The 70483-nt window shown below is 39.9% G+C and overlaps 6 protein-coding genes, 4 non-coding genes and 2 pseudogenes across 11 annotated transcripts in view; 6 read left to right on the plus strand and 6 right to left on the minus strand.

The window, feature by feature from the left end:
- Positions 1-683, plus strand: part of LOC18010823 (putative purine permease 20) — a 1460-nt gene extending 777 nt beyond the window's left edge. The window contains exon 2 of the mRNA XM_006393502.2: positions 1-683. This exon is cut by the window's left edge and continues 489 nt beyond it. Coding sequence (XP_006393564.1) covers positions 1-641 — 641 coding nt within the window. The 3' untranslated portion in view covers positions 642-683.
- A 47-nt stretch (positions 684-730) lies between these two features.
- Positions 731-802, plus strand: TRNAK-UUU. Its single transcript has one exon. It is a non-coding gene; the product is annotated as a tRNA-Lys (tRNA).
- Positions 803-893: 91 nt separating this feature from the next.
- Positions 894-1947, minus strand: LOC18010537 (pentatricopeptide repeat-containing protein DWY1, chloroplastic). Its single transcript, XM_006393503.2, has 2 exons — positions 1814-1947; positions 894-1694 (listed from the first exon to the last, which is right to left on the minus strand). Exons 1-2 carry the CDS (start codon positions 1859-1861, stop codon positions 951-953), a joined length of 792 nt encoding a protein of 263 aa, XP_006393565.2. The 5' UTR covers positions 1862-1947; the 3' UTR covers positions 894-950.
- Positions 1948-18540: 16593 nt separating this feature from the next.
- Positions 18541-21884, plus strand: LOC18010538 (alpha-humulene/(-)-(E)-beta-caryophyllene synthase). 2 transcript variants are annotated; one of them, XM_024150559.1, is made up of 7 exons: positions 18541-18642; positions 18846-19128; positions 20068-20440; positions 20519-20737; positions 20833-20971; positions 21044-21292; positions 21594-21884. In XM_024150559.1, the coding sequence occupies exons 1-7, from the start codon at positions 18556-18558 to the stop codon at positions 21882-21884; spliced, it is 1641 nt and encodes a 546-aa protein (XP_024006327.1). In that variant the 5' UTR covers positions 18541-18555. The 2 variants fall into 2 exon arrangements, with proteins under 2 accessions (XP_024006327.1, XP_024006326.1); XM_024150558.1 differs by having other exon boundaries at positions 18556-18642; positions 20519-20752; positions 20842-20971.
- A 2086-nt stretch (positions 21885-23970) lies between these two features.
- On the minus strand, positions 23971-27866 carry LOC112083036. Its single transcript, XM_024150760.1, has 4 exons — positions 27692-27866; positions 26806-27395; positions 25209-26684; positions 23971-25056 (listed from the first exon to the last, which is right to left on the minus strand). Exons 1-4 carry the CDS (start codon positions 27864-27866, stop codon positions 23971-23973), a joined length of 3327 nt encoding a protein of 1108 aa, XP_024006528.1.
- Positions 27867-28545: 679 nt separating this feature from the next.
- LOC18010671 lies at positions 28546-29674 on the plus strand (annotated as a pseudogene).
- Positions 29675-29759: 85 nt separating this feature from the next.
- Positions 29760-29831, plus strand: TRNAK-UUU. The gene has a single exon. It is a non-coding gene; the product is annotated as a tRNA-Lys (tRNA).
- A 5227-nt stretch (positions 29832-35058) lies between these two features.
- Positions 35059-35627, plus strand: LOC18010667 (glucan endo-1,3-beta-glucosidase). Its single transcript, XM_024150761.1, has 3 exons — positions 35059-35113; positions 35227-35255; positions 35355-35627. The coding sequence occupies exons 1-3, from the start codon at positions 35059-35061 to the stop codon at positions 35625-35627; spliced, it is 357 nt and encodes a 118-aa protein (XP_024006529.1).
- A 187-nt stretch (positions 35628-35814) lies between these two features.
- LOC112083037 lies at positions 35815-36798 on the minus strand (annotated as a pseudogene).
- On the minus strand, positions 36764-39486 carry LOC18010665. Its single transcript, XM_006393509.2, has 6 exons — positions 39210-39486; positions 38647-38747; positions 37860-38022; positions 37392-37483; positions 37170-37304; positions 36764-37052 (listed from the first exon to the last, which is right to left on the minus strand). Exons 1-6 carry the CDS (start codon positions 39442-39444, stop codon positions 36921-36923), a joined length of 858 nt encoding a protein of 285 aa, XP_006393571.2. The 5' UTR covers positions 39445-39486; the 3' UTR covers positions 36764-36920.
- Positions 39487-43224: 3738 nt separating this feature from the next.
- LOC112083197 lies at positions 43225-43331 on the minus strand. Its single transcript, XR_002897495.1, has one exon. It is a non-coding gene; the product is annotated as a small nucleolar RNA R71 (small nucleolar RNA).
- Positions 43332-62695: 19364 nt separating this feature from the next.
- On the minus strand, positions 62696-62802 carry LOC112083264. The gene has a single exon (XR_002897553.1). It is a non-coding gene; the product is annotated as a small nucleolar RNA R71 (small nucleolar RNA).
- Positions 62803-70483: the final 7681 nt, after the last annotated feature.

Genomic DNA, 70483 nt, shown 5'->3' on the forward strand with positions numbered 1-70483 from the left:
CAATTATCAACAAACACAAATTTAACCGTTGGATTATATTATCCATCATCCTTTCTGGAGTTGCCACAGGCATAACATCTTCAGATGATGCCTATTATCCCTGCGAAGGTGAAGGCTGGAAAATGAGTTATGGTGCGTGGTGTGCCTTCTTTGGTACGCTAGCCTTCTCTTTATCTCTATGTATCATGCAATTAGGATTCCAAAAGGTCATACCTAACAGTGAGAGTAAAGTTTCCGCGGTCCTGATGATGCAAACCAACGCTTCTGTGATTGCAACGTTCATATGTTTGGTTGGATTATTTGTAAGCCGAGAATTCAAAGATATCAAGGAAGATTTTGAGACGTTTAAGCATGGGAAACCACTGTACGTTTTGAGTCTAATCGGATTATCACTTGCGTGGCAAGTAATGTCTTTAGGGCTTGTGGGTCTTGTGTGTTTGGCTTCTTCTCTTTTCTCTAATGTCGTCAGCTTCTGCGCTACACCTTTAGCAAATATTCTCGTTGTGTTGGCGTTTCAGTTTATGGATGATGACATTGAATGGTTTAAGGGAGGAGCTTTGTTAGCTGGGATACTTGGGTTTTCATCTTATGTATATTCCTTGCACAAGTCTATCAAGAAAAAGGAAATGGAAAGCCAATGAGAGTTTGATTAATGATATGTATATAGAAAGTGTGTATTGTAATACGATTTATTTGATCTAATTAATAATACTTCACATAATTTACAAAAGCCGTCTTAGCTCAGTGGTAGAGCGCGTGACTTTTAATCCCGTGGCCGTGGGTTCGATCCCCACAGACGGCGGCTTGATCTTAGTATAGTATTTTTAGTAAAGAAATCAATTTACGATCTTGGTTTCAAATTTTCAATTTTTGTTTCAACTAGGAGCAATAAAAATGAGAACAGTATAGTGAAACTTGTTATAAATTCACAATCTTTTCATACAAAAATTCTACCAATAATCTCCACAAGAGCAGCTACCATCTCTAAAATGATGAAACCTCTTGTTATCTCTTACAATGAACTCTCTATCTTCAATACTCGACAATCTCTTTATGAAGTTGTGACAATCTCCACATATCCTCAAGTTCTTCATCACCCTTATCGTAGTCCCAGGAGGCGTGTTTATAAGCCCGAAAGCAATAGCTAACCGTTCACTGTGATGCATCAATGCTTTCTCTTTAGCTTCTTCATCGATATCATGAAGAACATACTTAGTATCTGGTACATAGCCTGCGTCTCTCACTTCTTTTCCTAAAGATTTCAGCTTCACTAAGGCCTTGCTCCTATCTACAATAGCTTTCTTCTGGCTTGAAATCTCCTGCTTATCTCCTTTAATCTTTGTCGAGCGATCAGAGCTTATCCTTTTCTTGGGTTCGACAACTTCACTGTCACCTGCGATTCTCTTTGCTCCCGAGGTGATGATTCGGTGAAATGATGAGGTTTCTTTCTCAAAGGGGATTGCTTTGGGGACAGGGAATGAGCAAAACCTAATGGAGAAAGCAGTATCCAGAGCCATCAATCCAAGAAGCAGATAAGCTTTCTTTGGAGGTGAAAATTTTACAGTATGGAGAGAGAAAAAGAGAGAGAGAGAGACCAAACTCTCACACAAATATCTACAAGAAGCAGACAAGGTCACAAACAGCCAAACAAAATCCTCTGTTTTCTTATTAGCACCAGGTCCACAAAAAGTTTCCTGCATAACCCACAATCTCATAAATCATATTTTAGATGTGTAACAAGAATCATTGAAGCATTAGTGCAAAATGCTAACTGAAGAACATTGATAGAGACTGCAATGATCACTAAGCATACCAAGTCAGAATACTGTTTGCTTTTAATTTGAATACTGTTTGATGACATTCTGAATACGTGAAATCTTCAATAAGCAATTTAGGATCCAAGTTTGAAGCTATATCTATCAAACCCTGTTTAGGTACTTGAATGGAGACGAAGATATCCCTGAAACTGATGACAATTGGGATACTTGGGTTCTTCAATGAGCGATTTAGGATCCAAGCTAGGCTTAAAACTTGACGATGGGCTTCAATTGATGACTTATACCTTCAAACTTGGATCCTAAATTGCTTACTGAAGAATTCACGTATTCAGAATGTCATCAATTTCAGGGACATTTCGTCTCCGTTTAAGAACCTTATCATCATTCCGTTGCAGCCAAATCAGGAAACACATCAACCAAATGGTCATCCAAAAGATTAACTTCGTCGACAAAGAGAATCCAAATGTTTAGCTTCGTCCACATTGGCTTTAGCTAGTAGTCAAAAAATGGCATAGCTTCATCTCCTATTGTCCAAAATAGTAGCAAAGTGATAAACCGGCCTCACACTTTCCTTTGAATCAATCTTTGCCTAAACCAAAAAACAAATGTCTTAGCCAAACATTTCACAAAAACAAAACAACTTCAACTGTTCGAATATAAAAAACATTGTACTTCTTATCTATCAATCAACAAACATATGATTCTAGGTCACAGATCATACTAAGATCTTATACAATTTTGCAGACGGAAATAGATCACAACAGAACACACAAACCTATTATCTAACTAAATACAATGTTGAGAATCCTGAGATAAAGAACACATGGACCCAAACTCGAGTTTAAACCATCAAGACAAGAACCTTTGATGGAGAAAATTGAGGATAGAACACGAATTACGATCTCCTCCAGACAACCACATTCACTCAAGCCAGCCACACATCCTTACTGATTAATTTTCATAAAAAAAAAAACAGAGGAAGAGTCAATGTGTTGTTGAGATAGTTTGACCTGACCAGGGCCATGGTAAGTGACTTCACCACCACCTTAAATTCGATAGACATCGAAAGGAGCATTCTTTATATCGAAATTGAGATCAAGTTTTGCTCTTTTGGGTAGAGATGGTTGAGTTTTGGAGTAGAGGCGCAGACACCGAGTAAAATTTATGAGGGTAATTTCGGAATATTAGAATACTATTAGGGGTAATTTAGTCTTTACCTCATTGACATTTGAGTTTCGCCCTAGTTTTTGAGTTTATGTAAGCGAAGAGTTTTCGCACGTCAAACAGAATCGAACATGGCTAAACCACATCTATGCTTTTGTTTCATCATCTTTTTATACATTTTCTCGGGTAATTTAAGACAATATAGAAGAGATAACCAATTTTCTAATGAAATTGGTTTGGAGACAATCCAACGGTTATATCTTCAGATAACCTCGATGCACTAAAGACAGTAAATACAGTCTCGAGGGAGACCATGAGTCGTGACCGCAGCCAAACCATGTTTCCCCGCGGATACAACCACTGCGACCGCGGCCAGTTGATCATGTCATTATTGTTGAAGCTCTAAGTGTCCAAGACAACTCTACAAGCTATAAATACCTCCTTTAAGTCATTTTGAGAGGGTGTGCAGAGAGATTTGTGTGTGTGCCTCATTTTACAGAAACCCTAGAGAGAAGCCGTCTTGGAGCCATTGAGGAGAGCATCATATCGCCTCCACCGTCGACTCTGTTTTCTAGTTCTTCTTCCTTGTTCTATTTAATTTTCAGCGATTTTCTATTACTCTATGATGTTTACATACGCCATGTCTGAGTAGTTTCCCAGTTGGGTTTAAATGGATTTTTCAAAGGGAATTTCATGTGTTTTTTCTATGAATCACTACATTTAGGATTTATAATCTTCTAGGTGTTCTTTGACCAAAAAAAAAATCTTCTAGGTGTTTTTCGTTTACCTTTATACTTATTGTGTGATTCTTTTCTGGCCACTTAGAATGCGATTTTGATGACTGGTGTTGCGAAAGTTTTCATTAGTTGTCTGACATAGGGTGAAACGAGCAATTCTGCCATAGGAGTGGAAACCCACCTATGAATGAGTTGTGAATGTAGATGAATCTTGTTCAAACTATTGCGTACAATTATGGCTGGGGCTAGAGTCGAAAGCTATTGGTCAGGGTCATGATTGACAGTTAGTTAGTGCTGCGAGAGTAGGCTAGTCATACTACCGTGCTCAATTCCTAGAACATCCCTAGTCGATTACATTAATTATTTATTTCTGTAATTAGGTTTATTCCATGAATCCCTGTGAATATCCTCAAGTCCAGTGTTCGTTTTTATTTGTTTACACCTTTGATTTTTACTTGCCTTTACTTGCTTTCATTTTCAATTGTTTTTTACTTACCTTCTAGTTTAGATTTAGTGACATCCAAACAAACAACCCAAATTGTTTAGTTCTAGTCTGATTTAAGCATTAGCGTGAATTTGTACTGAAGAAATTAAGTATTTGTGGATCGAAACCCTAAGTACTACAACACACATATGTGCACTTGCAGACATTAAGGGGTTATAAATTTAGAACATGAAGGTTAGTAAACACACCCCCGTTTTCCATTGCATCAGCCTACATTGTCTATCTCGGTTCAAATCCGATTGCATGGTCTTCTAAAAAGTAGAAGTTGGTGGATTGCTCTTCTACAAAAGCCGAATACCGAGCAGTTGCGGACATGCACTACAAGAAAAGAATCGTTTTCCAATGGTCTGTTATGACGGTTTATAAATCGTCGCAAATATACAACGATTTTACGACGATTTTACGAGAAAAAAAGAACGTCGTAAAACAGTCGTAAAAACAAATCCTCGTAACTTCGACGTATAATCTACGACGCTTTACGACGATTATACATCGAGAAAGAGATATTTGATATTTAATGCAAAATCGTCGTAAAATGGATGTAACGTTACGACGAACTTACGACTATTAAAATCTGATGTACAGTTACGATGATTTTACGTCGACAAAGAAGGTATGCGAAAAACATTTAAAACATGTTCACCTAACTAATGTCGATGAAATATTTTATCGCACAATCAACGTAAAATCGTCGTAATATGAAGGTTGGATGTAAAATTGATGTAAAAAACCATCGTAAAAACGTCGTAAAGTCCGAAATTTAGTTATAAATACATTTTCATTTCTTCTTTCATTCACAACACATCATCATTCAAACATAAGAACATCAGCATCCTGGAGACCCATTTTAGGTCTCTTAAACCTTATTATAGTGTTTTAAAACCCGATATAATGGGTTGTCCATTGCTGGAAACTCGAATGAGTAGTAATTTCTTTGAAAAAAGAAGTAATAATATAAAAAGGATTCTCCATTCACGCGGCTACACGTGACACAAGAGACCCTCTCTTATATTGTCTAAGCAATAGAGAGAGATAGTTTTTTGAGTTATTTTCAAGATGTCTATATACGAACTAAGAAGCTGGATGTATATGCGTAAAGATTCAGATGGGTGTTGACAAAAAAATTCAAGAACGGATTAGAAATATTCATGTATCAGGCCACAAATATGGAGAGAACAAAAGAAAGCAGGAAGATGTTTTGTCCTTGTTTGAAATGCAAGAATACAAGGTATACACTAACCAAAACCGTGTGGACGCATTTATTAAATAGAGGGTTTTTGCTGCAATATTTTGTTTGGTATCTACATGGAGAAGGATATGGCAGTAATACTCATGGGCATGCTGGTAGTAGTAGTAATTATCAAAGTCATGTTGATTTTGATGAATCAAATTATGGTTATCAGCCTAATCATTATCAATCTGATCAAGGTCTAGATCATGATAGGATGCATGAGATGGTGACTGATGCATTTCATGAAACGTATACTGGTAATGCCTGTTGAGGAACCTAATGTAGATGCCAAACGATTTTATGATTTGTTAGACAATTGTAATCAGCCAATCTACGAAGGATGTAGAGAAGGTCTGTCTAAATTATCGTTGGCAGCTAGGATGATGTCAATTAAAACAGATCATAACTTGGCTGAGGTTTGCATGGATGATTGGGCTGATATTCTGAAAGAGTATCTACCGGAGGATAACTTGGCAGCGGCAACATACTATGAAATACAGAAGTTGATATTTAGTCTTGGTCTACCTTCTGAGATGATAGATGTATGTGTTGACAATTGTATGATTTTCTGGAGAGATGATGATCAGCTGGAGGAATGTCGATTTTACCAAAAACCAAGATACAGGCCATAAACTGGTGGGCGTAAAAGGATACCGTACCAACGTATGCGGTATCTCCCTATAACTGATAGGTTGAAACGGTTTTATCAATCTGAAAAGACAGCTGCATCAATGAGATGGCATGCGGAACATACACAAGTAGATGGAAAAGTTGTTCATCCATCAGATGCAAAGGCCTGGAAATACTTCAATACGGTATACCCAGATTTTGCTAAGTTCAAACGGAATATCTATCTTGGTATGTGCATTGATGCTTTTAGTTCATTTGGTATGTCTGGTAGACAATATTCATTATAGCCAGTAATCCTAACCCCGTATAACCTTCCTCCAGATATCTGCATGCAAAGGAAATTTCTTTTCCTTAGTATTTTGGTTCCAGGTCCTAATCATCTGAAGTGAGCTCTCGATGTATTTCTGCAGCCACTTATACATGAGTTGAATCAGTTATGCTATACCGGCGTTCGCACATATGACTGTTCAACGGGAAAAACTTTTACTCTGCGGACTGTGCTTATGTGGACAATAAGCGATTTCCCTGCTTATGGTATGCTATCAGGATGGACTACACATGGGAGGTTATCTTGTCCTTATTGTCTTGATCGAACTGATGTGTTTCAGCTAAAACATGGTAGAAAAACTTGTTGGTTTGATTGTCACCGCAGGTTTTTACCGGATAACCATCCATATCGGAGGAACAAGAAGTTATTTAGGAAGAACAAAAGTGTATGTGTCCCTCCACCCATAAATTTAACAAGAGCTGATATACATGTGCAAATCGAGCATTGGGGGGCAGAGAAAACAGTAATGCATGGGGGAAACTGGCACACTCCTGCAAATATGCCTAAAGATTATGGAGTTCATCATAATTGGCATATGAAAAGTATTTTTGGCAATTATCCTATTGGAAAGATCATCTGCTCAGACACAATCTGATGTCATGCACATTGAGAAAAACTTGTTTGATAACATCATGCATACAGTTTTGAACGTAATGGGAAGAACAAAAGACTATGGTAAGTCCAGATTGGACTTGCCTGATTTATGCAACAGAAGTGAGTTGCATATATTGAGAAACGGGAAAGAACCAGTTCCTGTATTTCGGTTGAGTGCAGATCAGAAGTCAGCATTGTTCAAATGGGTTTCATCTGACGTTAACTTTCCTGATGGGTATGTTTCTAATCTTTCTAAATCTGTTGAGAATGGGGTAAAGTTTGCCGGGATGAAAAGTCATGACTGTCACGTGTTTATGCAATGATTATTTTCATTTGCATTTGCTGAACTCTTGCCCAAAAATGTCCATGAAGCTGTTGGAGGTAAAATAATTACTACTTAACTACACTCTAGCTATTCTTATTATACTTGTACATATTAAAATTTTATCTAATATTATGTATATGTACATATGAAGACATTGGTGCTTTTTCCGGGATCTTAGTACACGAACATTATCAGCTGATGTAATAGCACAACTGGCATCAAATATTCCAATCTTGTTGTGCAATTTGGAAAAGATCTTTCCGCCATCATTTTTTGATGTTATGGAAAATCTTCCTGTTCATCTCCCTTATGAAGAATAGCTCGGTGGACCGTTTCAGTACAGGTGGATGTATCCGTTCGAGCGTTTCATGAAGCATCTTAAGGGTAAAGCCAAAAACCTAGCTAAAGTGAAAGGTTCAATTGTGGCGGGAAGCTTGACACAAGAGACTTTGCACTTCACCTCGTACTATTTTGCACTAAAAGTACGAGCACGCAAAAGAGCTACTCGTCGATATGATGATGGAGAAGTAGGCCAAACATATGCAGTTGAGGGTGTACCTGATATATTCTCGCCGATCGGACGTCTTAGTGGAAAAATGAAAGGAGTTTGGTGGTCCAATGAAAAATATTATTACAGTGCACATACGTATATCCTGCTAAACTGCGAAGAGTTATCATCATACGAGAGGTATATATTTTTTCACTATATTTATAAATCAGTCGGTCTTATTTATTAGTTGTTTTTGCAGCACATTCGTTGACGAGGTTAAAGAATGCTTCTCCGGGGTTTCTGAAACTGAAATCAATGATCGTAAAGATCAACACTTTGCCCAGTGGTTAAAAGCGCAAGTACGTATAAAATATAAATTAAAAGACTTTGATATCCAACATGGTTGCATGCATATTTGCAAAATTAGGAAATCAAAGCAAGATTTTTCTGATTAGGTGGACTCGAATGATCAGGATGAATTCCCAACATGGTTCCATGAGTTACTCCTAGGTCTGATAGCAAAAATAACGACAGCCTCCATGTATTTCACTCGGGGCTATGTTTTTTACACATACAATCACGGTGCAAAGCGGGCGAAAACTAACTATGGAGTTTGTGTGAGGGGTGAAATAGATTTTTATGGAGTTCTACAAGAAATAATTGAAGTGGAGTATCCTGGATTGTTAAGGCTAAAAACTGTTCTCTTCAAATGTGACTGGTTTGATCCAACTGTTGGAAAAGGGGTACGACTAAACAAATTTAGAGTTGTTGACGTGAACAAATCACGACGGTACAACAGGTTTGAGCCATTTATATTAGCTTCTCAAGCGGAACATGTCACATTTCTGCCATACCCCCGAGTTCGAGCAACAGGAATCTCATGGTTAGCAGTAGTTAAGGTGGCTCCGAGGGGCAAGATTGTAGGGGTTGAGGATGTTCTACTGCAACAGGACACTTGCGTAGATCTAACTGAATCAGATGTTGATGAGAAGATTTTCTTAATTAACCCTCAGAACAGGCAAGTTGAAGATGTCCCCGATGATACAGAAGAAGAAGGTGATGATGAGTTTGATGAAACCGAGGACGATGATGAAGATTTGGCGGAAGACGACGCTGATGGTGACGAAGAACTAGAACAAGATGAATCTGATTGATTTTCATTTTGGGGTTTTAGGGAATGTTTGTTATTATATAATTTGTAATTGTATTTGTTTGATTTTTTTTAATGATAATTATAACAATTATGACGGTTTTACGATGTATTTTTAAACCCTAAACCCCAAGTTTAGGCCTTATACCCTGAATGAATAATATTTGAGTATTACGACGATTTTTCGACTATCAGTCGTAACTTCGTCGTAACGGTCAAATCCAATATTTATAATTCTTTATATCTGATTGGTTTTTAACTTTTTCACCAATTTTTTGATAGATTATCTTATTTTATATGAAAAGAATTCATTCTGATAAAAATCAGAAATTTGAAAAAATTCATACATAATTACAAGTTCATGCATGTTTTTGTAAATGGTAAGTAAAAATTTATATGTTAGATAGGATATTAGAAACATTTGTTATCTCATTCAACAAATCAGTCATACATGTAAAGTGATGAACTTTTTATGATATGATAGTTTGAAATCAGCTTTGCATTGTTTTTAATGCAATAATCCTCTTAAGATATTTAGGGTTGGATTACTTTTTTAAATAAGATTGTAAAACAGTCGGAAAATCGTCGTAATACTACGACGTCTATTCATTAAACCGTCGTAAAACCGTCGTAATGTTGATGATGATCATACCTTTGACAGCCACCAGATTGGCTCCAGATCCGAGGTACGAGGGTATAAATTCTGCGTATTACAACGGTTTTACGACTATATGATGAACAATCGTCGTAAAATCGTCATAATGCTCAATCGCTGTGAGCAGGCCACGTGTCGTGTCATGCACTGGGACGACTTGGTTTTACAACCAAGTCGTCGTAAAATCGTCGTACGTAAAATCATCGTAACGTTACGACGATTTTACGACGATCACAAAATATATATAAGGGACGCGAGTTATCCTCCTTCGTCGCTCATTCCTCACTTCTCTCTCTCTCTACAAATACTCTCTTTCTCTAGCTCTCCCTCCTCTCCCTCTTCTCCCTCCTCTCCAGCCTTTGTAAGTTTTTTTTTTAAGTTTTTTTCATTTTAATTTATATTTCAGTTTAATTTTTAATCCTTATATAGATATAATTAGGGGATTTAGTTAAATTCGGAATTTAGATAGGCGCAGAATTTAGAAATAAATTATATAATTAGTAATTATATTTAATTTTGTAGTATTCAGATGGCTCCCCGTACCAAGAGGTTCCACTACCGGGATATGGTTGATCCGGATGCTACTGCTCCGTCCACCTCAGCTATGAGGTCCGCCATCCCGGAGTCCTCGAGAACAAAACGGACGGTTTCGCAACCGGTCGTTGTCCCACAACCTGCACCGCCTCCACCGCCACCACCACCAGAAGAACCAGCAGCACCAGGCCTAGCTCCGATACAGCCTGAACCGTATGCCCAATATACGGTTGAGGATCTTCTACGGCAACCGGGTCGTGCTAGTATGAAGAAACTCGATCCGGATCGAGCCCCGGGGACGTTTTGGTACGATTTTTCGTTTTTTTTACAAATTTTTTTAAAAAGATTTATATTTATAATTAATTTAAATATCTAACAAATTTTTATTTAATGACTAGGTTTACGACCGATAACGCAGTCGGTCGTAACGTTTCCGACATCATCAAGGGGTTCTTCGTACAACCCCATACCAGCTGGAAGAAGCTGGATCAGACAACTATTGACACTTGGTTCAAGTGTTTCACGGTAAGTTATTTCAAATTACGAATTGTTTTTTTATTATTATTTTTTTACAATAATTACTAACTCTTTTTTTTGTAGCAAAACTGGCATTGGGAAACTTCTGCACACGAACGTGTGAAGACGGCCTTCAAAGAGAAGGTCAAGTTCCAGCTCAACAACATTGTTTCCAACTGGAAACGGAAGTGGGAGGTCGACTGCAACAAGGCAAAGCCGACGCCAATGGCCGATACCGTCTAGGAGGGTCTGGTGCACCATTGGTTGACCCTGCACAACCAGATTGTTGCCGCCAAGTGTTCCACATCCATGTTTCTTTGTAATTTAAATTAATATATGTGTTTATAATATATTATTATATTTTTAATTACAAATTTAATTAATAAATTTTCATTTTCAGGAATGCTAATGACGATGCCGGAAATCCAAAGAACGTCTCGCACACTTCCGGCCAGGTTCCTTTTGCCGGGAGACGACTTATGATGGTAAGTTTTTAATAATAAGTTTTTTTCAATAATTCTAATTTGTCTTATTAAAAATTTCAAATTGAATTTGTAGGTCGAAGAAAACGGGGGAGAACTTCGTCCGATGACGAAGGTCTTCACCGAGACCCATAAGAAGAAGAACGGCGAATTCACAGATCCTCGGGTTCGAGGCGTTTTTCAAACGCGGCCTGTGCAAGGATCGAGGAGCGGCAGACGCAGCTCACGCAGCAGGCACCTCCGACGTCTCCTGGAGGTAGCTCGTTCCAGTCCACACCGACCTTGACGGTGGCGGAGATGGACCAGATGTTCGAAGAGGTAAGTTTAATTTACTTTATTTTTTCCTATTTGGTTTAATTTTAATTATATATATATATATATAGTGTTTTACATAAGTTTTCTATGTTTTTTCAGGTTGCCCCTGGGAAGAAGGGCAGGGTATTAGGGATGGAATCCATCCGTGATATCCCGATCGCTACAGCGACTGGTCATGTCCAGACAGAGGATCCAGTCGTTATCCGCCAGGAGTTCCACCAGATGCGGACGCAGTACAAAATAAAAATCGACCAGTTGTACGGTCTCTTCGAGATCATGGGCGCCGACAACCCGTTGCTCCAAGCACAGCAGGCATCTGGAGTCGTCGGAGCATCTTCTTCATCATCGAGGAGGCAACCACCATTGCAGACGGACGAGGAGATGTTCCGGTCTCTCGGGTTGATCCTCCTAGAGTCGGGGATCAGGCGCCGGCGCCGGAAGCCTCCAACCAAAGAGCTGGCAGGGAAACTGCGGACCAAGATGGGGATCCGGAGCGAGACGATGCGGGAATAGACGACATTAGTTTAGAATTAAATCTTTCATAGGTTTTTGTAATTATATATATTTTGTATTTTGAATTTTAGTTTAAATTAAAATATTAATTTTTTTTTTCAAATAATATTTTAATTCGGAAATTTTTTTATTTCATTATAACGAAATATATTTATTAGTTATTTTATTAATCTTGTAAGATCGTCGTAAAACAAAATAAAACAGTACGACCGAATTATGACGATATATTCGTCATATAATATACAACGTATTAAACGACGAATATACGTCGGTGTTTTACAACGGTTTTACATCGAACATAAAAAAAAAACGACCGATTTACGACGAAGTTTTTGTCATACATTATACGACGAATCTACGTCGGTTGTTAACGACGATTTTACGTCGGTTAGGCTGAAAACCAAATCGATGTAAACTCGTCGTAATCATTACGTTCTATTTACGACGTTCTATTTACGACGATGTTACGATGATTTTTAACCGTCCTAGATTTTACGATGATTTTTTACGAAGAAATGTCGTTTACGACGATGAATTTTCAACGGTTTAGAAACCGTCGCTATTTTGTCATAATAGGGGTTTTACAACGAACTTACGACGGTTTCGGCCATTGTAAAATGCTGTTTTTCTTGTAGTGATGGCCTCTGATCTATAGTGGATTACATATCTTCTTCATGAACTTGGTCATTGTTCCACTTCCCAACCAGTGATTTATTGTGACAATGTTGGTGCACATACTTATGTGCCAATCCTGTTTTTTTATTCTCGAATGAAACATGTTGGCCTGGACTATCATTTTATTCGAGAGTTAGTACAATCTGGATTCTTTCAGGTTGCTCATGTCTCCTCTAAAGACCAGCTTGCTGATGCTCTTACCAAACCGGTCTCTCATTTTCTCCTTACAGATCACTTTTCCAAGATAGGACTCTCTCTGATTGCTTATCTTGCAGGGGTGTATAGAGAAAACGAAATAAATATCTAAATATGTTTATTTTCTTTTTAGATAAGTCTACAATATTCTTTATACCTACCTAATTGTTAATGTGGTAAATAGCTTTGGAAAATCTTAACGTGAATAACAAATAAAAAACATATTTCTCTACAGGTTTAAAGGGAGGAGCTTTGTTAGCTGGGATCCTTGGGTTTGCATCTTATGTATATTCCTTGTATAATTCTATCAAGAAAAAGGAAATAGCAGGCCAAAGTGAAACAGTGAGAATTTGATATGTGTATTGTAATTTTATTTATTCGATGTAATTGATAATAGTCGATGCCGTCTACGTTCAGTGGTAGAGCGGATGACTTTTATTCCTGCGGCCAATGGCTACATGCTAATAAAGGGCTTATTACTCATAGTATTTTTTCGGGATAAATTCAATTTTTCCTACGTGGACGAATTATGTGCTAGCATGTGGCGTTCATGACTTTTTGGCAGGTACGGCTTCCCGAGCCAAATTAGGACTCGTATTGGGCTTCCAGCCCAATCCGGCCTAAGAATATAGCACTGGGCCGCGAATTCAGTTGGATTCCGGAGATCCGGCACGATAGGTCATCTGTTTCCGGACTCTTTGTGACTGACAGTGCAGACCACACTATCAGAAACAAAGAAGTCGGAAACTGAGTAGTCATGAAGAGGAGAGGTCACATTCTCTATGTCCTACACCTAAATTCAGTGATCCGGAAAGGTCAGAATATAAAAAAAAAAAGTGGTCCCGCACAGGTATCCGGAGAACAAAATCTTCCGTCCACGGCAGGCTGGTCCCAGTATCGAGAGATCCAAGCCAGGTATGAGTGATCCATTTGAGCGGGGAAACTATTCGAATTTCCCTCAATTCAACAATATGAATATGCTTTAGCCTGATTTGATTTTCCATCCTCTTACAAACCCATGAGAATGACATTTAATGTGTTTTTCATACGTGAATCACGTGAAAGTGACTTTTTGCAGGAGCCAGGGGGAAAAGCAGAGGTTCAGAAAAGAGCCATACCGCGTCTGAGCCGCCGACCCAACTCGTATACTGAGAACGAAAGGGACACGCCAAGAGACGGTCTCGCTACAGGCAGAACACGCCCAGGAAAATTGGTGAGACCATCAGAAACGTGTTGTCATCATAAAATTCGAATTCAGTTCAGTCGAGTCATGGGCCGATCCACCCGACCCGCCATCTATGGGGGTTCACACTCTTAGCCATTTTAAATCTCACGATATCTCTCTAGATACATGTGGTTCTTAAGTCTAGACACTTTACACAATTCCGACAATCTTTCCAGTCATCTCACTTCATTCCTCCTCCACGGCGGCTCCTAAACCATTGAGCTCCTCCACTTTCAAACTTTTCTTTTCTTTTTTTTTACCTTAAAAAGTCTATTCTCACTCCAAGACCCGAGTAGATCCTACTTTTCTCAAGAACTCTCGGTTCATATTCCTTCACAAAGTTTTTCGACTTCTTTCCGCTCTCCGAACAGCTATACTATGGTCTTTTTTGAGCTGTTTACTGTCTTGAATGTCGGAGTGCCTTCGGAAAACACACCCTCATTGTGTTTTCCAGGCCTTGACGTCTTTGTAGTTTTACAAGAGACTTGCCCGCAGCAGAAGACTAAAAATCTCCTAAATAGTATTATTTTTTTAGTAAAACTATAAATATATATATATAGCTTTGGCATATACTTAATCGAGAATCTTGATACTAAAATAGTTGATTATGTTAAACTCGATAAGTATCCGCATATATAGAAATTATAATTTAATATATTATTATTTGTAAAAATAAAAAAAAATTCACCCGTGAAAATATATAATATATAAATTTGAAAATAAAGTTATCAGATATCATCATAATTTTTAAACACAAAATAATGAGACCAAATAATTAAATCAAGACTATTCAACTTGACTACACTAATGTAAAAATAACTATTATATATATTAACCTAACATGAGTAACATGAAAAAAATTTACTTATAATTTATGAATTAAAAAGATTAGCAAATGAATTGTTGGTTGTGAGTTTTAATCTATTTTTTTTTAATTTTTTTAATACTAAACTGAAATTCAATTTTTTTTTTATAAACTATGGCTTTTACTCTTTTTATTTATTTTTTTTAATTTGAACATCATTTTTTCTCTTTACTTTTACGATTAGGAACTTGTTAATTTTTTAAAAATAAAATTTGCTAAAATATAATTAAAAATTAATTACTCACATCTCAAAATCTAATCGTTTAACTTGACATTGACATGTATCACGATCAGATTTTAATATGTGTTACTAACTTTAAATCAATGTTCTTTGTATAATAAGATTTTGTTGTACTAAGTTCGCTTAGATAGTAGCCAACCAGTGTATGTCCATTTCACTGATAATTCTACCATTATATAATTACATGTCGCTTTTTTTTTTTTTCTAAGGTCTTATTTTTCTTTTCACTCTTTATTTATTTTCCTTTTCTTGAGGTCTCCGTGTCCTTTGCCAAAACCCAACAAAAACTCGAAACCACCTTTATAGTGACAGACCTATAAACATTTATTATTATTATTATATGTCAAACTAAAGAAAATTTTGAATAATCATATGGATAGAAAATATAGTTGGGTCACTGTTCAAAAATTTTAGAGTGAAAAATAGAGTTAGGTTAGAATAAATTTTACTTGTAGAATAGAGTAGAAATTTGCGTGAGGTTGGAGATGATAAGATTAAAACGCTGGAAAACGGTCAATTCATGCTCGAACTGTTCCAAATGGTACAAATTAGTACTTAAGAAATTTAGGTATCTAATTTCATACCCAAACTCTACAAAATTAGAATATTCATATTCATATTATTTTTTTTACGAAAACAAACATTAACCAACACTATGTTAGACTGTTAGTCAAACCTGTAAAATTGTTAACGACAATAAATCAACAAAAATAGATAAAACATACATTTTGCCAACTGGGCTAAAGGAACTTTCATAGTATCGACATCAAAAAATATATATAGACACTATATTTTGTGGAACGGGTAAGAAAAAAACTTAAGCTATGGCGTTTTGTTTGGTCGTCTTCTTCTTCATCGAGATCATCTTCTTCAAATCGGAGAAGAACATTGGGCGCTAGGGTTTTTGGGAGTATTCCATGTCCCGTCTCTAATTAACGATGAATTCAGCGTAGATTTGGAACACTTCATCGAGAATCCCGTTTTCCTCTCACCCAAAAGGGCTCAAAATAACAAGGAGAAAATGGAAATCGAAAAGCAAAAGCGAGGTTACAGAATCCAATGTAGCAAAACCCAACACAAGAACTTATATGAAATTTATAGAAAAAAAAACAACACATATTACAGATCAATTTTGTGGTTTTATTGCGAGAATCATGTTAAGTTTCTTGGACTTCCAACTCAAAACCAATTGGCAATGAATGGATTGGCCCAAATCCCTTATATATTAGTGTTGTCTCATCCCAACTTCTGATGTGGGACAATATTCCTTCACACGTCCTCTCGAGATGATGGTTCTTTTAACCATTCATCTCGAAAGAATTCTAATTTAGGATTAGTTTTAGGTTAGATTGGCCGGACGAATCTTTGGATCGGGCCGAGATAGTAGAATGATCACGACATTTTTTTTTTTTAGGTCGAATCGAGTATTTAGGTAGAGAATGGAGCTGTGTGTGTTTAGAATGGATCTGGACTCTGATACCATGTTAAGTTTCCTGGGCTTCCAATTCAAAACCAATTGGCAATGAATGGATTGGCCCAAATTCTTTATATATTAGTCTTGTCTCATTCCAACTTCCGATGTGGGACAATATTCCTTCACATTGCGAGAATCATGATAAAATGATAATGAATGTTCTTAATCCTGATCTATATAATGAAAAGTTGGAAAAAGTTAAGGTTCGCTGTCTATTTGTTGTCTGTGTGTATGTTTAAACTCATATATCATGTAAAAATAAGTACTATAAAAAATTAATCAAAGGTAAGTTCGAACATGGTCGTAGTGCGAGTTGAAGAAGATGGAGTTCCACGAAGACAAAGAAGAAAGTCGTCCTTTAAATGGTCCACGAAATATTTTGTCTATAAACTTTATTTGTAATCAACATGCAACTTGTTTGTTTGACCCAATTGGTATGAATTTTTTCCTTTGAGGTTCTCGGTTCGTGTTTAAAGATGCGAGTGTGAGATACTTTTTCTATAAAAAAAAAAATCTCCAAACGATGTTGTTTTGCCATTCTGGATGCCAACTAAGAAGCATATGTGGAAGATGAGTCATTACCGTTAAACGATTTTATAAGTTTGATTAACGGAGTGTTGGTTTTTGCCGAAAAAAAGTAGTACGATATGAATATTTCAATTATGTAGAGTCTGGGTATGATATTGGACACCTAAATTTCTTAGGTACTACCATTTGGAATAGTACGTGTATGAGTTGGCCATTTTTCCATTAAAACAGTTATACTTTGTGTTACAAAAGAATATAAATACAAACAAAATCAAGAGAAAAAAACATGGTTAAGGTGCCAAATGGAAAAGCTCTCATTCATGAGGAGTCAGAGAAAGAATTTTACCATCTAATCCAACGAAAGCAGTAATATTTCAACCATGAAACAATTAATATGAGATTTTACTGGTGTCACATGACACCCCATAACCCTAAGTAGGTCCGCCTCTGGTTCTTCTCTTGTAGTTATTCATCGGCAATTTGGTTTGCTCTGGTCCATGGAATACTACAAAACGATTACACAACATATTAACTGGCTCTTGTTCACTTCATTTCCACCTCACACCAAGACTGCCTACTGATATGTTCATCATTCGCTACCTATTCCAAGCCATAACACACTCAATCTGGGTGGGAAAATATGGACGCAAACATGGAGAACCTCCATCGATAATGCAGAGACTCATCCAACTCATTGACAAAACAATGAGAAACCGCCTAAGCACCCTTCAAGCCGCAGGAGACAAACGCTTCGAAAGCGGACTGATGCTATGGTTCGCAACAAGAAGCACGTTTTAAACATTTCCAAAATGCAAAACAAAGTCATTTAATGTAACAATGGTTTTTTTTGGTATATAACTTTTATATTCATTCAAATAAAAAGAAAAAAAATCAGAAATTACGTAGCAATCCAAAACCGAATGGCCTACAGAAAACAATAGAAACAAAAAAAATCAATGATATTTGAGGTTATCTTTTTAAAAAGATTCTTTTATATGATGCAAACGTAGTCCTAGGCTAGGCTCTTAGCTAATATTGTTTTGGTCGGAGTGATTGTGTGGACCAAACATATAACAGATTCACATGCGAAGTGAAATGACTTTTTGATCTGTAGTAATATATAACATAACATGAACCTCGTATGGTTTCATTAATTTTCAATGTGGACCATCCTAACAGAAGAGAAGAATGACCACTAATCAGTTTATATGGTGGAAACTATCCAATGCCTAAAATCATGATCAGGTCGACTCTTTCTTGTAATTACCATTATTCAGTTGTTTCTTATTTCCTATATATATATATATATACATATATATATATGTGTGATTGTGTAGGTAGAGATTTGTGGAACCGCAAGTGACTAAGTTGCGAGGACGATTAATTGCTACCGAGAACGTTTAGAATGGAGAGTGAAGTCCATCGTCCGATAGCTGATTATCCACCGAATATCTGGGAAGATCTCTTAACTACTTTCTCAAATTATGACCTCGTACGTATATCCTTTTCATACTATATATTTCTCTATAATTTTACTGTATATAGCCCTACTTTCTAACTTGAGAAGCGATAAGTTTTGAATCGAATATAAAATATGAGGAAACACAATATATATTACTCCTCTTTACTCGCCTATATATATTTTGAGTTGATTCGCTTATGTCTACATCCTCATATAACTCCATTGACATATAGGGAAGTGATGAGACATTGGAAGAGAAACATAGTATGCTAAAGGACGCTGTGAATGAATCTTTTTTGGCTTCCCTGGTGAATCCGATAGAGAATATTAAGTTCATTGACACTTTATGTCGCCTTGGCGTCTCCTATCACTTTGAGATAAACATCTTAGAGCAAGTGGGGAAGTCATTTGATAGTCTTGATTTTAATCAGATGATAAGACATGATGGATGCGATTTATACACTGTTGGACTAGTTTTCCAAGTTTTCAGGCAATTCGGTTTCAAACTTCCCGCAGGTAATTATCTTATTCTATTTTATAATTACAATAAGCTCTACATAAACGGGGGTTTATAGTTAATTATTTCAAATCCGTAGAAAAAATACTAAAAACGCAAAAATGGAAAAAAAAAAATCTGATTACTCGTGAATGAGCGAGGGGGGAGGGGGGAGAGAGAGAGTGATGACTTGGGAATGAGCGAGGAAAAAGATTTGGGTGATCTTATGATCATCGTTGTTAATTAATAATGAATTTTTGACAATTAGTTGTGAAATCTTTGAAGTTTTAACCAAATTTCCAACCAATTAAATTTCTCGCATGCAGCAAAATAATTAAAATTTGAACTATACTGATCAATTTAAAATGAATTATCGTAAATCTGTTATCAGTTAACGACTAATTTACAATGATTCATCTTAAAATCGTCGGTCTAATTTGTTTCTGTAGTGGTGGAAAAACAAAATATTTACTGTTTTACAAAAAAAATGATAATCATTTTTTTTCTTAAATTATTAATTTTAAATTTACAATAATTTAACTCTTTTCTAGTAACTTTATTTTTTAATATTAATAATCAGTTATAAATTTTTTCGAAATTTTTAATTTTTTATTAACTTTGGTTTTATGAAATTTCTATATTTTTATTTTTCCTTTTTATTTGGTGGCTTTAATATTAGAATTATGAATCATTTTTTTTTTTCATTTTATAGTTAGTATTATGTGGTACAATCTTATTTATAATTTTTATATACGTGTCAAAATTTTATCAATCAACTTAATACATAACGTTGACAAAAAAAAAAAAAAACTAAATACATAACATGTATTAGGTGAATGAAGAGATTAAAAACATTCAACTTTATATACTAAGATATATGGCTGTTCCCAAAAAATATATATACATATACTAAGATATATGAATGACAAACACAAGAAACTTTGCATGGTTTTCGCTAGATGTATTTGAGAAGTTCAGGGATGGAGATGGGAAGTTTAAAGGACACTTAGCCGCAGACGAATACGGTATTCTAAGCTTGTATGAAGCTGCACAATGGGGTACACAAGGAGAAGGCATTATTGACGAAGCTCTCGCCTTCTCAAGCCAGTATTTAAAAGAATTTTCTTCTCGATCAAACAACCATCTCACAATACGCATAAAAAATGCCCTTAAACATCCCTACCACAAAGGCATCTCAAGGATAGAAACAAGACAATATATCTCATACTACGAGGAAGAAGAGTCGCATGACGCAACAATCCTTGAGTTTGCAAAGATAGATTTTAATCTGCTACAGACGTTACATCGCAAAGAGCTTGCTTGCGTCACAAGGTAAACTATCCCAGCTACTCGATACATATATACAACCTTTGTCTTGCATGAACTTGAGCTTCTTTCATTACATTTCAGGTGGTACAATAAAACGGAAATTGAAACTAAAGTAACATATTCCAGACATAGAATAGCAGAGGCGTACTTGTGGTCACTTGGAGCATATTTCGAGCCTCAGTATTCTCAAGCACGAGTTATAACAGCTGTTGCACTAATCCTATTCACAGCGCTTGATGATATGTATGATGCGTATGGCACAATGGAGGAACTAGAGCTTTTCACAGATGGAATGGAAAAGTACTCCATTTGCAAATATTTAAACTATGTAATATGTATCATAGATTTTAAGTTCCTTATGGCTATGACTTATACAGTGGATGGCTCCAACGCAGGTGGCTTCCTGTTGCCCCGAACGGGATACCTGAGAGCATGAAGCACATTTACCGTGTCACGGTAGGTTTCTATGATAAACTCGAAGAGGAACTTGAGAAGGAAGGAAGGTCTGGTTGTGGCTTCCACCTTAAGAAATCAGTTAAGACCCCACAAGAATCAACCTTATTGTTCCTTATATATATTCAAACCTAACGGATTCTTCATAATTAGTTGAAAACAACAGCGAATGGATATATGCAAGAGGCAAAGTGGTTGAAAAATAATTACATTGCTACATTTGACGAGTATAAAGAGAATGCAATCTTGTCTTCTGGTTATTATCCCTTGATAGCCATGACATTCGCGGGAATGGGAGATGTCGCAAAACTTGATGCTTTTGAATGGTTAAGCTCAAACCCTAAAATTAGGGTAGCTTCTGAGATAATCAGCCGATTCACGGATGACATATCTAGCTACGAGGTGAACACATAAAATTTATCTTTTATTTCCATGTTTTTAATCCTTTCGTGGATTAGCCACGAAGCTATAGCTAAGAAGAAAAAAACATGTGGCTATAGCTTTGGTTTTTTTTAGCACATGTTTTTTTTCTTCTTAGCTATAGCTTTGTGGTTAATCCACAAAAGGATTAAAAACATGGAAATAAAAAGCTAAAACCATGGTTTTTTAAATAGCCATGAAAACTTTGTAGCTAATCTGTAGCTATACACATAATGTTTCTCGAATTGAATACATGTAATATATGTATATATTGTGGTTGCAGTTTGAACACAAAAGGGAGCATGTAGCAACGGGTATTGACTGCTATATGAAGCAATTTGGTGTTTCAAAGGAACAAGCCGTGGAAGCAATAGATAACATTGTTTCAGATGCATGGAAGGACTTGAACCAAGAGCTAATGAGGCCTCACTCATGTCCTTTCCCTCTTCTGATGCGATTTCTTAACCTTTCGCGTGTCATCGATGTCTTCTATAGGTACCAAGATGCCTACACCCACCCCGAGTTCTTGAAAGAGCACATCGTATCTTTGTTCATTGAAAATATACCTATTTAAGAACTAGTGCTGACTTTTTTCCAATCCATGGAATAATTCAGTACACAATGATGGTCAGATAAATCTATATACTTATTTGTGTAGTGATTTGCAGATGTGCTGTGCTCACAACGAGTTTCATAATGTTTCGCTTACGTGTTACCGCCAAAATGAGTTTTGGCTGCAAAAAGACAGTTTTATCCTATTTAGCTATTACATATCATTTTTATTGGTTCTAATGTGATGATGTGTTAAAAGTAACTTAAAACAAACCACTCTAAATTATTATGGTTTAATGCTTAATTTCGCTGTCAAATAAAACCGATTCTAAAATTTTATAAAACCAAAATTTTTTAAAAGATTCTAACAAAAAAGTAAAAAAAGGAATATATACATATATATATATATATATCTAACTAATGGAATGTCGTTAAAAAAAATGAAATCATCTCTAACTAATAGAATGTCGCTTATTTGTATAGTAGTTTGCTTAGGTGTCGGCTCCACAGCGAGTTTCAGAATGTTTTGCTTACGTGTTATCTCCAGAATGAGTTTCTGCTGTTAAAAGATCTTTAAACCCCATTTTTATTACATGCCATTTTTTACTGGTTCTTATCTGATGATGCGTTAAAATAATTTAAAACAAACCGCTCTAAATTATTGTGGTTTAATGCTTCATTCCGTTGTCAATCAAATCGTTTCTAAAATTTTATAAAAATAAAATCTAACAAAAAATCAAAAATCAAAAAATAGTCTAATAGAATGACGGTATTTGTGATTTCTAGATTAGGGCTTTCGACTTCAAATATTTTAGTATAAATATATACGATTTCTTTCTAATTCTCTCATACCCTTCTAAATTATTTAACTTCTTCTTTTAAAAAAAAAAAGTTTGTACTATAGTTCAAAAAACTATGTCTAAAATACATAGAATAGTGACCAAAATTGAATAAATTTGTATGGTACTTCAAAAAATTATGTCTAAAATACATAGAACAGTGATCAAAATATCTCAAAACTATTTAAACTAAATTATTTGGATGCTAATATGTTTTTATCTATTATCTTATATGCTGTTTTCACAATCATATCTTCAAACATTAAAATACAAAAAAATCTAACAAACAAACTCAACAATAGAGAATAAAAAACAAATGAATCTAAACTACTATTAGATTTTCAAACAAACAATTGAAAATTATATCAGTCCGCGCAAGGCGCGAAAAAGTTCACTAGTTTCTGTTATTGAACCATGTCGTGTCAACTTGTTGTCATATATATATATATATATGTATTTCTGTACAAAACTATTGATCATAGTTTTTATTAAATAAAAAGATTGTGAGTAGAAATATCAAGATTATTAACTATTTAATCCCATGAAAAAAATACGATGTTGATTCGATAATCGTTGGAGTAAATGGGTGAGCCGCGAACCGTGACAATGCTAATAGCTAATTGAAACGTTAAAAAAAAATTATTTGAAAATGAAGACCAAAAACTGCAAATTGTTGATCAAATTGGCTAAAACAAAAGCTGTTGATAAGTTAAATATAAGCATAAAAAAGGTGAGAAAAACGTTATACAACTCATAATAATTATGGAACTTGAAATAATTAAAAATTTAAAGTGATACATAATCGGACAAAAACAACCTCAATCTGGCCATGGAAACTTATTCAAAATGGTGTTAGCAACGAGTTAGAAAGGCCCTATGATTTACGAATTATTTTATTCTATTTTATTATTTGTGTTCTGTCTTCCCACAATATATTCAATTTCGTGTGGAAATAGTTTGTTTTAGATTAGTTCGAAGCATTACGTACGAATTGAACTACGAACAAATCTTTTTAAACAATAGAAAACAATATTTGTAGATAATGTGCACCGCGTTGAATTGCTTTATATTGGCTGGCATGTTTGACTATATATACTTTAATTTTGCTTATTTCACTGTATATCTTTTTTTTTTGAATGAATGTTAAATTTTATTCAAACAAAAAAAGAACGTTTCTACATCTTCAATGCGAGCAGTTAATTTGCAAAGGCCAAAAACAAAAAATTTTCTAAAGCATTAAAAAAAATTTTCCTTGCGTCTGCGTCCTTGCTATGTCGAGAGAGAGATAGTGGCAAACCACCTTTGTAGTCCCCCTTCATATTTGGTATCTCCGAGCAGCCGAATCGAGCTGAACCTGTTGCGAACTCCTTTGTCAATGAGTTTAACCATCCTAAGCCATTCCGTTGGCGGTGAGCCATGTCGCCTTGCATTCCTTTCTCGCCAAATAGCATAGATAGTATGCTGGAACAGATACCTGATGATGAAACTATCCTCCAGATTCCTTTGGGTGCACGAAATTCTATTTACTAGAGCATTCCATTCAACCGTATAATCATGTTGCAGAATTCCCCTTGACAGCTTTGACCATATCCTCGCCGAGTAAGAACACGTGAAGAACAGATGGTCGCGTGTTTCAAGAGGATCATTGCAGAATGTACATCCTGCGTGAGCATTTGAACTCCATGTTTGCATGCGGTCCCCCGTCGAAAGACGATTGAGCAAGGCTAACCAGGTAATGAAGTTGAACTTCGGGTGATGATGTTTAAACCATATCCCTTTAGCCCAAGAAACTTTCGGGTTATGCTGTGTAAGCTGAGTCCTCGTCGCTCTAGTACTGAAAATACTCTTGTAGGAAGTATCTTTTGATTTCCACAAGAAAACATCCGACTCTGCTGCTTGATATCTCTGTTTAACCACATCGATAGCATCCTCCACCTGATTTAACATTGAGTTCCGGTGTCTTCTTCGTCTAGTGAGAATCACTTCTTCCATTGTAGAGTTGTGTGGAATACCCAAGTCTACACACCCCCGAGCCCCAAAGATAGACAACAAGTTCCCCATTGAAGACCATTTGTCATACCAGAATAAGGTCTGTTGACCATTGTGTACCTCCACCTTGACGAATTCCTCAGCTAACTCCCTGCTTCGTAGGATCTGTTTCCACATCCAGGAGCCTGGAGACTGATTTGTTGGACTAGGTGTTAACCAAATGGAATTTCCTCGCATCAGGCTCGATCTCACCCATTGAACCCATAAAGATTGGCTCGCCGTCATAAGTCTCCACACCAGCTTCAGAATACAGACCTCATTCGCTATGCTTAGGTTCTTTAGGCCTAAACCACCCTCCTCCTTTGCCTTACAAACATCAATCCACGCCACCTTTGCTCGTCTTGGGTTAAGATTAGCCCCCGACCAAAGAAACCCCGAGCATAGACTGTTAATTTTTCGATGCAACCTTTTGGGAGGCGAAAAGAAGACATCCAAAAATTAACCAAACTTGCAATTACAGATGAGAGAAGCTGTAGTCTTCCAGCAAATGTCAGACTCCTTGCTGTCCAAGTATTAAAACGGCTTCTTATCTTGTCAATGAGAGGAGAGTAATCAAGAGATCGCATCTGCTTTGTTAGAAGGGGAAGACCCAGATATCTAACTGGCAAAGTACCAATCTCAAAAGAGAATCTCTGCCTTATGTCTTGCCTTGTCGCATCAGAAACTCCAGCCATATAAGCAGTTGACTTCTCTGCACTAATTTGCAGACCTGACATTGTCGAGAATTCCTCAAAAACATGGAGAATACCCTCCATCCATCGCAGCTTACCGTCTGAGAAGATCATAAGATCATCCGCAAAACAGAGGTGAGTGAGCTTTAGATTCGAACACCTTGGATGAAAACCAAATCTCCTTGCCATTGCCGCCTTATCAAGCTTGTATGAGAGCACACTCATACATATAACGAATAAATAAGGAGAAAGAGAGCATCCTTGTCGTAATCCCCGAGAGCCTCCAAAGTACCCAGATAATTCTCCATTGACCTGGACAGAAAACGAGGCTGTCGAGATACAAAGCCGAATCCAGTGAACAAAAGCTTGAGGTAGGTCCAAAGCTTCTAACACTGTCAAAATAAAACTCCACTCAACAGAATCAAAAGCCTTGGAGATGTCTATCTTAAGAGCACATGTAGATGAGATCGTGTTTCTATCATATCCCGAAACCAGTTCCGACGCTAAAAGCAGGTTCTCCATCAGAAGTCTGTCCTGAACAAAAGCAGACTGGTTTGGAGCGATAAACAATGACAAGATCACCTTCAGACGGTTCGCAAGGATCTTCAAAATGATCTTATAGATCACATTGCAACACGCAATAGGTCGATAGTCCTTCATGTGCTTAGCTTGCTCTTTTTTCGGTATCAACGCAAGAATTGTAGAATTAACCCCCTTCGGAAGAAAGCCTTTTAAGAAAAAAAATTGAATCCCTACCACCATATCTTTCCCTATTATCGGCCAACACTCTTTGAAGAACTCAACCGTATAACCATCCGGACCAGGAGACTTGTTTGCAGCCAGAGAAAACAAAACAGCCTTGATCTCAGACTCAGTAACTTCAGCGACAAGATTTTGTTGATCAACAGGTGAGCAACGATAATCAATCAGATCCCTAATCTCATCAATCGAAACCTGATGAATATTAGTCGGATGATGATTCAAGAAGGAGTTAAAATGATTAGCAGCCTCTGCTTTAATTTCCATCGATCCCATTACCATTGTCCCATCCTGAAGCTGCAACTCCCTAATACCATTTCTGATTTCTCGTATCTTCATTGCCCGATGATATACTTTGGTGTTCTTATCGCTTGCGTTTAACCAGTTTAGCTTAGACTTTTGCGCTAAATAACGCTCCTCAAGGTTGGATGAATGTTCCCATTGTTTAAAAGCTTCGCTTTCCTCCCTCTGAGATATAGCTGTGGGGTTCTGCAGATGTTGCTCCTGCTTAGAACACAAGGTTTCAAAATTCGATTTCACCCTCAAAGAAATTCCCTGCAGCGCTTCTCTTGATACCCTCCTGACTACTGGCTTTAGGTTTTTCAGCTTTTTTGAGAATCTAAACAAGGCAGAGGTTGAATGAAACAGGGGAGTCGTCTAACCCCTGCAAAGCCGTTTGGAACTCTGGTAACTTTGCAATCACGTTTGTGAACTTAAATGGCCGTTTCTTTCTCGTCATTTCTCCATCGACATAGAACCTGCACCGAAGATGATCAGAACCTCCTCCTGCTTCAAAAACACAGTATGAGTTTGAGTTATTGTCTAGCCAGTGATCATTCATCAGCAATCTGTCCAGTTTCTTGCAAATAAGACCTTCCTCTCTCTTATTACACCAAGTAAAGCACGGTCCATGAAACCCCATATCACTCAAATCAGCTTCTCGAACCAGGTCCTGAAAATCCCACATTCCAGACGCCGAAACAGAGCCCTCGCCATCGCCCGAATGTTCATCTATGGAAAGGATCTCATTGAAATCCCCCATAACTAACCAGCGCATTCGTCTATAGATGGGAGAAGAAAAATGACTCCTCAAATCATCCCAAAGCTCCCTCCTATCATCGGCGAAATTTGAACCATAAACAAAAGAACATAGAAACTCCTCCTCTTTGTCTTGCAGCTTTACTAACACTGTAATCATTTGACTACTACTGAACACTGGAGTTAAACGAACAGCATCATTCCAAAGCACCCAAATTCTGCCCAAACGGTGGTGACCATAGTTATTTAAAAAAGACCAGCCCAGGAACACCTCGGACACCACCTTATACGCCTTATCCTCCTTAACTCGAGTCTCAATTAGACACCCAAACATAAACTCATTTTCTCTACACCAACTTTTCACAATGTTTTGTTTCTTTTTTTTGTTAAACCCTCTTATATTCCAGAAGAATCCAGACATTAATTTTTTGAATTGGTGGCTTTCTTTCTGTTCCTCCTCTTCCTACTCGTACTCTGAGGAGACGAGCTGGATGTTGGCTGAACAAATCTGTGTACTGACTTGGATTCGCGAGGCAGAGAAACTCTTCCTCCAGCATTAGTCGTAGCAACTACCTTCTCCAGTTGGGAAGACCCTTTAGACTTCTCTTGATCTAGGTCTTTCCCCACCAAAGGATCATATATATACATCACTAATACAGTACATAAATTTAATTAAATAAATACATATATATGATGCAAAGTCATGGTCTCTTTTTTGCCCGAAAAAAAAGAAGGTCATGGTCTCTTTCTTTGTTCCTTTCTATATATGAGCAAATTCCATCTTAGACTGTTCTGTACAAATTACTGAAAACAAGGTAACCTTTTCATCAAAACCCTATAGCCTGTTCTTCACAAGAAATTTTCATGGGCTTCCACAACAAATTTTTGGACGGAATAACACAAGATATACCTACATATATATATATATATATAAATTCATGTCACAACGATAATGTATTAATTCGTATAAACTAAATATATAATTTGTTAGAATCCCATATCGGAAGTTTAAAAATATTAACATTAATATCTAAGAGACTTGGGTCTCTGCACTTATCGCCAATTGGTTTTAAGTTGGAAGCTCAGGAAATTTAACATGGTATCAGAGCCTTGTTTGTTGACCAAGTGGCCCAAAAAGGGTTTATTATCGGTCCTAAAGTGGGATTTGGTTCGAGATGGGCTGATAAAAGCCATCATCTCGAGGGGGCGTGTTAGAATTCCATATCGGAAGTTTTAAGGGACTAACACTAATATATAAGAGACTTGAACCTCCCCACTTATCGCCAACTGGTTTTAAGTTGGAAGCCCAGAAACCTTATCATAATTTATGTTGCTTGGTTTAGAAGGAGAAGAAGATACTATTAGAGTTGAGAATCAACCTAGAGCTCTACTTGATCGGTCACAAATTTTCAAGACACGAAACTGGTGGATCTGGATCTTTTTCAGTTCGGGTTTGGTCTTCTAAACATGCTTCATCCACACTTCTTCTAAACTTATACTTCATTCAAACAGGAAGAGATGTTTGTGATGACCCAAAACAGTTTAAAGGCACATGGCTTCAATCTATGGTCCAAAATGCTGCATTTCCATTTACAGCCTTTCTTCTCCTCTTATGGCGTTTTTTATTCTCCAACCATAGAGAAACAAACTCTCTCTTCATACTCTTCTTATTATTCTTCTTGTTCTTCTTTTGGCAAACTCTTTCTTCTTCACATCTCCCTCGGTGTGCTTTTTGCTGCTTATAGTCAACTCTATGCAATTGAAAGAACGCATTGTGTGTTCTTCTTTTGGATCTTTACAACACAAGTGGTTATTTACAGCAATTATCAACAAACAAAAATTATCATATCATCCATCATCCTTTGTGGAGTTCCCATAGGCATAACATCTTCAGATGATGCCTATTATCCTTGTGAAGGTGAAGGCTGGAAAATGAGTTATGGTGTGTGGTGCGCCTTCTTTGGCATGGTAGCCTTCTCTTTATCTCTATGTATCATGCAATTAAGGTTCCAAAAGGTCATACCTAACAGAGAGAGTAAAGTTTCCGCGGTCCTGAAGATGCAAACCAACGCTTCTATGATTGCAACGTTGATATGTTTGGTTGGATTATTTGTAAGCCGAGAATTCAAAGATATCAAGGAAGATTTTGAGACGTTTAAGCAGGGGAAACCGTTATACGTTTTGAGTCTAATTGGATTATCACTTGCGTGGCAAGTAATGCCTTTAGGGCTTGTGGGTCTTGTGTGTTTGGCTTCTTCTCTTTTCTCTAATGTCGTCAGCTTCGGCGCTACACCTTTAGCAAATATCCTCGTTGTGGTGGCGTTTAGGTTTATGGACGATGACATTGAATGGTTTAAGGGAGGAGCTTTGTTAGCTGGGATAAAGATGTATATTTCTTGCACAAGTCAATCAAGAAAAAGGAAATGGCAAGCCAAAGTGAGACAGTGAGAGTTTGATTAATAATATGTATGTATATAGAAAGTGTGTATTGTGATACGATTAATTTGATCTAATTATAAATACTTCACACAATTTTCCAAAGCCGTCTTAGCTCAGTGGTATAGCGCGTGACTTTTAATCTCGTGGCCGTGGGTTCGATCACCACAGATGGTGCGTGACTTTTATTCTTAGTATAGCATTTTTAGAGAAAAATGCCATTTAAATCTCAAACTTTTAAATTTAGGCCAATTTAATCATGAACTATCGGCTAGACCCTTTGAACTACAAAGTTATATTAATTTTTTCTTTAAATCCCTAACTTTGTTTGACTAAGCCAAAAAGAAGCCCGGCGTTAATTTGATTAACAGACCCAACTAACGGGGTTAACTCCTCTATTAAGTTTCTGTTAAATCAAAACGACAAGCTTCCACAAACATAAATCTCAAATCGAAATTTTTTAACCCTAAATCATAAAATTAATTTTCCCCTAAATCAAAATCTTCTTCTCCAATTCCGTTGATTGAGATATCGATTAGCTCATAGAAATTTCGACTCTTGTCTCTCTCTATCTCCTCTCCTCTTTTACTTCCTGAATCGATGAATTCTTCTTCTGAACTATCTGGTATCGTCGAAATCGTGGATTGCCTTGGAAGTGTGACCTGTAGATTTTGATGTCATATCGAGTTTTTAAGGAGTACCGTAGGACCGCAAGCTTGAAATCATCAGCAGAGTTGAACGTTTTCCCTAACACTAGCAGCTCCTCGGGTTCTTCGAGCTCTCTCTGCCTTTCTCTTCTTTCTGCTTTCTCCTCGTCGTCGTCATCAGAGTCGGATGATAGTGGATCGGGGATCTTCTCATCATCCCATACATCACTGTCTTCATCAACCCCAGCATCTTCATCTCTAGCTGCTTCTCCAAAATATTCCACTCGCATCGTTCTTCTGGAAGCACTTCAGCATTTTTATCTTCTTCTTCTACTCTTGCAGCATTCGTATCTTCTTCTTCATCAACAGCTTCATCATCAGCCTCATTGAAATCTTCATCACCAACAACCGCACAGTCATCTCCAGGTACAATGTCACGTTCAAGCTCATCTTCCCCGCCTTCAATTGCAACCTGATCCTCAACTTCGGGTTCTTTACTTCGACATGATGAACTTTTCTTACGCTTACTTTTCGGCATGATGAGATTGAGAAAGACGGATACGAACGAGGTATATGATTTTGATGAGAGAATCGAAATTGATTTTGGAATTAAGGTAGGTGTGGAATCGATTTTCTGAGAAATCGATTCAGTAATTAGAGTTTGCGAGTTGATTTATTTGGGGATTTCAGAATTTTTTTAATTAGCATTAAGCTTGTCATTTTGATTTAACAGAAGCGTTAAAAGGAGTTAACCCTGTTAAATGGATCTGTTAATCAAATTAACGTTGGGCTTTTTTTGGCTTAGTCAAACAAAGTTATGGATTTAAAGAAAAAGTCAATATAACTTTGTAGTTTAAAGGGTTCAACCAATAGTTCATGATTAAATTGACTGAAATTTGAAAGTTGGGGATTAAAATGGCATTTTTCCCAGCATTTTTAGCAAAGAAATCAATTCAATTTAGTTTCAACGAGGAGCAATAAAAATGAGAACAGTATTAGTGAAACTTGTTAAAAATTAACAATCTTTTCATACAAAAATTCTACCAATAATCTCCACAAGAGCAACTACCATCTCTAAAATGATGAAACCTCTTGTTATCTCTTACAATGAACTCTTTATCTTCAATACTCGACAATATCTTTATGAAGTTGTGACAATCCACATCCTCAAGTTCTTCATCACCCTTATCGTCGTCCCAGGAGGCGTGTTTATAAGCCCGAAAGCAATAGCTAACCGTTCACTGTGATGCATCAATGCTTTCTCTTTAGCTTCTTCATCGATATCATGAAGAACATACTTAGTCTCTGGTACATAGCCTGCGTCTCTCACTTCTTTTCCTAAAGCAGAGAAGCTTTCTTTGGAGGTGAAAAATTTACAGTGTGGAGAGAGAAATAGAGAGAGACCAAACAAACTCTCATACACTGTACACATATCTACAAATAAGCAGACAAGGTCACAAACAGCCAAACAAAATCCTCTGTTTTCTTATTAGCACCAGGTCCACAAAAAGTTTCCTGCATAACCCAAAAACTCATAAATCATATTTTAGATGTGTAACAAGAATCATTGAAGCATTAGTGCAAAATGCTAACTGAAGAACATTGATAGAGACTGCAAGGATCCTTTACCATTCCAAGTCAGAATACTACTTTAGATCTGAAGCTGGAAAACTAATGAACTATATCTATCAAACCCTGTTTAGGTCTTTGAACGGAGACAAAGATATCCCTGAAACTGATGACAATTGGCTACTCGGGTTCTTCAATGAGGAGTTTAGGATCCAAGTTAGGCTTATAAACTTGACGATGGGCTTCAATCGAAGACCTATCTGACGAAACATAGCTTCAAACTTGGATCCAATATTGCTTAGTGAAGAATCCAAAACTCCAAATGTCATCAATTTCAGGGACATTTCGTTTCCGTTTAAGAACCTAATCACCATTCTTATGCAGCCGAATCAGGAAACACATCAACCAAATGGTCATCCAAAAGTTTAACTTCGTCCACATAGAGAATCCAAAAGTTTAGCTTCGTCCAATTTGGCTTTAGCTAGTAGTAAAAAAAATGGCATAGCTTCATCTCATCTTGTCCAAAAATAGTATCAAAGTGATAAACCGGCCTCACACTTTCCTTTGAATCAATCTTCTTTACCTAAACCAAAAAACCAATATCTTAGCCAAACATTTCAATAAAAAGACAACTTCAACTGTCCGAATCTAAAAACCATTTTAATTATTTTCTATCAATCAACAAAAATATGATTCTAGGTCACAGATCATTCTAAGATCTTATAAAATTTTGCAGACGAAAATAGACCAAAGAGAACACATAAATCCGGTTATTTCACTAAATACAATGTTGAGATAAAGAACACACGGACCCAATCTCCAGTTAAAACCATCAAGACAAGAACCTTCGATGGAGAAAGTTGAGGATAGAACACGAATGACGATCTCCTCCAGACAATCACATTCACTCAAGCCAGCCACACATCCTTATTGATGAATTTCATAAGAAAACAGAGGAAAAGCCAATGTGTTTGCTGAGATAGTTTTACCTGACCAGGGCCATGGTAAGTGAACCACCACGTTAGATTCGATAGACATCGAAAGGAGCATTCTTTATGTCGAAATTGAGATCAAGTTGCTCTTATGGGTAGAGATTGTTGAGTTTTGGAGTAGAGAGGCAGAGACACGGAAAAATGGTTTTTTCAGACCCAATCTTTCCAAAAATGTTAAATCTATACATAAACTTATGTACAGTGCTATTTCATACTTAATCTATTTAAACATTTGAAATCCAGTCTTAATCTTCTTTTTAATTTGAATTGCATCCCTCAAAACTTTGTATGGCGTGCGAAAACCAATTTTAAGCAAACCGCTGTTAAAAACTCTGTCAAGTGTTGGCTACGTGTCGTCCACGTAGGAGGCGTCGTTGTTTTAAGATGCTTTAGTTTCGAAAAAAAAGGAGAAAACGACATCGTTAATGAGTTCATGTCTTTGACGCTGGTGAGTTCTTCGGATTACATCATCTTGGTGGAAAATGTTCACACAGGTTTAACCAATCAAGTTCATGTCTTCGACGCTGGTGAGTTCTTCGGATTACATCATCTTGGTGGAAAATGTTGCCTTTTTCTTCTTCTAAGGGTTGTTCGTCTGTGTCGATTCTCGTAGTGGGTTTTGAAAAATGTCTCAATCTTTGTTCTATCTGTGTTGTGACTTGCGATTAGGTCTTTTTTCTTTTCTTTTTGTTCATTCGTATGGTAGACCCCATTCCCCCACCCATTTACTAGGCTCCATTCTCAAAAACTTATCAATTTGCCAATCTTGATCTTTGTCCTTTTTTGGAGTACATATTTACTGTTTCTTTCCTTGTTGTACCGTACTTGAATGATTGAAGATTAGCTTTTTTAATCGTTGGGGTGCTGTTGTGTTGATGTTTTGTAGTTACTTGCTAAGTCCTGTTTTCAAAATCTTTACTGTTGTTACAGTCTCATTTGTGGTAATTTGGTTGCAGAAACGTAGAAATGGACTCAGCTGGTAATCAAAGGCGTACCGCCCTCTCCGAGAGACAGTCGTCACAGCTGTACAACAGTTGGGGATAACCTTTTTGTGTTTGGTGGTACTGATGGGACCAAGCATCTTAACGATCTTCACATTCTAGATACTTGTAAGCTCTTCCATCTCTTCTTTTGTTGTCAGGTTAGATCAAGAAAATGCTTGTGTTAAATGCTTTCTAGTGTGAGGTTTTTGAGTTTGAATTCAGTTCTTTATTCGGTGTGTCTCTTATTTTTTGTGTGATAGCTTCACATACTTGGATAAGCCAGGATGTTAGAGGCGAAAGACCTGAGGCAAGAGAGGCTCATAGTGCAACACTTGTTGACAAACGCATTTTTATATTTGGCGGCTGTGGGAAATCTTCTGGTTCGGATGATGAAGTATTCTATAATGACCTTAACATACTAAACACAGGTATAGCTTCAGGCTGCTCTTTCAGTTTCGTTGTTAATCCTCTCATATCATTTATGTTAATTGATATGGAAGCTGAGAGAGATTCTGGTTCTTGGTTTTTTGGATGCATGTAATCAGTTTTGTTTGAACTAAAACACATGTAGTTGAACTGGTTTGAATTTTGTTTAGAGTCTTTGGCGTGGAAACGAGCTGCAACATCTGGGAAACCACCCTCTGCACGAGATAGCCACACTTGCTCAACGTGGAAGAACAAAATCATTGTAGTAGGTGGTGAAGACTTGGATGACTATTATCTCTCCGGTGTTCAAATCCCTAATTCGTTTGTGAGTTCAGTCCAGAGGTTGAAGACGATGACTTTACAAAATGGTGTCGTTTTCTAATTTCTAAGTTGTGGTCTTTTTTTTAAACAACGAATGCTGCCGTCTCTTACGTGGCGTCCACATAGACATTAATTGACGGAGAGTTAACAGGTTGCTCACGGACATTGGTTTATGCCACTAAAAAGAAGATTAAGGCTGGATTTCAAATGTTTAAATAGATTAGGTATGAAATAGCACTGTACATAAGTTTATGTATAGATTTAACATTTTTGGAAAGACTGGGTCTGAAAAAACCAATTTTCCGCAGAGACACCGAGAGGAAAATTTACGAGGGTAGTTTCGGAATATTAGAACACTATTAGGGGTAATTTAGTCTTTATCTCACTGACATTAGAGTTGCCCTAATTTTTTAGTTTATGTAAGCAAAGGTACAGAAGAGCTTTCGCACCTCGAACAGAATCGAACATGGCTAAAGCACATCTATGCCTTTGTTTCATCATCTTGTTACACTTTTTCTCGGGTAATTTAATCACAACTAATCATCAAATTCGATAGAATTTATAATTATATGATCGGAAGATTCTCCAAGTTCTCTAACAATCTTAATTTTATTTTTGATGTGTATCTTAATAGAGGGAAGTTTCGTGAGAGCCAAGGCACAGGTACATGTTTAAGATAACTCAAAGAAGAAAACAAAACCACAAATCAATTTTTTATTTTTTAACATCATTAAAATACTGTTTTATGTTCTTTTGTTGCAGAGCCTTGGAGATTGGTGCGTGGCGAAACCAGCTACGAAGAACGAAAAACTTTTACAAATCATAAATTACGCATGTTCTAAAGTCGATTGTAAGATTATATCAGAAGGAGGTGCATGTTATTCTCCTAATGATCTCTTTAACCTTGCTTCTGTGGCCATGAATCTTTATTATCAAGCTCAAGGAAGACACTTTTCGAATTGCGATTTCGAAGGCTCTGGTATCATTACCATAACTGATCCCAGTGAGTTTTCATCTAATACTTTGTCTCTCTAAACAATTATTTATTCTTCTTCTGTAAATCTAGAATCAATATCTTATTTAATTTCTCTGTTTTTTTTTTCAGGCTCTGGAAATTGCAAATATCAACTTCTTGCTAAAAAAAGAACCGATCTCTAGTTCTTGAATTTCTTATTTTGTTTCTGACCATTTAGCTCTAAAGTTGTATTGATTTTTTGATGATTTAACAAAAAAGAGATTCCCTAAGGTGCTTTTGATAAAGCACATTAGGGGTTAATTCTGTTGTGACATTAAGAGCTAGACCATGATATGTCATCCATTTTGACACACGATACCCACTACCACTTTTTGGTCGCCTATGTATACAGTTTTAAGATGAAATGGATCAAACAGAACACAAAATCTATCATTTCACTGCCAATCATCTAAAAACATATAAAATTACAATAAGAAACAGAAACAATGTTCACATAAGGAATATACCGACCCAAAAAACAGTTAAACCATCAAGACGAGATGCTTTGATGGAGAAAAAGCACGGGAAAGAACACGAATGACTACCAATGAAGATCCATCTTGTGGTTATAGGATACATAACTAGCTACATTGCAGACAATCACATGCACTCACACATCCTTATTGATGACTTTACATAAGAGAACAGAGGAAACTCAAAGTGTTTTTGATATTGTTTTACCTGACCAGGGCTAGGGTAAGTGACTTCACCACCATATTCAGTTTGATAGACATCGAAAGGAGCATTCTTTATCTGCTCATGAATTAGGAAGAAGCCGACCATTGTACAGAAGAGTGTACATCTTGTGTAAACAGAGGAGTGTAAACAGATGGGCCTTGTAAACAGAAGTGTAAAATCACTGAATCTGAGCACTTCTGGTTTCTATCGATCATAGCTAATTTCTCATTGACAATGCTTTTCTGCCATGGCCATGCATTCTTGTTTGAAACCAATTGGTTGTAGAGATCAAAACACTCGCACCTTCAAAATGAGTATATGTTATGTACTGATGGCGACTGTTCGTAACAAGTCATTGAACTTTACGTTCTTGGGTTTTTTGGATACCCTGAGTTTATTTTCTTGACAGATTTGGATACTCTGTTTCTGTTTGCATTACTAAGGTGGTGATGATGATGGGGCAGATCTGAGCTTAGGGTTTGTAACAGAGCTTGTTGCAATATAAAAAAACATGTCTTTTGAGAGTTGTGCTTAATACAATGATTAAAACTATCTACATTGTTTGTGCTTTTAATGGTCAAAATTTGAAAGTTGGAAGTTTTCTTTTTACAATTTTCCCCATTATAATCTGATAATTATTGTAAAGCATGTTCTTGAAATCCCATTCTTCTATAGCTTTCCATGCGTCCACAATGTGTTAGTTTTCTTCCGCTTATATAATCATGTTTATTGGCTCTGTCTTTAAAAAATACATTTGCAGTAACAATCTGCAAGAATTTTCAAGAGAGAAAAGGATCAGAGAAAGGAACAAGCTTGTCCCTGTTAAGTTTTTAAAACGGACCAACAATAATCTTTATAAGGAGATGTAGTAAAATGAACTATACCTGCTCATGAATTGGGAAGAAGCCGACCATTGTACATCTTGTCGAGTAGCTCGCGAGCACCAGGCCTTCTAAGAAGGCCTTTGTTGTTTGGTAAACCTGTACCCAAACACACCGGACAAACAAGTTTGCCTCGACCTGTTTTCAAATAGGATCCACCATTCAATCAGGGAAATTCGACATAACCAAACCAAACCAAAGAAATATCGGGAAAGAGACACAAACCGTAACAGTTTGGACATTCTGTAAACTCATATACATCTTTGGCACGTTTTCGATAAAAGCTTTCCATTTTCCTGTACCACCACACATATCACCTAAATCATAACAAATGAAGAAAAAGAAGCACGCAAATTAAAACCATATAGGCATAAGTATGAAGCTCATGAGCCATTTTGCAGCATATCGAATCGAAACAGAAAATCATTATGACCTTTAACATAGCAAGGAGTCATCTCACTGTCAACAAAACAAAGTCATCACATAGCTATAAAAGTTCACTATGGTGAATCGTGTTTGTTTCGGTTTACTCTTTTGAACGACACAATTTGGTCGCACCGGAAGACAAAAAGTTTCTAACAGAACACAAGGCAAATAATACCTACTAACAATATACGTTCAAGGATATGTTTGTGTATCAGATTCCCAGAGAAGAAACTAAACTTGAAAAAGAAACAAAGAAGTGTCACTTACAAAGAACAGCACCAATGCCTTGACAGTTACGGCAAACTCCTGGTTTCTTGTCTAAAGCGGCTGCGTTTTGTACAGAGACAAAGGTATAAGCATTGTTAATTAAAGCTGGAGATAGACAAAAACATGTCATCAACTGTCTCCGTGACATCGATTTCTGATCCCCCTGCAGCCAAGAACACAGGCCTGTTAAGTTACTACTTCATTCTTAATTGATAGCAGAAATGAAGAATAAGACTCGAGATTTTTGTTAGCATAATGGAAGCACTTGTATACACTAGCTCAGCTCCCAATTCACAGTAATAGTAACAAAGACATAATACTGTTGATTTAACCAGTTTACAGAAGAACTAAAGAGTAAGACTTGAGATGTTTTTTAGGATCATATCAAAAGCAGTAGCATAGCTATTTAACTAGAGAATGTAACCAATCAACTAGCTAGTTCTGTAAGGCTAGCTACAGGAGTCAGCAAATTAAACAATAACAGAGATACGCTGTTTATTTGCTTATTATCATTAGTGAATCAGATAAATAAACTAAAGAATGTTTAAAGTCAAGAAAGATAACAAGAATTGGAATCGTTGCATACCGGTTATAAATTATGTATATACACATAATATGTTACGGATAGTACCAATGTACTATACAGAGATGAAAAATGTTTCGTAATTGCGACTATCCCTGCAAATGACATATACTTATTTGATCTACATATAGTATGAATAAAGTCAACACAAACTTTACTTTTTTTCTTTTTTGGGGTTATTAGAAAGTATAATTTGAAAGTTACCCGTTTCTCGAAGGAACTATCCTGCGAGTCAGCTATCTTCTCTGCAATTCCATAGTCAATAGCTTCATGTGCTTGCGGTACATTCTTGAAGTTCTGCATCACTTAAAAAGGCAAGGAACATAGAGTATCAGATATAAGTATTCAGAGACAAAGATGTATTCTTTACTTTTTGACCGCTTGTTTAAAATTTTGTTATCTTCTGCACAGTTTTCATTACAACCAAGAATTGCAGCAACCAAACTAAGATCTTTCACCATTACATTACACAGACAACTTATAAAGGGGAAAAAGCTTTCACTTTGTTGAAATTGGTGGAGCATATACAAACCCAAAGAAATCATCTTTGCTACATTTTCATCGTCCTACTACACTTAGTAGTATAAAAGCTAAATGGGTCACCGAGGCCAATCAGTTCCAGAATTTATACTAAGATACTTCGTGTAAGCTAATCAGAGGAAAATACAGAACTTTGAGACCAAATTCATCAGTAAATACAGCCAAAAACTAAGAGCAAATCTATCCGAAGGGGAACAAAAGTAAAAAGCTAAGGGAGAAGGAAAAACCTCCATCTTTGAGGTTGTCTCCTCGAAATAGTTTTGGGATGTGGTCAAAGCTCATGTCTTTAGCAGAAGCGAAGCAGTTTAATCTTCTTGTGCGTCGAGGAACAGTAGAGCAAGGCATGTTCGAGGAGAAGAGCTTAGAACCCGACATGAACGGTGATTTTGGAAGCACAGACTTGGGATTGACAGCTTCATGGTTGAGTTGTGAAGTAAGAGGAGAGACCGGAGAAGTCGCCATCTCTAATTTAGTAACCGATGAAGAAGAAGCTGACTGAAACACGAAAGATGTTTTCTGGTATTTTTGAGGCAATTTAAGGGATTACTTGTCATTTTTGCTGTCGTCAGATGAAGAAGATGCCAGTACAGTCGAATCTCATCGAACCAAATCGGTTTGGGTTTTGGTAGAGAACGAATCAATACGCGTCTATTAAACCGGTTTTGTCTCTTCAAATTTTGTGGGTTTCATATCTATTTTTAATAGATCAGGAGTTTATCTTGTAAAATTGCATAGTCAGAGATCTTTTATAAATTCAAAGATGTTTGTTTCTCCTTTTTTAGGGTCTGAATGTTCGCTTCTCTCAACAGTAGTTAAAACCGCCAATTCCCCTCTCTCCACTTCAGAGCTTTTGATTATTCGGACGCTGTGCTAGAGTGCTCTTAAAGTTTAAAAATCATTCTGCTATACTCCTAAAAATTCTAAATACTCTTATTTGTTGGAATTGTGGAATATACTTTAAATGAATTCAATTTTATATTATATTTTTTGGTGTTTTTTGAATATTGTAAATAAAAGGAAAATAAATGAGAAAAAGAAAAAAAAAACGAGAAACAAAAAACCCGCAGCTGAGCTTCTTCTTCCCCGACACTGATATGTCTATATTTTGCATCATTTAGGCTGCATTTTAGAATCCATATCATGTGTTTTCTCATGTATATCGAGTCTTTAGACATCAAAATAGGCCTTAGGATTTGCATTAGGTCCCATCGAATTTTGCATGTTTTGAAGTCTTTATCAGATGCTTTGGAGGCTATTTGGAGCTCAAGAGGAGGATCAGGAGTGAAAACAGTGAAGAAAAGGGTCAAAAATGGTGAAAACCATTTGGAGGAATTTCTCAGCGAAAACTTGTACCGGCTGGATCACAACATCGGCCAAAATCGTTACCGGATGGTCATTATCGGCTAAAAATTGTTATCGGGTGAAAATTCCACTCGGTAAGGTTTTATGCCGAGGCGAGAAGTTTTTACCGGCTAAAAGGCTTACTGCGGTATACGATTCTCGGACATTTTCCTTACCGCGGGAAGCTTTTATCGGCTAAACCTCATTTTCACCCGCGCGCCTCAAAGATCATCAAGGCCGGGAAACTTCCAGTCCGAATCAGCTTACAGGGTCTTCATCAAAGTTGGAGATAATCGAGTCAATATCTCAGAACAGTTGAAATCACCTAATTCGGACCTGTGAGAAGAGAGATACGACCTCCTGAAGACACGCCTGTCTCGCATGCATCCGAAAGCCAATAAGATGAGTTTCAAAGAGTGCGTGGGACGAAGCCCTTCCGGTCCGAACCAGCCTACGGAGCTTTCATCAATATTTAAGGTCTGTGAATGCTCTTTCCGGAACGCCAGAGATCGGTCAATTTGGAGTCGTGTGCCGGAAGTTATTTCCTCCGGAAAACAAGTTGGTCGATATGAGCCCAAATAAGCTGCAATACGCGCTAAGTGTTTCCACAAGCCTCGGCATCGTTACCTCGACATTGCTCAGGCCGAGGCTCACCTCTTGAAAGCATTCTTGAGCTAGAACTCGTACCAAACCCTCGGTATGTTGAGATCAAGGCATGCACGCAGGAAAAGCGAAGCTGAAAATGACTAAGTGTTGAACGTGCACCTTGGTATAAAGACCTCAGCATTGCATGCCGAACTCTGTTTTCCTGAACCCCTCGACTACCAAGCTCCTCGGCATTACATGGCGAGGTTCCTTGCCACAAATCCAGAATCAGGAACAAGGTGACTTGGAGGACACACGTGAAGATGGATTGAAGACTAGGGTTTATGCATGTTCTTGATGTGTTTTTCATGAGATCTTCATCTTGATCCTTGCTCACGTGCACCTCTCGGCGTCAAGACCTCGGCTTCACTCTCTCACACACCGTGGTGCTCACCCAACGACCCAAGAAGATTGCTCAGTACCCGGTTTGTTCCGGGCTGACCCGCGACACTTACCCTTCACTATAAATAGATTTTAGGACCAGAAACCTAATCATCTTTATCTTATCTTGGATCTTACCTTATTTTTCTGCCTGTTTTAGCTTTAAGAACTTGCCTCTTTTGTGAAACTTGATTAATCTAATTCGATATCTCGTTTTCACGTGAGAATCTTGTTCTTGTTTATTTCTTTTATTCTCCAGCAATCAAACTCCTCATCATGACTAGCTACACGTCTTGCAAAGGACTTAGTGAGCTCGTTATGATCAGTGAGTAGTCGTTTAAGCGGCTTTAGATAGGTAGATTAGGGTGCTTTCATGATAGATTAGCGAGTTTAGGGGTCTAGTCTTGCATGTTTCATTCTTTAACCGACGAGATCTCTAAGCTAGATCCAAGCACATCACTTGAGGTTCAGATCTGAGACTTATCTCGCATCAAAAGTGTTTGTAGAAATGTCTGAACCACTCGGTTAAAGGTTTAAGAGTCTTTCATCGCGAGAGTGATAGTTTGTTCTCTTAAATGACTTATTGAACTGGATCTTAAAGCTGACTGATTCATGCTTCTCAAAAGGGATTTTGGTATGAAAGAGGATCAGTTTAGATGTTTAATACTTTCATGAGAAGATTAACATACTTTAAGTTCATGTTAAATGAAACCGCTTGATAAATCTGATTCATTAACTTGCTAGTCTAGCTTGGAAGCACCCAAGTCTTATATCCTGTCTAAAGCTTCTGTCTTTATCATATATCATCATCATCCGATCATTTGCTTGTTTATTGTTAATCACTTGCATCTTCATCTAGTTCAAACCGCACCTTTTATCTCATTTTTATGTTCATTTGCTTGTTAAGTAGTTTAGATAAAAACCTTTACCTGTTCATCTTGACTTAAGTTTACAAGTAACATAGACTAGTGTCTCACACACAAGTTTGGATTGATAACCCCTTGTACTACAAGACATGGGATTGATAACCTCTACAAAGAGTGGAAAACTCTTAGTTATCAATTGGCGCTGTTGCCAACTTGTGGGAGCATTAGTCTCTTATTTGTTCTTAAGATCAAGACTTTACTTTCTTTTGTTTTACTAACTCTTTTGCAAGTTCTGGCTTTGCTTTCAGGTGCATGAAAACCAGGTCTCGCAGCGCAGAACCGCCTCTCCCTTACGACAATAACATCAACCGGATTGATAGGCGAGCTCGCAAGAGAGAAAGGCACTTTGAACGGCTTGGAATGGCAGAACAGCAAAGAATAGAGCAGCAGGCTCAAGATGCCGAGCACCAGGCTCAGGCTAATCAAGCGCAGGCAGAAAGGAATGAAAAACAAGCCTACGTTAACCATAAACAGGCTCACAGAAATGAAAGGCTTGCTCAGAAAAACCAACATCAAGCCAATAGAAATGAGCAGCAAGCCCATCATGTTCATCCGCCTCCGCCACCAGCTCAGAGACAACCTCCTCCGGTCTTTGTTGGAGAAAATGACCGAGCTAATGCGCACCAATATAGAGCCGGGATAGGCACCACCTGTGCAAAACAACAACTTTGAAGTTAAAGCTTCCCTACTCAATATGGTGCAGAACACCAAGTTTCACGGTCTACCCGGAGAGGACCCTCTAGAGCATCTAGATCAATTTGATCGAGTTTGCGACCTGACAAAGATTAATGGCGTGTCAGAAGATAGCTTCAAGCTGCGCCTGTTCCCATTCAGCCTCGGTGATAAAGCTCACCAGTGGGAAAAGAACCTCCCAAGGGGTTCTATACAAACGTGGGAGCAGTGTAAACTGGCGTTCTTATCAAAGTTCTTCTCCACATCATGCACGGCCAAGCTAAGGAATCAGATTTCTAGTTTCACGCAGCACAACAACGAGAGCTTTAGTGAAGCTTGGGAACGGTTCAGGAGCTATACCAACCAATGCCCACACCACGGCTTCTCGGAGGCATCCCTCCTGAGTACTCTATACCGAGGTGCCCTCCCCAAGATCAGAAACCAACTCGATACAGCCTCAAACGGAAATTTTCTTGGGAAAGAGAAAAATGCGGCAATGGAACTAGTGGAGAACCTCGCCATGTCCAATGACACGTATGGGGGAGATTTTGACAGGGCAAACCGTTCAGAAGGATCTAGTGAAGAACAGCGCATGAAGAAAGATATAAGAGAGCTACAGAGCAAGCTTGACAAGGTTCTAATGGCTACACAAAAGCCAATGCACTTTGTAGGTGAGTTTGATGAGCAAGGGCCGAATTTTGATAATGTAAATGAAGATGGTCTAACTCAAGAAGAGATAAACTACATAGGGAATCAGCAAAGGTATCAGCGGTTTAACAACTTCAGCAATAATCCAAACCTCTCTTACCGGAACCCAAATGTAGCTAATCCTCAAGACCAAGTGTACCCTGCTCAACAACACCAACAAAGCTATGCTCCAAAAGCTCCATTTCAGAATAGCTTTCAGCCCAAGCAACAGTTCAGTGGGCAGCAACAGAGTTACAATCAGCAGAACCAACCGGCTCAAAGCAACACCTTCAACAGTCAACCGCAGCAACATAAGTTTCCACCAGGGTTCAATCCGCAGCCGATGGGTAATCAGCAACAGAACCAGGGCACAGCTTAGAATCAGATGGGACCTGACGTCTGTGGGCTTCTACAGCAGCTGTTACAGGGTCAGCAAAGGGTTGAGAGTCAGCATGCAACAATGCAACAGGATATATGGGAGCTTAAGCAGAATCAAGCTTCAACATCATCAACAGGACCGGCTTTACCAGGTAAGCCGGAGCCTAACCCCAAGGAGTATGTGAACGCCATTACATTGAGGAGTGGTAAAGAATTACAAGCTCCAGCATCTTAAACAAAGCTCATTGAGGACAATGAGAAACTCGGAGGGGAGGCAGCCTCAGATGATGCGCAACAAGAAAAGGTTTTGGAGAAGGAACCGATCAAAGAGAAAGGAAAAGAGGTGGAAAAGACACCCGAGCTTGAAAAACCCTACGTTTCCACCACCACCTTACCAGCCCAAGATACCATTCCCAGGGCGTTTCAAGAAGAAAATCCTAGACAAAGCCAAGGCGGTCTTTGAGAAACACTTGGAGAACACGCAACTGACTTTGCCTATCATAGACGCTTTCTTAGCTATACCACAGCTTGGAAAGTTTCTAAAGGATGCTATTTTCAACAAGACAAAGGAGCTCTAGGGTATGGTAATATTGAGTCACGAGTGCAGCGCTATAATTCAAAGGAGATCTATACCAAGAAAGCTATCCGATCCGGGCAGCTTTACTTTGCCGTGTGCCATAGGTCACTTGAAGTTCTCAAATTGCTTGTGTGATCTAGGAGCTTCTGTGAGCCTAATGCCTTACACGGTGGCCAAGAGAATGGGATTTAAAAGTTACAAGCCGGCCAAGATCTCCCTTGTATTGGCCGATAGATCGGTGAGACTACCAGTGGGTTTACTTGAGGATCTACCTTTGAGAATCGGTGAAATAGAGATCCCCACTGATTTCATAGTTCTTGAGATGGATGAGGAACCTCTTGACCCCATCATCTTGGGGCGGCCGTTCTTGGCAACAGCAGGAGCGATCATCGACGTAAGAGGGGGTATGATCGAGCTACACATTGGTTCCGAAACTATGAAGTTCGACGTGAAGGAAATGATGAAGAAACCGACCATTGGAGGTCAGGTTTTCTATGTGGAAACTATGGAGGAGCTAGCTGATGAGCTCCTAGAAGAGTTGAACGCAGAAGACCCGTTACAAGTGCTCTTAACGAGGGAACAAAGCGAGCACGGGTACTTGAACGAGGAAAGCGAGGTGTACAAGCGTCTCCTGGACCAACCGAAGGAACTTGGAGCTGAGACGAGATTTCTGGAGCTCAGGAAGAGTGGCCTCAACATTTTAGACATCAGGGAGTCCAAGGGTGTTGAGGAGACACCTCGGGGTATCATGGCCGCAACAGCTTATGCCGAGCTCGATGGTAAACCGAGCGAGAAAGAAAAGGCCGAGGAGGCTGTTCCGAGCCAATGCAGCTTCGACGCCGATTGGCATGAGGCTGATGCACCCCCTGTTGAGCTCAAGCCTCTACCAACAGGGCTCAGGTACGCTTTATTGGGCTTAAACTCCACATTTCCCGTGATCATTAATGATAGTTTGTTAGAGCATGAAGAGAGTGCATTGCTTAGTGAGATAAGAAAGTTCAGGAGAGAAATAGGATACTCTTTGGCTGATATTAGAGGAATCTCTCCTGACATATGCACCCACAGGATACACCTAGAGGACCAATCTATGTCCTTTATTGAGCATCAACGACGTCTTAACCCGAACCTCAAGGAGGTGGTTAAGAGGAGATACTCAAGCTCCTTGAGGCAGGGATAATTTACCCAATCTCTGACTCTAGGTGGGTATCTCTTGTTCACGTTGTGCCCAAGAAAGGTGGGATCACGGTGGTTAAAAACGAAAAGGATGAGCTTATAGCCCAAAGAACCATAACCGGTCATCGCATGTGCATAGACTATAGAAAACTTAATTCTGCTTCTAGAAAAGATCATTTTCCTTTGCCATTCATTGATCAAATGCTTGAGAGGCTAGCTAATCATCCTTAATTTTGTTTTCTTGATGGGTACTCGGAGTTCTTTCTAATCCCCATAGATCCCCGAGATCAAGAGAAAACAACATTTACTTGCCCTTATGGCACTTATGCTTATAGGAGAATGCCTTTCGGTCTTTGTAATGCACCGGCCACTTTTCAAAGATGTATGATGCATATTTTCTCTGATCTAATTGAAGAGAAAAAGGAGGTCTTTATGGACGATTTTTCTGTCAACGGCTCCTCTTTCTCCGATTGTCTTGCTAATCTATCTCAGGTTTTAAAGCGATGTGAGGAGCACAGGCTCGTCTTGAACTGGGAGAAATGCCATTTCATGGTTCAAGAAGGGATTGTCTTGGGTCACAAGGTATCAGAGAAAGGCATAGAAGTGGCCAAAGCCAAGATCGAGGTTATGGTGAACCTACAAGCTCCGAACTCAGTAAAAGGAATAAGAAGCTTCTTTGGTCACGCAGGGTTCTACAGAAGGTTTATCAAAGATTTCTCTAAAATAGCTCGACCCTTGACGAGGCTATTGTGTAAAGAGGTAGAGTTTATCTTTGATGTTGAATGTGAGGAAGCGTTTAAGAGAATCAAGGAAGCATTGATCAGTGCACCGATTGTCCAAGCCCCTGATTGGTCATTGCCCTTCGAAGTGATGACGGATGCATCTGATTATGCCGTGGGGGCTGTCTTGGGGGCAAAAGAAAGATAAGAAGCTCCATGTAATCTATTACGCAAGCCGCACCTTGGATTCAGCTCAAGAGAAGTATGCCACCACCGAGAAAGAAATGCTAGCCATTGTGTTTGCTTTTGATAAATTCAGGAGCTATCTTGTGGGATCAAAGGTCACGGTCTATACAGATCACGCGGCTTTAAGGTATCTGATGACCAAGAAAGATGCTAAGCCGAGGCTTCTCAGATGGGTTCTGTTACTTCAAGAGTTTGATATGGAGGTGCTTGATAAAAGGGTATTGAGAATGGAGCTGCCGACCATCTCTCAAGGCTGAGGATCGAAGAACAAGTCCCCATAGATGATGCTTTGCGCGAGGAACATCTCATGCTAGTCAGGTCTTACTTAGAAGTGGAGGAAACCAACACGATCAAGAAAAGAAACCTCCTGTGGTTTGCAGATCTTGTGAACTACTTGTCATGCGGTTTAGAGCCACCAGAGCTAGATTCTTATCAAAGGAAGAAGTTCTTTAGAGATGTGATGAGATATCATTGGGATGAGCCGTATCTATATGTGCTTAACAAGGACCATCTCTATAGACGGTGCTTGGCTGAGGAAGAGATCTATCCAGTGCTACAAGAATGCCACGGTTCAGCGTACGGTGGTCACTTAGGTGCATTCAAGACGGTCGCCAAAATTTTACAAAGCGGTGTTTGGTGGCCAACTATGTTTAGAGACGCTCAGGATGTGGTTTCAAGGTGTGAAGCTTGTCAAAGGCACGGCAACATATCCAAGAGAAATGAAATGCCTCAGAACCCGATTCTTGAAGTAGAAGTTTTCGACTGTTGGGGCATTGACTTCATGGGTCCCTTTGTAAGCTCATACGGGAATCAATAGCTGTGGATTATGTGAGCAAGTGGGTTGAAGTGGTTGCATCTCCGACCAATGATTCGAAAGTTGTGGTAAAGCTCTTTAAGAGCATCATTTTCCCAAGGTTCGGAGTTCCAAGGGTAGTCATCAGTGATGGGGGAAGCCATTTCATCAATAAGACTCTTGAGAGTCTTTTGAAGAAGCACGGAGTAAAGCACAAGGTGGCCAGCCCTTATCATCCTCAAACGAGCGGCCAAGTGGAGGTCTCAAACCGCCAGATCAAAGCCATTTTGGAGAAAACCGTGAGCTCATCTAGGAAAGATTGGAGCAAGAAACTCGATGATGCTTTGTGGGCTTACAGAACCGCATACAAGACCCCCATTGGAACCTCACCATTTAACTTGCTCTATGGGAAAAGCTGCCATTTAACGGTTGAGTTGGAGTACAAAGCCTTGTGGGCAGTGAAGCTTTTGAACTTTGATATCAAGACAGCTCAGGAAAAGAGAGTTATACAGCTTCACGAGCTCGAGGAGATCCGCTTAGACGCTTTTGAGAGCTCTAAAATCTACAAAGAAAGGACTAAGGCGCTCTATGACAAGAAGATACACAAGAGAGAGTTCAAAGAAGGGGACCAAGTTCTGTTGTTCAACTCAAGACTTAAGCTGTTCCCTGGAAAGCTAAGGTCTAGGTGGTCCGGTCCGTTTACAGTTCTTGAAGTGAGACCTTATGGAGCCGTTGTTTTAAAAGAAAAAGATGGACACGGCTTTGTGGTAAACGGTCAGAGGGTGAAACACTACTTGGCATTAGAAACAAGAGAGGGAGCTACCTCAGTTCCTCTTCTTGAACCCGAAACTGCCTAAAAAGGTAAGTAAAGTCAAACTTAGAGACGTTAAACAAAGTGCTCTTGGGAGACACCCCAAGCTTATCCTTGTAAATATTTTATTTTTCATCATCTTTTTCTTTTTACTTGAAGCTTTTTGAAGGGTTTGTTAAGTGTTTCAGGTGTTAGACAGTAAATCTTGTGAGAAAAGAAAGACAAAAAGGCTTGAAAAAACATGGCCTGATGATTTAAGAACAGGAGTACTCACAGCCTCGGTATCGACCCTCGGCATATTCATGCCTTGGTCACCTTTTACCGAGTGAAAGCCTGAAAACCTCAGCTGAAATCCTCACCTTATCTACATCATGGCCGTGTAGTGAAAGTGAGGTCGTGAAATGACTAAGTGTGGGGGAGTTCCACGGTGTAAACACCTCGGTGTAATTATACCGAGGAGCAATGTTCACGAGAAACGGTTAAAAACCTCGTCTTGAGGCCGCGACCCGTTTACACCAAGGCCGAGTCACCAAAACCCCCAAGCACTAAGTGTTCCTTGTTAAAACAAGTGCCCTCGGGATGATGCCCTCGAGGTGGAGCATACCGAGGTGCCCGGTAACAAGAAAGGACAAAGACACAAACACTTGGAACACTTGGATCGAAGAAGAAGGTTTGCGCGGTTCATGGAAAAGACTTGAGGGCCACGAAAATTTACGTGTTAGCATGAGCTCAAAACCCTCGGCCTGGTACCCTCGGGGTGGAACATGTCGAGGCCGCTTGTGTTAACACGAGGAAAATCAGTTCAGACCGTACGGCCCTCGTCTTACCCATACCGCGGTCGTTTGGAAGCTTTGCGCGGCATTTTGAATTCAAACGCTCGGTCAGGGCGAATTTTGGCGCGGTCAACGGCTGGAGCTTGAACAGAAGAGGGACCAGTCCCACAACAGTCCAAAAGCCAGCTGGAAAGCGCGCTCCAGCCTATACCTGCCTCCATACCGAGCCAAAACGCAGAGTTTGCCTTCTTCATCCTTTTCTCTGCATTTCACGCTCACAACTTTCTCATTTCTCATTAGTTTCACACGTTTTCAAGTGTTCTAGACTCGTTAAGGTGTTGTATATTCTGCATAAGCATTTCATTGAGCTTGAATCTGGGATTCCCAAAGGTATTTGCATTCTAAAGAACTCATCTTTTTCCATTATTATTTGCGAGCATTATTGTTTGTAAAATGTAGAATCGATTCTTTTAGACTGTTACAGCCTTTGGGAACAATTTTAGAAATTCCATCAGGATAGACAACACATGAAAAACCGGTTCTTGCACTGAAAATCATTTGTTCTTGAGTTTTTAAAATTCATGAGAAATTGCACTTGGAATCGGCTTTAATGGTGAACAGAGTTTCTGAGCTAAACTGTCTACATATCTTTGTCTCTAGTGGTTGTATTGGCTTGTTTGTGAATCACTTTGAGTTTGAGAAGCCGTTAAACCAGTCTTGTTTGGAAGAAACCTCTATTCTTCTTATTCTTTTGGCATTTGTGCTTAGCGATACACTCGGTTCTCATGTCTTCTTTGAGAGTATCTTTCGCAGATGACCGAGAAACACATCACTCCGGCCCACGAAACAAGCAAGAACGATGTTCAGAAGAGGGTCACCAAGGGGAAAGCTGTCGCCTTGGCACGAAATGAGGGAACAAGCAAAAAAACCTCCGCGAGACCCGAAGGCGAACCAGCTGCGAAGCGGGAAAGAACAATGAGCTTGCGCTTGCACCGGTGCCTGAGCCAAGGAGAAATGGGAAGCAAGTGGTTTCAGACTCTGATGAGGACGAGGCTAGAGCTCTGGTTCCAAGGGGAGACACAAAAGAGCGAGAAGCCAACTGTAGCAAGGGACCAAAGAAAGAACCAAAAGCCGAGCCTGAAGGAGAGCACTTCCCAACCACTGAAGAATACTTGGACCATTTTAACTCTGTGAGAGTGGCTCAAGGTCGGTTCCCTGACATGGAGTTGTTGAGGAAGCTTGAGATACTCGATGACGTTACCCTCATCTTTCAAAACATGGGTTTCGCCTCGTTCTTTGAGCTGAGCGATGTTGCTTATGAAGGGCTTACACAACAGTTTCTTGCCACTCTGGAGGTAATCATATACCCCAAAAGAGATCCCAAGCGCTTACATGGGAAAGGATTCGGTCACATAGAGTTTGAGATGGATGGGGTGCACTACAAGGTCAGTTTCAAGGAGCTAGATGAGATATTTGGTTTTGTGAGGAATGGGAGCTCCCTTGATAAATTTGTGTACCCGAAAGAGGAGTTAGCTGCTTTGTGGGAAACCATTGCTTTTGGACCATACTTGGGAGGCAAGAGCAAGACGAGCTGCATCAGGAACCCCACGATCAGATACGCTAAACGAGTTTTAGCCTCCATGTTCTTCTCAACCTATAATCCTGGAGTTATTCACTTGGCTGAGCTTGAAATGTTGGGACTTGGTTTGAAGCCACTCATCACTCAGATGAAGAACAAGAAGGAGTTCCAAGGGCCAATACACGTACCTTCTTTGGGCGCATTCTTTGCAATTCAGATGCTCACCTACCGTCATAATGTGTGGTGTGATCGGAAGAAGAAAGGCACGAGGAGGCTTCAGAACGGTTGGGTGGTGACTAAGATCTTGAGAGCCAAAGAGTTTGTATTCCCTGAATCCACGTCAAAGCCGGGTCTCATCGATGAACAATACCTAAGCAAGAGCAGTTTCTTCGGAGGCAAGGCAGGGAACAAGTGGGTTTACAACTTCACGCTGATGCACAGAGATGGAACACAGGTTCTCTTGCCTAACCGAGCCCTCACCATGTTAAATAAGCAATGTAATGTCTCTTTCTACGTGCTCAAAGATCAGTTGTGCAACCCTCTTTTCGATCCACCAATGCGCAAGTGCACCAAGGAGGAACAAGCCGCAACTAGTAGGCCTCCGAACGAACATGGAACGGCCGGGTGTGAGAATGAGGAACCAAGAACCTCTGAGAGAAAAATAGGGGCTGGCCGATACCATTTTGATCCGTACGTGTGGGGAGAACCTGAATACCACACCAAGAAGCTGTACTCAAGAGTTAACACCCTCCAAAAGTGGTGTAAGTGGCAAGACAAGACCATTCATGCGTTGGTAGACTGTGTAAGGCAGCTGAAGAAGAAGGTCAAGCAACTCGCTGCACCATCTTCACCTGATAGGAACTCGGCGACCTCAACAGCACCAGTTACACAAGAGGAGGTTGGAGAAAGCTCGAATGCGAGGAACCCTGAGTTTCCACCAGGCAAAGAGGACTGGATCGATCCGGCCACGGCATTCCTGCCTGAACCCTCGGAGAGCAGCCCACCACGACAATCAACACCGTCCTGCTCAACCTCAAATCCCTCGTACTACTTGGGATCAGACCTCAGCGATTGAGGTATCGACTTCAAACCCTTGTAAATATGCATCTTATATATATCATCTTGCATTTGTCTAGCTTTTCTTTTTACTTCTCTCACACGCTTTTATAACACAAGGGACTGTGTTATTTAAGTGTGGAAGAGGAGCTTTGTGTTTTCTGATCTTGTGTTCTTTGCTCTTATTTGACTTTTTGCATTTTTGAGTCTCATGTAGCTTAGTGCATATGAAAAACATGAAAATTTTCACAAAAAATGCTCATTCTAGTTGCATTTCGCATTTTAAGATCGAGTCTAGTTGCATCATGTAGGATTGCATCAATGCAAGGAGTAATGATAGGTTTTTTTTCCTAGAGAGTAAATCGCTTGAGAACTTGAACTAAATATGCTTGTGAAACTCATTTTGTGCTTGCAAAGTCTGAAACGATTTGAATATGAGAAACAAGTTTGAATTGAACTCAACTCTGATTAAGTGAGAACCTTGAACTTGACATCTAATTATCATGTTTGTGCATATCATCGTGAATTCATGGGTACCACATACATATTTGAGCTTTCTTATCCCTTTTAATCACTCTTGCTAGCTCAAATAGCTGATCTCTCATCTTGAGACAGTTCCATGCCTTTAGCCAAACTTTTCTTTGAAGCCTAAACACCCTTCTTGTGTGCATGATTTGTGAGGCCTTGTTTCTAGTAGACTTGGTAAAAAGTGTTGGGTTTAGAGCGACAAAGATAGTGCTGCATGTAGACACTGGTCCAACATCAAGGGCTAGTCTAGGTTTAGGTGAAAGTGAGAGCATCGGTCTTGAGTGTGCGAGCTGAAAAAGAAAAGAATCTGAGTGATGAAAGTGGAAAGAACCGGATTGGGTAGGGGAATGAATGCTTAAATGAAAGAAAGTGAGTCTGTGCTAAAATGAAAAGCTCATGTGTTGAAATGAAAAGAGCCTCATGGAAAGAAAAAGAAAGGATTCAAAAAGAGGCCTGGTTAAAGAAGAGCTTGTGTGTTAAAGAAAAGAAACTCGCTAAGTTGTTAAGGAAAACATTCCCCTAAGAGATGAAATGAAGAGAGTAACAAGAGCTGATTGAGTGTCAAAGACAAAATGCCATTTGGGGTGAGTAGACTAGAGAAAGAGTCTTGAGAGGTTCAATGACGAGTGTGGAAAGCATTTTGGGTACGGGGTAGATGCAGTTCTATCTTCGTATGTATCCGTTGCCTTTTACCCTTAGCATTTTACTAAAGTCTACTAATTTTTGAGTGATCCCCTTGCATGGAGTACCAGTTACTTGATTGAAATCATTTTAATCTCAAAACCCAGTCCCAAGCTAAATGAATTCACTTGATTTGCATGAACATGATCCACCCTGGTTACAAGCTTAACGAATGTTAAAGAGTTGAGAGAGAAGAGAACTTGTGGAGATTCCTTGTTTGAGTTGATATATATCTGAGTATGGCTTTGCATTGCATATTTGAGCATAAACTTGAGTTCTCATTGTGATCACTTCTCTCTAAAAGGAAATATGAACTCCCATTGCATTACAACGTCTTTCTCTCATTTGTTCTTTTTGCTTGAGGACAAGCAAAGGAAAAGTGTGGGGGAGTTGATATGTCTATATTTTGCATCATTTAGGCTGCATTTTAGAGTCCATATCATGTGTTTTCTCATGTATATCGAGTCTTTAGACATCAAAATAGGCCTTAGGATTTGCATTAGGTCCCATCGAGTTTTGCATGTTTTGAAGTCTTTATCAGATGCTTTGGAGGCTATTTGGAGCTCAAGAGGAGGATCAGGAGTGAAAACGGTGAAGAAAAGGGTAAAAAATGGTGAATATTGCTTGGAGGAATTTCTCGGCGAAAATTCGTACCGGCTGGATCAGAACATCGGCCAAAATCGTTACCGGATGGTCATTATCGGCTAAAAATTGTTATCGGGTGAAAATTCCACTCGGTAAGGTTTTATGCCGCAGCGAGAAGTTTTTACCGGCTAAAAAGCTTACCGCGGTATACGATTCTCGGACATTTTCCTTACCGCGGGAAGCCTTTATCGGCTAAACCTCATTTTCACCCGCACGCCACAAAGATCATCAAGGCCGGGAAACTTCCAGTCCGAACCAGCTTACAGGGTCTTCATCAAAGTTGGAGATAATCGAGTCAAGATCCCAGAACAGTTGAAATCACCTAATTCGGACCTGTGAGAAGAGAGATACGACCTCCTGAAGACACGCCTGTCTCGCATGCATCCGAAAGCCGATCAGATGAGTTTCAAAGAGTGCGTGGGACGAAGCCCTTCCGGTCAGAACTAGCCTACGGAGCCTACATCAATATTCAAGGTCTGTGAATGATCTTTCCGGAACGCCTGAGATCGGTCAATTTGGAGTCGTGTGCCGAAAGTTATTGATTCCGGAAAACAAGTTGGTCGATATGAGCCCAAATGAGCTGCGCTACGCGCTAAGTGTTTCCACAAGCCTCAGCATCGTTACCTCGACATTTGCATAGGCCGAGGCTCACCTCTTGAAAGCATTCTTGAGCTAGACCTCGTACCAACCCCTCGATATGTTGAGATCAAGGCATGCACGCAGGAAAAGCGAAGGTGAAAACGACTAAGTGTTGAACGTGCACCTTGGTATAAAGACCACAGCATTGCATGCCAGACTCTGTCTTCCTGAACCCCTCGACTACCAAGCTCCTCGGCATTACATGGCGAGGTCCCATGCCACAAATACAGAATCAGGAACAAGGTGACTTGGAGGACACACGTGAAGATGGATTGATGACTAGGATTTATGCATGTTCTTGACGTGTTCTTCATGAGAACTTCATCTTGATCCTTGCTCACGTGCACCTCTCGGCATCAAGACCTCGACTTCACTCTCTCACACACCGTGGTGCTCACCCAATGACCCAAGAAGATTGCTCAGTATCCGGTTTGTTCCGGGCTGACCCGCGACACTTACCCTTCACTATAAATAGATTTTAGGACCAGAAACCTAATCATCTTTATTTTATCTTGGATCTTACCTTATTTTTCTGCCTGTTTTAACTTTAAGAACTTGCCTCTTTTGTGAAACTTGATTAATCTAATCTGATATCTCGTTTTCATGTGAGAATCTTGTTCATGTTTATTTCTTTTATTCTCCAGCAATCAAACTCCTCATCATGACTAGCTACACGTCTTGCAAAGGACTTAGTGAGCTCGTTATGATCAGTGAGTAGTCGTTTAAGCGGCTTTAGATAGGTAGATTAGGGTGCTTTCATGATAGATTAGCGAGTTTAGGGGTCTAGTCTTGCATGTTTCATTCTTTAACCGACGAGATCTCTAAGCTGGATCCAAGCACATCACTTGAGGTTCAGATCTGAGACATATCTCGCATCAAAAGTGTTTGTAGAAATGTCTGAACCACTCGGTTAAAGGTTTAAGAGTCTTTTATCGCGAGAGTGATAGTTTGTTCTCTTAAATGACTTATTGAACTGGATCTTAAAGCTGACTGATTCATGCTTCTCAAAAGGGATTTTGGTATGAAAGAGGATCAGTTTAGATGTTTAATACTTTCATGAGAAGATTAACATACTTTAAGTTCATGTTAAATGAAACCGCTTGATAAATCTGATTCATTAACTTGCTAGTCTAGCTTGGAAGCACCCAAGTCTTATATCCTGTCTAAAGCTTCTGTCTTTATCATATATCATCATCATCCGATCATTTGCTTGTTTATTGTTAATCACTTGCATCTTCATCTAGTTCAAACCGCACCTTTTATCTCATTTTTATGTTCATTTGCTTGTTAAGTAGTTTAGATAAAAACCTTTACCTGTTCATCTTGACTTAAGATTACAAATAACATAGACTAGTGTCTCACACACAAGTTTGGATTGATAACCCCTTGTACTACAAGACAGGGGATTGATAAACTCTACAAAGAGTGGAAAACTCTTAGTTATCAATTGGCGCCGTTGCCAACTTGTGGGAGTATTAGTCTCTTATTTGTTCTTAAGATCAAGACTTTGCTTTCTTTTGTTTTACTAACTCTTTTGCAAGTTCTGGCTTTGCTTTCAGGTGCATGAAAACCAGGTCTCGCAGCACAGAACCGCCTCTCCCTTACGACAATAACATCAACCGGATTGAAAGGCGAGCTCGCGAGAGAGTAAGGCACTTTGAACGGCTTGGAATGGCAGAACAGCAAAGAATAGAGCAGCAGGCTCAAGATACTGAGCACCAGGCTCAGGCTAATCAAGCACAGGCAGAAAGGAATGAACAACAAGCCTATGTTAACCAACAACAGGCTCACAGAAATGAAAGGCTTGCTCAGCAAAACCAACATCAAGCCAATAGAAATGAGCAGCAAGCCCATCATGTTCATCCGCCTCCGCCACCAGCTCAGAGACAACCTCCTCCGGTCTTTGTTGGAGAAAATGACCGAGCTAATGCGCACCAATATAGAGCCGGATTCAGGCACCACCTGTGCAAAACAACAACTTTGAAGTTAAAGCTTCCCTACTCAATATGGTGCAGAACACCAAGTTTCACGGTCTACCCGGAGAGGACTCTCTTGAGCATCTAGATCAATTTGATCGAGTTTGCGACCTGACAAAACAAACTCTGAGCTGGTGTTCCATAATCATTAATTTTACTACTGGAGGATATACCGATGATGACTACCGATGGAAAGCAAAAGAGCATTCACTACAAGAAAACAATCGTTTTCCAACGGTCCATTACGACGGTTTAAAAATCGTCGCAAACTTACAACGATTGTACGACGATTTTACGTCAAACAAAAAAAAAACGTCGTAAAACCGTCGTACAAAAAAGTCGTCGTAACTTAGTCGTACAATTTACGACGAATTACGACGATTGTACATCGATAACGAGAAATTTGATATTAATTGCAAAATCGTCATAAATTAGATGTAACATTACGACGAATATATGACGACTTGTATTCGATGTAGACTTACGACGATTTTACGTCGATAAAGGAGTTAGGTGAAGAACATTTAAAACATGTCTACCTAACTAATGTAGAAGAAAGATTTTATCGCATAATCGACGTAAAATCGTCGTAATATTATTTTTGAATGTAAAATTGATGTAAAAAGTCGTCGTAAAAGCGTCGTAAAGCCCGAAATTTTGTTATAAATAGATCTTCATTCCTTCTTTCAATCACAACACATCATCATTCAAACATAAGAGCATCATCATCCTGGAGACTCATTGTAGGTCTCTTAAACCTTAGTATAGTGTTGTAAATCCTGATATATTGGGTTGTCCATTGCTGAAAACCCGAATTAGTAGTTATTTCTTTGAAAAAAAGAAGTAATACTATTAAAAGGTTTACTCCATTCACGTGGCTAGACGTGACACAAGAGACCGGCTCTTTTATTGTCTAATCAATAAAAAGAGATAGTATTTTGAGTTTATTTCAAGATGTCTATATACGAGCTAAGAAGCTGGATGTGTATGCGTAAAGATTCAGATGGGACGTTGACAGAAGAGTTCAAGAATGGGTTAGAAATATTTATGTATCAGGCTACAAATATGGAGAGAACGAAAGATAGCGGGAAGATGGTTTGTCCATGTTTGAAATGCTAGAATACGAGGTATACACTAACCAAAACCGTGTGGACGCATTTATTAAATAGAGGGTTTATGCCGCAATATTTTGTTTGGTATCTACATGGAGAAGGATATGGCAGTAATACTCATGGGAATGCTGGCAGTAGTAGTAATTATCAAAGTCATGTTGATTTTGATGAATTGAATTATGGTCATCAGCCTAATCAGTATCAATCTGATCAAAGTCTAGATCATGATAGGATGCATGAGATGGTGACTGATGCATTTCATGAAATGCATACTGGTAATGTTGTTGAGGAACCTAATGTAGATGCCAAACAATTTTATGATTTGTTAGACAATGATAATCAGCCAATCTACGAAGGATGTAGAGAAGGCATGTCTAAATTATCGTTGGTAGCTAGGATGATGTCAATTAAAATAGATCATAACCTGGCTGAGGTTTGCATAGATGATTGGGCTGATCTTCTGAAAGAGTATCTACCGGAGGATAACTTGGCAGCGGCAACATACTATGAAATACAGAAGTTGATTTTAGTCTTGGTCTACCTTCTGAGGTATAGATGTATGTGTTGACAATTGTATGATATTTTGGAAAGATGATGATCAGTTGAAGGAATGTCGATTTTGCCAAAAACCAAGATACAGACCGCAAACTGGTGGACGTAAAAGGATATCGTACCAACGTATGTGGTATCTCCCTATAACTGATAGGTTAAAACGGCTTTATCAATCTGAAAGGACAGCTTCATCAATAAGATGGCATGCGGTACATACACAAGTAGATGGAGAAGTTGTTCATCCATCAGATGCAAAGGCATGGAAACACTTCAATATGGTATACCCAGATTTTGCTAAGTTCAAACGGAATGTCTATCTTGGTCTGTGCACTGATGGTTTTAGTCCATTTGGTATGTCTGGTAGACAATATTCATTATGGCCAGTAATCCTAACTCCTTATAACCTTCCTCCAGATTTGTGCATGCAAAGGGAATTTCTTTTCCTAAGTATTTTGGTTCCAGGTCCCAATAATCCAAAGCGAGCTCTCGATGTATTTCTGCAGCCACTCATACATGAGTTGAATCAGTTATGGTATACCGGCGTTCGCACATATGACTGTTCTACGGGAAAAAAATTTATTATGCGGGCTGTGCTTATGTGGACAATAAGCGATTTCCCCGCTTATGGTATACTATCAGGATGGACTACACATGGGAGGTTATCTTGTCCTTATTGTCTTCATCGAACTGATGCGTTTCAGCTAAAACATGGTAGAAAAACTTGTTGGTTTGATTGTCACCGGAGGTTTTTACCGGATAACCATCCATATCGGAGGAACAAGAGGTTATTTATGAAGAACAAAAGTGTACATGTCCCTCCACCCGTAAATTTAACAGGAGCTGATATACATGCGCAAATCAAGCATTGGGGGGCAGAGGAAACAGTAATGCGTGGGGGAAACTGGCACACTCCTGCAAATATGCCTGAAGGTTATGGAGTTCATCATAAATGGCACAAGAAAAGTATATTTTGGCAACTACCCTATTGGAAATATCATCTGCTCAGACACAATCTTGATGTCATGCACATTGAAAAAACTTTTTTGAGAACATCATGCATACAGTTATGAACGTAGCGGGAAGAACAAAAGACAATGGTAACTCAAGATTGGACTTGCCTGATTTATGCAACAGAAGTGAGTTGCATATACTGAGAAACGAGAAAGCACCAGTTCCTGTATTTCGGTTGAGTGCAGATCAAAAGTCAGCGTTGTTCAGATGAGTTTCTTCTGACGTTAAATTTCCTGATGGGTATGTTTCTAATCTTTCTAAATCTGTTGAGAAGGGGGTAAAGTTTGCAGGGATGAAAAGTCATGACTGCCATGTGTTTATGCAACGATTATTTCCATTTGCATTTGCTGAACTCTTGCCCAAAAATGTCCATGAAGCTGTTGGAGGCATTGGTGCTTTTTTTCAGGATCTTAGTGATATGTCTATATTTTACATCATTTAGAGTGCATTTTAGAGTCCTCATCTTGTGTTTTCCCATGTAAATTGAATCTCTAGGCATGAAAATAGGATTTAGGGCTTGCATTAGGTCCCAAAGAGTTTTGCATGTTTTGAAGTCTTTATCAGGTGCTTTGGGAGTCATTTGGAGCTTAAGAAGAGGAGCAGAGAAGAAGACGGTGAAGAAAAGGGTCAAAAATGGTGAAAACCGCTTGGAGGAATTTCTCGGCCAAATCGCGTACCGGACGGACAGAAACCTCGGTCAAAATCCTTACCGATCGCTCATTACCGGCCAAAATCCTTACCGATCGTTCAACCTCGACCAAAAAGCTTACCGATCGCTCAGCACCGACCAAAATCCGTACCGATCGACCAAAGTCAGCCTGGGTCGAAGATCAGGCGTAAATACCGCGGGTTGAGTTTTGTCCGAGGCGAAGGAATTTTTACGACCAAAAAGCTTACCGCGGTACACAGCCCTCGGTCATTTTCCTTACCGCGGGAAGCTTTTCTCGACCAAAATCTGTCCTTGTCCGCGCGTCTCAAAGATCTGCAATCCGGGGAACCTTCCGGTCCGAACCAGTTGGCGGGGTCTTCAGCAAAGTTGGAGATAATCAAACAAAGATCCCAGAACAGTTGGAATCATCCAATTCGGACCCGTGGGGAGAAAGATACAGCTTCCGGAAGATGCACCAACATTACGCGCATCCGAGAACCGAACGGCGGAGCACAAAGATCACGGCGGACGGAACCTTTCCGGACCGAACCAGCTTGCCCGGTCTTCATCAAAGTTTGAGATCTGTGAAAGACCTTTTCAGAAAAGTTGGGGTCGCTCAATTCGGACGAGTGGTTTGAAAGATAAAGTCTCCAGAGTTCACATCGGTCCAAACAGCTTATTTTCCGGTGATTCCAATGCGGTTCAAAGATGTGAAATCCAGGAAGCCTTCTACTTCCCAAGCTCCGACGCTTTCTTCATCAAAGTTCGAGATTATTGAGTCATCTTGACTATGGGACTGGTCTCAGTACATTTGGAGTCGTGGGTTGAAAGTTACTGCTTCCGGAAGGCGACATGGTCAATACGAGCCCAATTATGTTGCAAAATACGCGCTAAGTGTTTTCTCAGGGCTCGGCATCATTACCTCGACATCGGCCAAGTCAAGGCTCATATTTTGGGAGTATTCTGAACTAGGCCTCGTGCTGACACGTCGGCACGTTGGAATCAAGGCATGCACACGTAAGAAATGAAGCTGGAAACAACTAAGTGTTGAACGTGCACCTCGGTGTAGCGACCTCGGCGTGCATGCCGGACCCTGTTCGCCCAAACCCCTCGACTACCAAGCGCCTCGGCATTTCATGCCGAGGTCCATTGTCACAAACCCAGAATCAAGAACAAAGCTGCCCAAGAACACACACGTGAAGATGGATCAAAGACTAGGGTTCATGCATGTTCTTGACGTGTTCTTCACGAGATCTTCATTTGGATCTGGACTCACGTGCACTCCTCGACATGAAGACCTCGGCTTCACTCTCCGACACACCGTGGCACTCACCCATCAACCCAAGAACGCGGTTCAGTACCCGGTTTGTTCCGGGCTGACCCGCGACACTTTACCTTTGCTATATATACATTTTGAGACTAAAAACCTAATCATCTGATCTCTTATCTGTTTTTAGCTTTAAGAACTTGCCTTTTTGGTGAAACTTGATGATTTGAATCCGATATCTTGTTTTTGCATGAGAAATCTTGTTCTTTCTTTATTTCTTTTATCATCTAACATTAAACTCCTCATCATGACCAGCTACACGTCTTGCAAAGGACTCAGTGAGCTCGTTATGATTAGTGAGTAGTCGTTTAAGCGGCTTTAGATGAGTAGATTAGGGTGCTTTCAAGGTGGATTAGTGGGTTTAGGTGTCTAGTCTTGCATGTTTCATTCTTTAACCGACGAGATCTCTAGGCTGGATCCAAGCACATCACTTGAGGTTCAGATCTGAGACATATCTCGCATCAAAAGTGTTTGTAGAAATGTCTGAACCACTCGGTTAAGGGTTTAAGAGTCTTTCATCGCGAGAGTGATAGTTTGTTCTCTTAAATGACATTTTTGAACTGATTCTTATTGCTGATTGATTCGATGCTTCTCAAAAGACATTTTTGGTATGAAGGAGGATCAATTTAGATGCTTAATACTTTCATGAGAAGATTAACATGCCTTGAGTTCAAAGTTAAATGAAACCGCTTGATGTTTTGATTCATTAACCCACTAGTTGAACTTGGGAGCACCCGAGTCAAGTATCTCGTCTAAAGTCTCTTGCTTTATTACATATTATCATCATCTGAATCGCTTAGTTATCATTTGCATCTTTGCTTTGTTTGATTCTCATCATTTACTTTACTTACATGCTTAATCGTTGTTATTTAGCTTAGTAAAACCTTCACCTTTTTATCTTGACTTAAATAAACAAACAACATAGACTAGTGTCTCGTTGACAAGTCTGGATTGACACCTCTTAGTACTACTTTGACAAGGGGATTGATAGCCCTGAGATCTAAAAAGTCTTATCTATCAATTGGCGCCGTTGCCAACTTGTCGGAGCATTAGTCTTTTGTTTGTTCTTGAGCTCAAGATTTTAACTTTCTTTGTTTTACTAACTTCTTTGCAAGTTCTTGTGTTGCTTTCAGGTGCATGAAAACCAGGTCTCGGAGCACAGAACCGCCTTTACCGTACGACGACAACATCAACCGGATTGAGAGGCGAGCTCGCGAGAGGGAACGGCATTTTGAACGACTTGGAATGGCAGAACAGCAAAGGATCGAGCAACAGGCTCAAGAAGCCGAACACCAGGCTCCTGCTAATCAGGCGCAGGCAGGCAGGAATGAACAACAAGCCTATGTTAACCAACAACAGGCTCAAAGGAACGAGAGGCTTGCTTAGCAAAACCAACAACAAGCTAATAGGAACGAGCAACAAGCCCACCATGTTCATCCGCCACCGCCACAAGCTCAGAGACAACCTCCTCCGGTCTTTGTTGGAGAGAACGACCGAGCTAATGCGCACCAATACCGAGCTGGGATTCAAGCTCCACCGGTTCAAAACAACAACTTTGAGGTTAAAGCTTCCCTGCTCAATATGGTGCAGAACTCAAAGTTCCACGGTCTAGCCGGAGAAGACCCCCTTGAGCATCTAGATCAGTTTGATCGGGTTTGCGACCTTACTAAGATCAATGGTGTCTCGGAAGATAGCTTCAAGCTACGCTTGTTCCCATTTAGCCTCGGTGATAAAGCTCACCAGTGGGAAAAGAACCTCCCGAGGGGTTCTATACAAACCTGGGAGCAGTGTAAACTGGCGTTCTTATCAAAGTTCTTTTCCACATCACGCACGGCTAAACTCAGAAACCAGATCTCAAGCTTCACGCAGCACAACAACGAGAGCTTTAGCGAAGCTTGGGAACGGTTTAGAAGCTACACTAACCAATGCCCCCACCACGGCTTCTCAGAGGCATCCCTCTTGAGTACTTTATACCGAGGTGCACTCCCCAAGATCAGAAACCAACTCGATACAGCTTCAAATGGAAATTTTCTTGGGAAAAAGATCAATGCGGCAATGGAACTAGTCGAGAACCTATCCATGTCTAATGATACTTATGGCGAAGACTTTGATAGAGTAAACCGTACAGAGGGCTCCAATGAAGAACAGCGTATGAAAAAGGATATAAGAGAGCTTCAGAGCAAGCTTGACAAGGTTCTGATGGCGACTCAAAAGCCAATACACTTTGTAGGCGAGTTTGATGAGCAAGGGCCAAGTTTTGACAATGTTAATGAAGATGGTCTAACTCAAGAGGAGCTGAACTACATAGGGAATCAGCAGAGGTATCAGCGGTTTAACAACTACAACAGTAACCCAAACCTCTCATACAGAAACCCGAATGTAGCTAACCCTCAAGACCAAGTGTACCCTGCTCAGCAACAACAACAAAGCTACGCTCCAAAAGCTCCTTTTCAGAATACCTTCCAGCCCAAACAACAGTTCAGTGGGAAACAGCACGGCTACACTCATCAGAATCAAGCGGCTCAGGGTAACAACTTCACCAGCCAACCGCAACATCACAAGTTTCCACCAGGGTTCAATCCGCAGCCGATGGGTAATCAGCAACAGAATCAGGGAACGGGTCAGAATCAGATGGGAAACGATGTCTGTGGGATCTTACAGCAACTGTTACAGGGTCAGCAGAGAGTTGAGAGCCAGCACGCGACAATGCAGCAAGATATCAGAGAGCTTAAGCAGAATCAAGCCTCTACATCATCCCGAGGCCCGGCTTTACCAGGTAAACCAGAGCCCAATCCCAAGGAGTACGTGAACGCCATTACATTGAGGAGTGGCAAGGAACTACAAGCTCCGAAGCCTAAGACTAAGCTCATTGAGGCCAATGAGCAATTAGAGGGGGAAGCAGCCTCAGGTGATGCGTGTAAAGAAGCGGATTTTGAGAAAGAACCGATCAAGGACAAAGGAAAAGAGGTGGAAAAGACAACTGAGCTTGAAAAGCCATACGTTCCACCACCACCTTACCAACCCAAGATACCGTTCCCAGGGCGTTTCAAAAAGAAAATCTTAGACAAAGCCAAAGCGGTCTTTGAGAAACACTTGGAGAACACGCAACTCACCTTACCCATTATAGATGCTTTCTTAGCTATACCACAGCTTGGGAAGTTTCTAAAGGATGCGATCCTCAACAAGACAAAGGAGCTCCAGGGTATGGTAATACTGAGCCATGAATGCAGCGCCATAATACAAAGGAGGTCTATACCAAGGAAGCTATCCGATCCGGGCAGCTTTACCTTACCGTGTGCTTTAGGTCACTTGAAGTTCTCAAACTGCTTGTGTGATCTAGGAGCTTCTGTGAGCCTAATGCCATACACGGTGGCGAAGAGATTGGGATACAAGAGTTACAAGCCGGCCAAGATCTCTCTTATACTAGCTGATAGATCGGTTCGCTTACCGGTGGGTTTGCTTGAGGATTTGCCTTTAAGGATCGGTGAGATAGAAATCCCCACGGACTTCATAGTCCTTGAGATGGACGAGGAACCATTGGACCCTATCATCTTGGGCCGACCGTTCCTAGCGACCGCAGGAGCCATTATAGATGTGAGAGGAGGAATGATTGAACTACACATCGGTTCCGAGAATATGAAGTTCAATGTGAAAGAGATGATGAAGAAACCGACCATTGGAGGTCAGGTTTTCTATGTGGAAGTGATGGAGGAGCTAGCTGATGAGCTCCTGGAAGAGTTGAACGCAGAGGATCCGTTACAAGTGGTCCTTACACGTGAACAAAGCGAGCACGGGTACTTGAACGAGGAAAGCGAGGTGTACAAGCAACTTTTGGACCAACCGAAGGAACTTGGAGCTGAGGCTAGGTTTTTGGAGCTCAGGAAGAGTGGCCTCGACATCTTAGACAGCGAGGGGTCCATGGGAACAGAGGAGACACCTCGGGATATCATGGCCGTGGCAACTCATATCGAGGCCGATGGTAATCCGCACGAGAACAAGGAAAAGGCCGAGGAAGCTGTTCCGGGCCAATGTAGCTTTGATACCGATTGGAATGAGGCAGACGCTCCCCCTGTTGAGCTCAAGCCTCTACCAACAGGGCTCAGGTATGCGTTCTTAGGCTTGAACTCCACTTTCCCTGTGATCATAAACGATAGTTTGCTTGGACATGAAGAACGTGCATTGCTTAATGAAATAAAGAAATTCAGGAGAGCAATAGGGTATTCCTTGGCCGACATAAGAGGAATCTCTCCTGATATATGCACTCACCGGATCCACCTGGAGGACCAAGCCATGTCCTCTATTGAGCACCAACGTCGCCTTAACCCGAACCTCAAAGAGGTGGTTAAGAAGGAGATACTAAAGCTCCTTGAGGCAGGGATCATATATCCAATCTCTGACTCTCGGTGGGTATCTTCTGTGCACGTTGTGCCCAAGAAAGGTGGTATCACGGTAGTAAAAAATGATAAGGATGAACTCATAGCCCAAAGAACTATAACCGGCCATCGCATGTGCATTGACTATAGGAAATTGAATTCTGCATCAAGAAAAGATCATTTCCCTATACCATTCATTGATCAAATGCTTGAACGGTTAGCCAATCATCCTTATTTCTGTTTTCTCGATGGATACTCTGGATTCTTCCAAATACCAATAGATCCAAGAGACCAAGAGAAAACGACATTCACTTGCCCTTATGGCACTTATGCTTATAGGAGAATGCCTTTCGGTTTGTGTAATGCACCGGCCACTTTTCAAAGATGTATGATGCACATTTTCTCTGATCTAATTGAAGAGAAAGTCGAGGTGTTTATGGATGATTTCTCCGTATACGGCTCCTCTTTCTCCGAATGTCTTGCTAATCTTTCTCAGGTTCTAAAGAGATGTGAGGAGCATAGACTTGTATTGAACTGGGAAAAGTGTCATTTCATGGTACAAGAAGGCATTGTCTTGGGGCACAAGGTATCAGAGAAGGGAATTGAGGTGGACAAGGCCAAAATCGAGGTGATGGTGAACCTACAAGCTCCGAATTCTGTAAAAGGGATAAGAAGCTTTCTTGGGCACGCTGGGTTCTATAGGCGGTTCATTAAGGATTTCTCCAAGATAGCTAGGCCTTTAACTAGGCTATTGTGCAAAGAGGTGGAGTTTATCTTTGATGAAGAGTGTGAGGAAGCGTTTAAGAGGATCAAGGAGGCTTTGATCAGTGCACCAATTGTACAAGCTCCCGATTGGTCTTTACCATTCGAAGTGATGACTGATGCATCTGACTATGCCGTGGGAGCTGTCTTGGGGCAGAAGAAAGATAAGAAACTCCATGTGATTTACTATGCCAGCCGCACCTTGGACTCAGCTCAAGAAAAGTATGCAACCACCGAGAAGGAAATGCTTGCCATTGTGTTTGCATTTGACAAATTCAGGAGTTATCTAGTGGGATCAAAAGTCACGGTTTACACAGATCACGCGGCCTTGAGGTACTTGATGTCTAAGAAGGACGCTAAGCCGAGGCTTTTGAGATGGGTCCTATTGCTCCAAGAATTCGACATGGAAATACTTGACAAGAAGGGCATTGAAAACGGGGCCGCAGATCATCTCTCAAGGCTGAGGATTGAAGAAAAGGTCCCCATAGACGATGCTTTACCTGAGGAACATCTCATGCTGGTACGGTCTTACTTAGAGGTGGAAGAGGCCAACACGATCAAGGAAATAAGCCTCCCATGGTTTGCGGATCTTGTGAATTACCTGTCTTGCGGTTTAGAGCCACCGGATCTTGATGCCTATCAGAGGAAAAAGTTCTTTAGAGATGTGATGAGATATCATTGGGATGAGCCGTATCTTTACGTGCTTAACAAGGACCATCTCTATAGGCGATGCTTGGCCGAAGAAGAGATCCATCCGGTGCTACAAGAATGCCACGGCTCAGCGTACGGTGGTCACTTAGGTGCATTCAAGACGGTTGCCAAGGTTTTGCAAAGCGGCTTCTGGTGGCCGACTATGTTCAAGGACGCTCAAGATGTGGTATCGAGATGCGAGGCTTGTCAAAGGCACGGTAACATATCCAAGAGGAATGAGATGCCCCAAAACCCAATCTTTGAGGTCGAGGTCTTCGACTGTTGGGGCATTGACTTCATGGGCCCCTTTGTGAGTTCATGCGGAAATCAGTACATCCTTGTCGCGGTGGATTATGTGAGTAAGTGGGTCGAGGCTGTTGCATCCCCAACCAACGATTCAAAAGTGGTGGTAAAGCTTTTCAAAAGTATCATTTTCCCACGGTTTGGAGTTCCAAGAGTAGTAATCAGTGATGGGGGAAGCCACTTTATCAATAAGACTCTTGAGAGTCTTTTAAGGAAGCATGGGGTAAAGCACAAGGTGGCCACACCTTATCATCCGCAGACTAGTGGTCAAGTGGAGGTCTCTAACCGACAGATAAAGGCTATTTTAGAAAGAACTGTGAGCTCATCTAGGAAGGATTGGAGCAAGAAACTTGATGATGCTTTGTGGGCTTAGTGACGTTAAACAAAGTGCTCTTGGGAGACACCCCAAGCTTATCCTTGTACATATTTCGCTTTTCATCTTCTTTTTCTTTTTACTTGAAGCTTTTTGAAGGGTTTGTTAAGTGTTTCAGGAGTTAGATGGTGAATCTTGATGATGAGAGTAAGAAAAAGCTTGAAAATGACACGGCCTGATGAATTAAGTCCTAGAGTGTACGTAGCCTCGGTATCGACCCTTGGTATATACATACCGCGGTCACCTTTTACCGAGTAAAGCCTGAAGAACCTCGGCTAGACTCCTCGACTCGATTTCATCATAGCCGTGTCCGAGAAGTGTCATAGTGAAATGACTAAGTGTGGGGGAGAGCCACGGTGTAAACACCTCGGTATAACTATACCAAGGGGCAAAGTTCACTTAAAACGGTCTAAAACCTCGATCCGAGACCGCGACCAGTTTACACCAGGGCCGGACCGTTTAAACCCCCTGCACCAAGTGATTCTTTGTTAAAACAAGTGACCTCGGCATGATACCCTCGTGGTGGAGTATACCGAGGTGCCCAGTTTCAAGAATGATCAAAAACATAAACACTTGGGACACTTGAGTCAAAGAAGAAGGTTTGCGCGGACTGAGGAAAAGATTTGAAGGCCGCGGGGAAATTCTTGTTAACTTGAGCTTAGCCCACTCGGCTTGGTGCCCTCGGGGTAGAACAAGTCAAGGCCGCTCAAGAGAACACGAGAAAAACCACTCTAGTCCGTACGGCCCACGTCATTCCCAAGTCGCGCCATTTGGAAGCTTTGCGCGGTAATTTGAATTTAAACGACCGGTCAAAGCTGTTTTGGCGCGGGTCAACAGTCGCAGCTGGAGGAGAAGGGGGGACCAGTCCCACTACAGTCCAAACGCCAGCTGGAAAGAGCGACACCGCCCATACCAGCCTCCATCCCGAGCCAAAACCGAGAGTTCGCCTTCTTCTCTCTTTTCTCTGCATTTCACGAGCACATCTCTCTCATTTCTCATCCATTTCTTGTGATTCCAAGCGTTCTAGACTCGTTAGGGTGTTGTATATTCATCATAAGCATTCCACTAAGCTTGAATCTTGGATTTCCAAAGGTATTTGCATCTTAAAGAACTCATCTTTTTCCTTCATTCTTTGCGAGCTTTATTGTTTGTGAAATGTGGAATCGATTCTTTTAGAGCATGTCGGCCTTTGGGAACAATTTTAAAAATTCCATCAAGATAGATAACATAAGAAACCGGTCTTTGCCCTGAAAATCACTTGTTCTTGAGTTTTTAAAATTCTTGAGAAAATGCGCTTGGAATCGGTCTTAATGATGCTTTGAGATGTTGAGCTGAACTGTCTAGATATCGTGTCTTTCTTTGCTTGTTCTGGCTTGTTCTTACTTCCTTTGATGTTTGGAAAAAGCTATAACCCTGGTCTTGTTAGAGAAAAAGCTCTGTTCTTGCTATCTTTAGAGACATGTGCTTGTTGATGTACATGATTCTAACGGTCTCTTTGAGGATCTGCCTTGCAGATGACCGGCGACCGAGCTGTTCCCACTCATGAGACGAACAAAAACGAGGTCCAGAGGAGGAGTACAAAAGGGAAAGCCGTGGCCGTGGCACGCAATGGTGGAACAAGCAAGAAACCCTCCGTGAGATCCGATGGTGAGCCAGCCGCCAAGCGAGCAAGGAACGCCGAGCTCACTCTGGTTCCAACCCTTGAACCAAAAAGGAATGGGAAGCAGGCAGCCACTGAGAACGATGGAGACGAGCTGAGAGCCATAGTCCCTCATGAACCCGATTGTGGCAAGAAGGCCAAGAAGGAACCAAAGCCCGAGCCCGAGGAGGAACATTTCCCGACTACTGAGGAGTACTTGGACCACTTTAACTCTATAAGAGTAGCTCAAGGTCGGTTCCCTGATATGGAGCTGTTGAGGAAGCTTGAGATACTCGATGATGTTACACTCATCTTTCAAAACATGGGCTTGGCCGAGTTCTTCATGATGAGCGATGTTGCTTCCGAGGGGATCACACAACAGTTTCTTGCCACTTTGGAGGTTGTCATCTACCCCAAGAGAGATCCCAAGCGTCTACATGGCAAAGGGTTCGGACACATTGAGTTTGACATAGAAGGCGTGCACTACAAGGTCAGTTTCAAGGAGCTTGATGAGATATTTGGATTTGAAAGGAATGGAAGCTCGCTTGACAAGTTTGTGTACCCTCGTGATGAGTTGGCCGCGTTGTGGGAAACGATATCTTTTGGGCCTTACTTGGGAGGCAAGAGCAAGACAAGCTGCATCAGGAACCCTGCGATCAGATACACCAACCGGGTCCTGGCCTCTACGTTCTTCTCTACATACAACCCTGGTGTCATTCACACGGCAGAGCTTGAACTATTGGGACTTGGACTTAAGCCGCTCATCACTCAAATGAAGAACAAAAAGGAGTTCCAAGGGCCAATGCATGTACCGTCTTTAGGAGCGTTCTTTGCGATCCAAATGCTCACCTATAGACACAATGTGTGGTGTGACCGAAAGAAGAAGGGAGCAAGGAGGCTTCAGAACGGTTGGATTGTCACTAAAATCTTGAGAGCTCAAGGGTTCATATTCCCTGATTCACCATCGAGGCCGAGTCTCATTAATGAGCAATACCTAAGTAAAAGTGGTTTCTTTGGAGGCAAGTCAGGGGATAGATGGGTTTACAACTTCACACTGATGCACAGGGACGGTACACAAGTTCTACTGCCTAACCGAGGCCTCACCATGCTTGATAAGCAGTGTAACGTCTCCTTCTATGTCCTCAAGGATCAGTTGTACAACCCATCTCTCGGCCCACCAATGCGCAAATTCACCAAAGCCATACCTAACAAGCCTCAGAACGAGAACGGCCCGGCCGGAGGTGAGAATGAAGAAGAACGGCACGCTGAGAGAAGGATGGGAGCAGGCCGATATCATTTTGATCCATACGTGTGGGGTGAGCCTGAATATCACACCAAGAAGCTGTATTTGCGAGTGAACACTCTCCAAAAGTGGTGTAAGTGGCAAGACAAGACCATTCATGCCCTGGTGGACTGTGTAAGGCACCTGAAGAAGAAGGTCAAGCAGCTCACACGGCCATCTTCTCCGGACAAGAACTCGGGTA

Source organism: Eutrema salsugineum, unplaced genomic scaffold (assembly GCF_000478725.1).
Source record: "Eutrema salsugineum unplaced genomic scaffold, Eutsalg1_0 scaffold_7, whole genome shotgun sequence".
Classification (NCBI taxonomy): domain Eukaryota; kingdom Viridiplantae; phylum Streptophyta; class Magnoliopsida; order Brassicales; family Brassicaceae; genus Eutrema; species Eutrema salsugineum.

Bases quoted from the DNA above. Each gene is read 5' to 3' on its own strand.
- LOC112083036 (XM_024150760.1), bottom strand. From the start codon at position 27,866: ATGTATATATATGATCCTTTGGTGGGGAAAGACCTAGATCAAGAGAAG. The intron at 26,685-26,805 runs GTTTAGATTCTC...TGTTCTAAGCAG, and splicing joins TTTCATTCAACCTCTGCCTT to GAGCAACATCTGCAGAACCC. The intron at 25,057-25,208 runs GTAATTGCAAGT...GATGTTTGTAAG, and splicing joins GACTACAGCTTCTCTCATCT to GCAAAGGAGGAGGGTGGTTT.
- LOC18010537 (XM_006393503.2), bottom strand. From the start codon at position 1,861: ATGTCATCAAACAGTATTCAAATTAAAAGCAAACAGTATTCTGACTTG. The intron at 1,695-1,813 runs GTATGCTTAGTG...TGGGTTATGCAG, and splicing joins GCAAACAGTATTCTGACTTG to GAAACTTTTTGTGGACCTGG.
- LOC18010667 (XM_024150761.1), top strand. From the start codon at position 35,059: ATGGCTAAAGCACATCTATGCCTTTGTTTCATCATCTTGTTACACTTT. The intron at 35,114-35,226 runs GTAATTTAATCA...GTATCTTAATAG, and splicing joins CTTGTTACACTTTTTCTCGG to AGGGAAGTTTCGTGAGAGCC. The intron at 35,256-35,354 runs GTACATGTTTAA...CTTTTGTTGCAG, and splicing joins TCGTGAGAGCCAAGGCACAG to AGCCTTGGAGATTGGTGCGT.
- LOC18010665 (XM_006393509.2), bottom strand. From the start codon at position 39,444: ATGGCGACTTCTCCGGTCTCTCCTCTTACTTCACAACTCAACCATGAA. The intron at 38,748-39,209 runs GTTTTTCCTTCT...TGCCTTTTTAAG, and splicing joins AGACAACCTCAAAGATGGAG to TGATGCAGAACTTCAAGAAT. The intron at 37,484-37,859 runs GTAAGTGACACT...GTTATGATTTAG, and splicing joins AGGCATTGGTGCTGTTCTTT to GTGATATGTGTGGTGGTACA.
- LOC18010538 (XM_024150558.1), top strand. From the start codon at position 18,556: ATGGAGAGTGAAGTCCATCGTCCGATAGCTGATTATCCACCGAATATC. The intron at 18,643-18,845 runs GTACGTATATCC...ATTGACATATAG, and splicing joins CTTTCTCAAATTATGACCTC to GGAAGTGATGAGACATTGGA. The intron at 20,972-21,043 runs GTTAAGACCCCA...CTTCATAATTAG, and splicing joins GCTTCCACCTTAAGAAATCA to TTGAAAACAACAGCGAATGG.